The sequence below is a fragment of the Elgaria multicarinata genome, chromosome 9 (genome assembly GCF_023053635.1).
Source record: "Elgaria multicarinata webbii isolate HBS135686 ecotype San Diego chromosome 9, rElgMul1.1.pri, whole genome shotgun sequence".
NCBI lineage: Eukaryota > Metazoa > Chordata > Lepidosauria > Squamata > Anguidae > Elgaria > Elgaria multicarinata.
In genome coordinates this window covers 18801083-18871800 of record NC_086179.1, presented here as the reverse complement: position 1 = coordinate 18871800, position 70718 = coordinate 18801083, and the positions used below count along the sequence as shown (strand labels likewise).

Sequence of the window (70718 nt, the reverse complement as noted above, 5' to 3'; positions counted from 1 at the left end):
TGGTTCCTGATTTAGAAGTGTCTTTCCAAGCTGATGCATGGGGACACTGTGTGTACAAACGTAATTTGGGGCATCTGCCCACAAGGGAACATACAGAACAGCCTCCTGGTGCTCTGGACATATGATCTGGGATGTTACAAATGCTATTTTAGGGGTGTGCCACTCCTGAAATTTCAGGTCTTTATTTGTATTTTGTTTCCAGTGTGAGGCGGGGGCAACTCCTTAGGGATGCCTTGGCAGAAAAGGACTTTTGGACAGGGCACCAGCATTATCAGAGCTCATTGAGCAGCTAGACTTAACCCAGTGCCCTGGACGCTAACTCCCATAATCCCCAGCAGCATGGAGGGCACCAAATTGGGGAAGGCTGCGATTATGAGACGTCGAGATAAAAGAATCCTCTGGAGGCGTGGACATATAATTTCAGGAGACCAAAGCTATTTTGGCTGGTCCACATCTCAGGCTGTATCTTTGAATCACATAAAGGACTGGGAACTAACTTCAGCGCCGTTCAGTATGCGGACACAAATCCTGCTACTGCAACATAAATTCTACACCCCGCGCTTCTTCCTGTTCACGTTGCTCCCCATGACTGGCTGCTTTCTGGTTGTTGTAGTCCGGACATCCTCAGTCAGCCTTTGCCAGTGACTTCTCTTCGATCTGGCATTCAAAACTACAGTTCCCAAAATGCTTTGTTGTAGAGAGCATATGCGCATGCGAGGGAAGCAAGGAAGACGTTTCTTCTGCTGCTGGCCGGGTAGTCTAAATTGGGGGTTTATCGCGACGTTGATGCTGTAAACTGTACAGGGAGATGGTCTTCGACGTTCTAGAAAGGAAGCTGCTTCTGCATTGTGCTATAGGATATAGGGCCCCATATGCTGCAAACACCTCCCCACCGCTAGCTATTCTTGGTGGAAAGACTGCAGTTCTCCAGCTTGACATAATTGCTTAGGTCTTTCTTCCTGGATACTGAAGGATGGTGCAAACCAAGAAAACGTTTTGACTTCCATGCTAGGTTTTTTCCTCCCTTCCCTCTTCCTTTCTTGCTGGTGCCTGCTTGCAAAGCTGCAAGGGCCTGCCTCTGAAGGAATAGGGAAGGGATGAGTAGGTGAGCAAGAGCAAACAGACCCAATGCCCAAGCTGGTGAGTATAACTGTTGCGTACTGACTCTGCAATTGGGCAAGGGACTGGATCGTTCACGGGCCTGTCGCATAGCTGAGTCGGAGTGTTTTAATTCTGGGATTGCCACTTAGCGATGATGAGGAAGGATTGGTCTATGGCGTTCGCTGGAGCCGGCGGGGCAGGGAGCCTTCTACGAAGCAGTGAGCCTGGGTCTCTGTCTCCGACGGCATCCCAAGCGGCTTCTTTACTGGAGGAAGCGGCTGATCTACTAGTGATGCACAGGGACTTTGCTGCTGCCTTGGACAGGTGTGAGAAGGGCTGTGAGAGCCTCGTGGGAGACCCTGAGACTGAAGACTCCAACTGGTATGTGCTGAATTTAACTGGGAAGGAGGAAGGATGAGAACTGGGAACAGCCTGTATTGTTGTTTTTCCTTTAAAGCCAGGTTGGTAAACCTGTAGTTATCATAGAATCATAGAATAGCAGAGTTGGAAGGGGCCTACAAGGCCATCCAGTCCAACCCCCAGCTCAATGCAGGAATCCACCCTAAAGCATCCCTGACAGATGCAGTTCTCCAGATATGTTGGGTTACAACTCTCTTCAGCTCTGAACATTGGCCCATCAGCTGGGGCTGATGGGAACTGGAGTCACGACAACTGCAAGGCCATTCTGGTACTTGCTGGCATAAGCGGCAGAAGAGGGAGGGCTGAAGCCTGTGTCTCAGAGACAAGGCAATAAGAAAATCCCTGCTGGATCTGACCAAGGGTCCATCTAGTCCAGAACTTTGTTCACACAGTGGCCAACCAGCTGCTCATGGGAAACCCAAAAGTAGGACATGAGAACAACAGCACCCTCCCAACCCTAGGATATATTTGTACTGCAAATAGTAACCATTTTTAATTGTCCTGGCTTTTAATTCTCTCTCGCACACACACATTCTCTCTCTCTCTCTCTCTCTCTCTCTCTCTCTCACACACACACACACACACACACACACACTGCTTTCACATATAATGCTAACCCATGTTTTATGTTAACCATGGTTTGTTGCTTTAGCCGTAAATCGTCTTGCAGACGAGAAAACAAAGTGCAAATTGTTTCCCTAATTCGGGTTTGTTTCTCTCCTGCTCATTTTGCCAGATTTCAGAATGGTTTTGTTTTCAGGCTGCTCTTGCTGGGCACCTCTGTTTCAGGGCAGATAGCAGCACCAGCTAGTCAGGGATAAGCCACAGTTCTGAGTTGAGATATCACAAGAAATAATAGTTTAAACAAGACAGACTTTCTAAACCAGCAACAGACTATGGTTTCTACGTTTTTATTTATACTTGGTTTTCAGGGATCAGTTGAGATACAACGACAAGCTAGATCACAACCAACCACTCCATGGCTTAGCATTATATATGAACTAGGCTTAATACATGCCAAGCTCTGAATTTCAGGGCCCTTGCAGTACTGAAATAAAACTTTATATCAGCAGGTCTGTGAGCTGTAAACAGAAAATATCAATTTAGCGTGTAGTTGTGGGGTAGAGGGTGGAGTTCTTCATGATTGGGATATTGCTTGCAGGAGTGTGGTTCCTCACACGGCTCTTGTCTTTTGTGTCTCTTTGCTCAACCAGCTCTGAAGAACTGAAGTGCTCCTTGTGCATTGTGGGTATCCAGGCCCTGGCAGAGATGAATAGATGGAGAGAAGTTCTCCCTTGGATCCTTCAATACTACCATGATCCTGAATGCTGGCCTCCCAAAATTCTGGAGCTGTGGTGGGTTCCCCTCTTATCTCTGTGCTTAGTAAAACTGTTTCTAGTTTGTAGAACTCCAGCCTGCAGATGGGGCTGTGGTGCACATGACTGACTGAATTCTATACGAAAAAATGCCCTCCACATAGAAAGCTAGATATCAGGGAGAATGGTTATACCTTAGCCTTCTGCTGGATTCTAGTTCTCTATGTGCAGGGATTTGTGTTCTGGATGGAAATGTATTCAGTCATATGATTACACCCTCTCCATTACCATTTGCAGTCTGAAGTGGTGCAATCCAGCATCAGTTTACTACTTCAGTGTAAATTAGATCTGTGTCTTACAGAGGAATGTTGCTTAAATAATGGGTGAGTTGAATTTAGTCTTGCATGGTCTATTGGACATATTTTAAATGGAAAGTTGAGGTAAAAAGTAATAACAGAATATTATTTACTAGAATCCCCATGGTCCACCAAAGTGTATTAAATTTCTAAAGCTATAGTGCATATTTGAGATCACTTAACAGTTGAGACACAACTATTATTTCTTTGATTTATATCTCACCTTTCCACCAAAAAATAGCATTCAAGGCATCTAACCATAATAAGACCAAAATTAAAACAAAAACTTAATTGAAACAATATAAAAAGTAATCATAAACCCTTCTGTAGCAGACCAGCTAAATTTGTATAAAGTGACCCTGCATTTGCACTCTTGCTTAAGAACATTATCATCATCAATAATGATGATGATAATGATGGTGATAATAGCAGCTACATTTGTATCCCATCTTTCCTCCAAGAAGCTGAAGGTAATATATAGTTCTCCACCCTCACACCCCTTTTATTCTCACATCTCTGAGGTAGTTTAGGGTGGGAGTAGTCATGTTCGGATGACACTTTAGGTAATGGAGGGGGGAATAGGAAACTCACAGTACGTTATGCTGCCGGTACTCCCCAGATGACATGTTGTCCCACCCCCTGTTGAGCAGCTGAAACTCCTGTCGTCCTTCCGGCCGGCCATTGCTCCGCCCTCCCTTCTCCCAGGGCTATCCCATCAGCCATTACAAGTCCTGCCAGCTGTAGAGGAGCGGCTGGGACACTTTTGGCTGCTCCTGCCAGAGGACTCTATGGCTTCTGAAATAGCGCACTCAACACATAAAATTAAACAACGGATCCTGCCACACGACACAACAAGCAACGGGTCTCCAGATGAACAACACAGCGGCCTGTTGTTTTTCTCCATTGCTTAATTCGAGAAAATAGTGCACCGTCAGTTGTCCGCTTCCCACCAGACGACGTGATAAGCAACGCAATGGATGATTGACTAATTAATCAACTGTTGCTTAGCTTATTGTCTGAACCCAGCCAGTGAGTGATTAGGCCAAGGTCACACAGTGAATTTCATGGTGCCTTGCTGATTTGGTTTTTCTACCAAGTCTAGCATTCTTTGCAAGAATTCCAGCAACTAGCTGGTGTTAGATAGTTCTCCAAAACTGATTAGTGCATCATGGTCTGCCTTTTACATGTTCCTGGCTTAAATCACCTAGCTATATGTCTGTTACTTTTCAGGTGTGTAGTAGGAAACACAGGAAGCTGCCTTACACCAGGCCAGCCTGTTTGTCCATCTAAACCCGTATTGTTTGCTTTGACGGATTGAGTAGAATAGGAAGCCCTCTGCAATTAGTCCATTCAGACCTCTGGCAAAAGCAACCTGTCCCTACCCCAGCAACCTGCTGAGGATGGAAGAGGGAGGGAGGGAGGGAGGGAGGGGTGCGGGCCACAGAGAACAGAGGGATGGCTCCACCCATGTTTGACTCTGGCCCTACCCAACACCAGGATGTGGCCTCCAACAAGGAAATGTGGCCCTCAACAGTGGAAAGTTTCCCCTCTCCAGCACTTAAGTTATACTGGCACTCTCTATGTCAAGTGCTTTGAGAATTTATTTATTTATTTATTTATTACATTTTTATACCGCCCAATAGCCGAAGCTCTCTGGGCGGTTCACAAAATGCATAGGAAATGTACTATGTCAATACAAACGTGTTCTTATGCAATAGTATTACAGTGTGGTTATTGTTGTTGTTGCGTTCCCCCTTAGTATCCTCTTGCATAGCAGAGTGGAAGAGCCTCACGTGATGCTAGAAGTTGGCGGTGACTGGTTACGTTCCCCAGCTAATTGGCACATGGCTAGTTATGGCCTGTTGGTCCAGCTTCATCTGTTCCATGTGCTGTTGCCGCTCGGGCACTTTGCAGAGGCCGAGGAGCTGCTCCGAGGCTGCAAAGCACTGAGCAAGGAGCAGCAGCTGGAGGCGCACGAGAGCATTAGAGAGAAGAAGCATCAGTGGTTGCAACAGGAAGAGGAGTGCCCAATACTCGAGGAACAGCCAGAGATGGTGTGGAAACAGCGACTGGGTAGGCTTTGTTTTGGGCCATCTTGCAGCTGAACCTATGGATGTCTGAGCATACCTATTCTTCAATGAAGCCTTTTGCGCACGTGCCTGTGTTGTAGAGTAGCTCCCATTTTTCTCCCTCTCTCATAATACTAGAACCCAAAGAGGTCATCCCATGAAGCTGACTGGTGGGAGATTCAGGACAGATAAAAGGAAGGACTTCTTCACACAGCACATAGTCAAACAATGGAATTTGCTACCACAAGACGTGATGGCCACCAGTTTGCATGCCTTTAAAAGGGGGTTAGACAAATTCCTGGAGGAGAAGATTATCAATGGCTACCAGTCCTGATGGCTCTATGCTACCATTAATATCAGAGGCAGTAAGCCTGCCTACACCAGTTTCTGGGGAACAAGGATAGGAGGGTGCTTTTGCACTCATGTCCTGCTTGTGGGTTTCCCACGGGCAGCTGCTTGACCACTGTGTGAACAGAATGCTGGACTAGATAGACCCTTGGTCTGATCCAGCAGGGCTCTTTTTATGTTCTCTGGGCAGCTTCTATTAGAGTCTGGCTGGTTTGCTCTGCTAGTCTTGATTTCTTGGCTGCCCCTGACCCATTATGAAAGGTTGTGCACACAGGCTGAAATTTCAGTTGGTGCAGTTGAACTTGATGAGGTTATCAAAAGGTCCAATCAGAAAGTATGATTGAGAGAGGCAAGCCACCTCCCACAGGCTCTTCTATGCCTTTGTATCACGCAAATTGGCTCTTGGTTTGCAAGCACGAAAAATTGGTTGGCTGGAGAGGTCACCGTATCAGTTTGTTGTAATAATGCAACAAAGGCTGCTGATGCACTTTAGACATTGCACAAATGTATGGTGGTATCAGCTTTTGTGGCTTAGAGCGATTTTTGTTAGATGTGTGATAAAGGTTTTGTGAACCTAAAGTCATGTCCGTAACAAGTCAGCTTTATGTTGCAAAGTCTATCACTTGGATTATCCACAAGAAATTAGTGAGGCTGTGCAGTCCTTCTATGACAACCTCTTTGGGCCTGTTCAGATGACACACTAAGCCATGGTTAGCCTGCTAACCCTTTTGCAGCAAATGGTTAGTGAGCGTGTTTAAACCATGGTTATGTAACCACCATGGTTAGGGATGGTTCACACGACATGCTAAACTATAGTGTTTTGCTTAAAATACTTAACCACCATGGCTTAGCGTGCCATCTGAACAAGGTCACTGTCTGGAAGCCCTCTAAGAAAAAAGTGATAATTCCACAGATCCTGTCAGGAAAGAACTTTAAAAGCCACCTTTGAGAGAAAGATCTCTTTTGAATGATAATCGCCTCTCTGCTTTCCCTGGTGCAACTTTGCTCTCTTGTACAGCAGGTTCGGTGTCCCAAAAGGTGTTGACGATATTGGCACAGCTGGGCAGAGTGCTGGGATCCTTAGCAGGCCAGTTTTGCTCCATCTCCTACAAAAAGTCACTCTTGGCTGCTTTCATGTTGTGTGTCATTGTAGTGCGACTTGACCCAGGTGAGAGAGACAGAGGCACTCATATATTACTGCCTATAACTTCTGACTTATAGAGTACTAGAAATTAGGGACTTGGAAGGTGGGATGTGGTAACTTGAAAGGGGGACGTCTTAAGTGTTTCGCCGAGATATGGATTTCTGGAATGACTTGTAGAGCCCTGTCCAGACTGCTGGTGGTAAGGCTTTGAGTATCTGAGGCAGGACGGCAGAAGGGCCCCTACTGTTAGGGCCGGCCTTATCGTTAGACAAAGTGAGGCAGTTGCCTTTGGTGACAAATGCTGGGAGGCAGCAGCAAAGTGTTAGAGGAGAGAATTGTGTGCTGTGTGGGTTTCTCTACACCCCCTAAGCTAGTCTGCTGCCTTCAGGAGAATGCTGTCCCATAATTTGTTTTTAACTGTATATATTTATTGTTTTATCTGTATGCCGCTCTGAGATCTTAATGATATAGGGCGGGATCTAAATGTTTTAAATAAATAATAAATAAATAAATAAATAAATTTAGTGTTGAAGAAAGATGTTCAGTGTTGAAGAAAGGCTTTTCTACATGGAATGGCAGGGTGTGCCATTTTGTTCTTCGGCTCAGGCAGCAAAATGGCTTGGGCCAGCCCTGCCTACTGAAACTGAGGTCTTTCCATTTGCATCTAGGTTGATCCATACCTGGTTGTGTATCACTCCCTTACAGCAATATAGCAATTGGGATGTTCTTATCTATCCCAATGACTCCCTGCCACCATTCTCTTGGCTTGCTGAGACAACCAGCCCCCTGGCGCGCGCACACAAAATATCTACAGCTCACCCCTGAGCCAGATTGTCCCCTAAAATGTCTCAAAATGTGAACCATGGTACATAATCACCAGGATCATACGTGGAGTGCTTGCTGGATTGTACCACTTCAAACTGCAGGTGGGGATGGAGGCATGTTGAAATGTCATCCCATTTTATTCAATTAAATCAAGACTTCTCCAACCTGGTGCCCTCCAGATTTGTTGGATTACAACTCCCAGCCAGACTTGCCACACTGGCTGGGGATTATGGGAATTGTAGTCCAGCACAAATGGAAGCCCCCAGGTTGGGGAAAGTTTGATTAAACCCCATGCTTCAAAACCAGCTTCAAGCTTTCCAAACAGCAACAAAACCCATCAAATTCATTTGGTACAATGCAATACAGTCCATGACGCATAGAAAACCTTGCACACATGACTTGTTAGTTTATTCACATGGTGATTTTGTTTCTATGTCTTTTATTCGAATATGTGATGCCCTTCCTGGAATGATAGGGTCTGGTGCCACACATGATTCTGCTGAACATGTCATCTAGGGCTTTGAGGATGTTCTTCATTTGTTTTTTATTAGAAAATGTCCCAGCAATTCTTTACTTATCATTAGGGCCTAGATATTTCCCTATTGCTTTAAGTTTACCTGCCTGAACAGATCCACCTCGGTTGCTAGGTGAAGCTCCGGAATGTTTGCTTCAATGACAACCAAAAGAAAAGATTAGAGCATTCAAGAGGAACTTGACAATCCCAACCAAGTAGCTGTAAATAGGCCAAGTAGGTTAATGAATCTGGAAGAGTGGTGGTGCCGGTATCAATGGTAAGCATGGTTGGGTACTTGTCAAGGGCCCACGCCCCAGCAGTGGCCCACTGACAAGAGTCCCCTGGAGTTGCTCCTCCTCTTCCCCATTGCAATCTGCTTGTTCATCTGCCTCTTGCTCTGGCCCAGACAATAAAGGTGGTGTGAAGGAGGAGGAGATGCCATTGCCAACTCGCTCCCTGGCTCTCTGCCTGCCAAGCAAGTAAGTGGTGAGAAAGTGATGAGAAAGAGGATGAAGAGCAATAGCAGCTGGTGACAATGGCGGTGAGAACGTGGACTCATTGAGGAAGAGGTGCCACTGAGGTTGTCTTCCTCAAGTGCCCTCAAAAACTTGGAACTGACACTGGTGTTAGAAATGCCTTTTCGTATTGTGAAGGCAACCCAGCTGTGTCAGAGGTTTATTTTAGCAATGTCAGAACTTGGGGAGGATTTGTTTGTACTCGGAGGAGGAACATTTGACCAGTTTCATGAGTAACATCTGGTTTTGTGCTTGGTGTAGATAAAAAAATGAAATTAATCTTCTTCCATTTCTCTTTCCCAGCATCTCCCACATCCCTGCCCTTCCTGTACAGGCTACTCCAGCTTTTCCATCAAGCCCGATTGGCTATATTTCCTTCACACTCCAGGCCTCCAATTCAAGACTAGGTCTCTTTACTTTAGGATGACAGTATGATGCTCATTGGTGAACTTATTGAAAAGCCACCAAATGCTCACAAGCCAACCAAGGTGACCTTTCAGCTGTGGAGTTGGAGGACACAGCACTGCAAGAAGTTCTTTAAGGACTTTGGATATAGTCTGATAATTAATGCAACTGAAAAACCCCCATCAATGCGGATTTGTTTTCTCCTGTGTCCTTTGAGGAGTCAATATGGCATCACTTTCCTCCTGTGGGAATCAGCATGTGAAGCTGCGCTCCTAAAAATGCTTTTACTTGAATGGTGGCGCTTAGTTCCAAGTAAATGTTGGATTCGGAGGACTTCCTCTTTTGAGTCATTTTAATTTTGATGCAGCCCAGTCTCCCGAAAGAGACTGACATGGAGTGACTGTTGCCAACTCTATGGCCTCTCCCGATGTACAGATTCACTAGACAGTTTGGGTCGAGATTCCTTCCTTATTAGTAATCATGAGTGCTTTTGCTCGTGGGGACAGAACCAGTGCTTTGGGGTGTGTGTGTGTGAAAAGAACAGATCTTGGGGGCAGAATGCTTTTCTCTTTTGTTTTGGAAATGGAGCTGTCCCTATGCAGCAAGTGAAGCATAGGACTATTCACCATCCTTTCAGGTCTGCTGCCTTTAGAGTTGCTATCTTCCCTCCACCTGTCAGAGCTCCTGTGCCCGTAACATCTCTGTGCAGCGAGCAAACACTTCCAACAGCCAAACCATTCCCCAGCGTGGAGATGGAGTAATGGGTAAAGCCTTAGGACTGCTTTTTGCACACAGTGGTGGAAGGCACAGGATTTGTGCTGGGTAGGAAAATGAATAGCAACTAAGCCACCTTAAGAACGTGCAGACCTTTATCTGAAGAAGTGTTGCAATAATGCTATCAGCATGTTTGCTGGGTTTGTTGTTTTGTTTTTTAAAAAATGGCTTGGCAATATGGGAGGAGCTTACAAAAATTGTTATTTTTTTTAGACAGATATTTTAAAGCAATTGTCACTTGCCCCTGTTCAATGTATATTTAAGATAAAAGTTTCAAAAGTGAAGTCGAGTAACTTATATATCAAGTAAAATCCGTCTGTCATCCTTGCCAAGGAGGAGACAACAGAACAGTAGCAGAGTAGCTTTGAGGCATGGCTTCTGCTATGTCCTGCCCATACTGGTGGGATTACTACGGGAGTTCCACAATTGATAGAAAGCAGAAATTGTGTGGCTCCATAGTCCAAAACACCTGATCACTAGAAAAGCTTGATCACTAGGTATTTTTATAACTCTGAATTTTTAGAGTTGCTGCTAAAGGCTGATTGCTATGTGTGCATTTTAATTCTGTAGGCCTGATTTACACACACATTCTGTTCCCTTATTAATTCATTTGCTTTTTGTGAACCGCCCAGAGAGCTCCGGCTATTGGGCGGTATAGAAATGTAATAAATAAATAAATCCCAAGGCAGCTAAAAGTCACAAATCCAAAACATAATATCACACTAACAGAGGAAATATAAAGAAATAGAGAGCAGAGCAAAACAAGCAAACCCTACAACACCTAATAAAATAATAATAATAACAATAATAACAATAACAACAATAATAATTTCTTACCCGCCTCTCCATTTGGATTGAGGCAGGGATCAACAATAAATATAAATTACATAAAACTGAATAAAAAACATAGTATACATTGTTAAAATAGCCTAAAAACATCTTAAAATTCCACTGGATAGGCCTGCCGGAATAGATCAGTCTTTATAGCTTTCTTAAATGCTAAAAGACTGTTAAGCTGATGAGTCTCCTCCGGCAGGCCATTCCACAGTCTGGGAGCAGCAGAAGAGAAGGTCCTCTGGGTAATACTTGTCAGCCTAATTTTGGCAGACTGAAGTAGATTCTTCCCAGAGGACCTGTTTGTGCGGGGCGGATTGTATGAGGGAAGGCTATCCCGCAGGTAGGCTGAACCCAAACCATGAAGAGCTTTAATGGTAATAACAAACACTTTATACTTCGCCCGGAAACTAATTGGCAGCCAGTGAAGAGATTTTAAAACTGGTGTAATGTGGTCCCCACTAGGTGTACCGGTGACCAACATAATTTGCAATAGCAGAAAACAAAGTGCACCAAAACCCTGCCAGAAAATAAAGGTCTTAACAGAACAACAAAAAGCCAACAAAGAGGGGAGCAATTGGGAATCCCAAGGTGGAGAGTTCCACGGTCTGGGCACTGCAAACCAGAAGACCCTGTGCCATATTCCAGGTACCCAGACTTCTTGCTGGTTACAGGGCATGGAGCAAGGCCTCGGATGAAGAAATCAGTAGGTGGGCAAAGCTCAGGCAGAAAGCTCAACTGTTTAGCATTATAGTTAATAACCAGCCCTCTGAATTGAGCCTGGAAAAAGTGTGGTAGACAGTGCAGATTGAACAAAACTAGAATTATATGCTTCGAAAAGCAAGTCCTAGACAATAGTTTCATAGAGATGTTAAATAACATAGGAGACAAGTTGGAACCCTGTGTGATCCATAAGCCATTGGCCAAGGAACCAAACAGTAGGCCCCAAGCCACCTGGAATCTGCAAGCAAGGTAAGAATGGCACCACTGCAAAAAGGTCTCTCTCAGCCCCTTCCCAGAAGGACACAATGGTTGATGGTATTGAAACCCACTACAAGATCCAGCAGAACCAACAGGGCTTCAGGTCCCCCTGTCCAGCTCCCAATACAGGCCATCTGTTATGGCGACCAAGGCTGTGTCAGCCCCAAAACGGGGCCTAAAGCCAGACTGGAAAGGATCAAGATGATCAGTTCCCTCCAAGAAAGTCTGGAGTTGGGCCACCACCATCCACTTGAGCATCTTGCCCAACAAAATTATAAATCTGAAACCAGGTGGTAATTGTCTAGGATGGTGGCATGCAACTAGGGCTCCTTTAATGATTGTAACTACTGCTTTCAATGCAGATACTTCACACTCTTGTACAACCTTCACCACCCGACTGGCCAGCCCCTGGCTGGCTGGCTTAAGCAGTCAGGAAGAGCAAGGGTCAAAAGGGCAGGTGATTGGCATCAAAGCCTCTTGTTCATATTCTCTGGCTGAATAAGCTGAAACCTATCCATTGAAAAAGGATAAGTTGGAACCAAGTGCATATCCGTAGCGCCTTTTCCCTGGAGACAAAGCCTGAGTGGGTGCTAGTGACCTTGTCAGGTGCCTAAGTGCTTTCCAAACTGGTCACGGTGGGCTTCCCCTCCTTGGAACTGCTCTGTGACTGTTGACATGATGGTCGCGGAGACGTATGACTGCACCACTGGTATTGCAGAGCAGGATGTAAAATTGGTTCTAGATTTCAATTTGGCTGGAATTGTCAAAGTATTTCTCCCACTGATGCACACTCACTGTCTACCCATCCATTCCATAGCCCCCAGCTCTGCAGAAAAGCAAAATGCATGGGCTCTAGCAAGTCAGAGAGGGCATTTAGGAGTGGTCATGTCACCCATCAAGGCCATTTCCCCATTCCAGAGGTCATCCAGGGCTTTAACAGATAGAATAGCATGAATCTTTTCTCTCTTTTGCTTCTGTTATTGGAGTAGATTGCACAGCCAGATATAGGTCACTGGGTAGACAATATGGTAGAGTTCTGGGACGTATCTGGTTGTGCAGAAGTATAATATCCAGTCCCTAATAGATCCAAGAAAATCAAATGGACAAGTGTTGGCATGGTTTCCACCAGGCTGCAGGTGGGCATTCTTCCCAGTGTCAGGATGGCTGGTGTGGGGGCAGCCTCCTTGTACATAGAAAACCAACACAAGAAACATTCAGCCCAGCTTTCCTATCATGTAATTTGTTGTGTGCAAGGAAGACACCACCACCACCTGGGGGAAAACATTGGAAAATGCAACTCCCACCCGTGTCTTGAAGTGGTAGAGTCCAGGAAAAGGTTTACCACTCAAGAATAGATAGGGCCAAGAGGGAGAAGATTCCATCCTGTACACCTGGATCCTGCTGAGCCCACCTGCTGAGTGTTCAGTGATGTAAAGGGACAAGAGGAGGGGAGGGGAGGGGAGGTTACCAGGGGTGATTATGACCACCTTCCCCTGCACTGTGATGCTCAAGGGCACTCCCTAGGCATGGCATGCATGACTTGGGCTACTTAGAAGCAAGACAGCACTGAGAACATCAACATCTACAGCTGCTGTGGCAAATCAGGAAGAGGAGTGAACACCACTAGCGGCACCATGGTAAGGAGGGAAGGGGAGGTTCTCTCCTACAAGGAAGAAGCCCAGGTTCCAGGGCAGCTGAGTCACAGAAAGAAGATTTCATTTGCTACCAGTTCGGCTGTGGGCCTAGGCCAGCTTTCCCCAACCTGGTACCCTCCAGATGTTTTGGACTATATCCCCATCAGCCCCAGCCAGTATAGGCAAGGGTCATGAATCCTGGGACTTGTAGTCCAAAACATCTGGAGGGCACAAGGTTGGGGAAAGATGAGATCCTTGAGGGTTAAGGCAATTTGAGGGTCTAGAATGGATGGAGGATAGATAGAATGTGGAGGTGTAGAACAAGGCAGAATGCTGCAGCTGCCAGATGTTTGAAGAGTGGTATGAGGAACTGTGAAATAGGACCAATTCATAGAAATCTGGCTTTCACTTATAAATAAATTCATAAAGGAACAGTGGACCATAAACCTCAGACAGCTCAAACGTCATTCTGGAAAAGTTTAATGAAATAGGGGAAGACAGAGGCTAATAAGGACTAAACTGGCCACACCGTCTAAAACAAAGACAAATATGGGACCGTAGCTTGAATTTGTTTGCATTGTTGATCATAAAATGTTGGATGTTAATGATATTGTATTATTAATCGTATGTCAATAAAAGCTTTTTTTAAAAGCCAGCGACTACATGACTGGCCAGAGAACAAATGGAATCCAGATATCCTTACATTTAGCCTCAGAAGGCCCTATTCACAAGCCTCCTGGATTGTGGAGCGAGAAACACATGAGAAAAACATGTTGGGGGGGGGGGGGAACTTGGGGTGGGGAAATAAATACACTCCAAGCTTGTATGCCAGAAATGGTATGGGTGGGGTGGGGTGGGGTGGGATAAAGGCATTCCCTGGATGGTGTCATAAGTGAATACAAAACTGCAAAAATATAAACAAGCCACTTTAAGATGCTTGAATTAAAGTTATTTAAATGGAACGAAATCTTATTAATAACTTTGGGAGGGAAGGGAAAAACATAAATGCCCATCGACTTGTTCGTGTGCCAGAAAAATAAATATACACTCATGGCTTGTTGGAGCAAAATGACTGCTGTGACAGAGGGAAGTAGAGAAATTCTGCTGCTCTCTTTCATTGGCCAGTATATGTGTGTGTGAGAGAGGAAGGCAGCTGGACACAGCGTTCAGTAGGCAAAGGAGTTGGGTTCTCATGTTGCTACAATCTTGGCTGGCCCCCAGTCTGCCGTGAGTCAGCTATGTGCATCCAGGCCCATGTGCAGGATTCAGCTTTTGCAGTACAACTGTGAGTGCTTCGGAAAGCAATATCCTGGGTGATGTGGCTAAAGTGGAACCCAGCACATTACAGTGGCTGTGCATAACTGGCTTACCATGCGCAGGCAGGCAACAACGCTGGTTGTTTTGTGTGCGCTATACACCCTTTCAGGGGTTCCTGACAAACTAGTGCCTCTGATTGCTGAGAGATTCAAGTTCCCTTTCATCTCCTAATTCTTGACTTTAAGTTATCTGTAAGTAGAGTTAACAAGGTGCTTCCAGAAGAAGCTTTATGGTCCCATTACTTTCCTTCATTCACAGTTTTTTTGTGGCTCCAGGCAGTGTTGTCGTCATGTCATAACCCTCCCATATTTTCCCACTGCTTCTTCCCTTTTTTTCTTATCACAGATAACCATTAAAATACAAAAGATTGAATAGCTGTACAATGCCTTCTCGTTGGAAACACTAGAAACCTTCTGCTTGGAAGCGCCCTCAGTGTGGTTGCTCAGGGCTGTTCACATAACACGCTAACCCACACTCAGTGGTTGAATGTGGGTGGTTTTGAACCATGAGTTGTTTGCTGAACTGTAGATTAATGTGTTGCCTGAATGCAGCACATTTCCCACAAGGTGGGCTATTTTGTTGTCTGAATGCAGTCAAGGTGGCTTGTTAACCATGCAGTGTGGCTTGTTATGGGCTTGTTATGGGTTTCCCTAGACATCTGATTGGGAGCTGGAATCTGTTGGAAGTGTTAACTGCTGTGAACACCATCTTATGTTCAGCCTGTGCATATATAGCCATTTATTTATTTATAATATTTTTACCCCATTGCTCAGCCAAATAAACCTCCTAGATTGACTCATATAGATAATGTGACCATCTGGAAAGGAGAACAAGGCCCCTGTACCTTTAACAGTTGCATAGAAAAGGGAATTTCAGGAGGTGTAGTTGGTATGCCTCACGTGGCGCAGAGTGGTAAGCAACAGTTACTGCAGCTGAAACTCTCCCCATGGCCTGAGTTCGATCCCAGCGGAAGCTGATTCTCAGGCAGCCAGCTCAGGTCGACTCAGCCTTCCATCCTTCTGAGGTTGGTAAAATGTGAGTACCCAGGAAAGGTAACTGCGACTGGGGAAGGCAATGGCAAACCACCCTGCTACAAAGTCTGCCAAGAAAACATCAACAAAAGCAGGCGTCCCTCTAGGAGTCAGCAATAACTCAAGTGCTTGTACGAGAGGTTCCTTTCCTTTTCCATTGGTATGCATGCAGCACCTGGTGAAATCCCCTCTTTATAAAATGCCTTCTTCACTGACTTATTTTTAAGGAAGCTAAATCCTGCTTAAGCACTGGAGCCCTTGAAACATGTCACTGATCGGAAGTGGGATGCAGAGGCATAGCAAAATATTTAGACGGTGCAGGAATTAATGCAACCGTCCAACAGGCACCAAATAATATGTGTCTTCTGACTTTACCCTACTCTTTGTTCTATAGCGTGAATGCATCGCTATTCACGTTGGCCAGGCTGGAGTTCAGATTGGCAATGCATGCTGGGAACTCTTCTGTCTGGAGCACGGAATCCAGCCAGATGGCACCTTTGTGGAAAATACCAAGGTCTACAACGATAACTCCTTTGCAACCTTCTTCAGAGAGACAGGCACTGGGAAACACGTGCCACGGGCCATCATGGTGGATCTGGAGGAAACTGTAGTTGGTGAGTCAATAGCTAAGGCATGAATACGGAAGAGACATTGCTCTTCTGCACCGTAGCGTTGAGTCTCGGGAATCTACAGATTAGTAACTACATTCCTCTTACTTCTGCTTCCATTACACTTCTTGGTTTCATTCACTAACTGAGGTAAAATGGAGCAACACTGGCAGGGTTTTTTTAAAGCAAATTTTCCACAAATGCCCTGTCAGACACACACACACTGCCCCCACCCAAGCGAAACACATTTCTTTTTCACAACTGGGTTATCACCAACACTAGCAGCACCACTTAAAGACAGTTTGACAGGGCCATACGAATACCCAGGAAGGACGGCAGACCAAGAGAAGTACACCACTAGTTGTCACCTACAGCCCCCAATTGAAACTACTGCAACGATCATCAGTGAACTCCAACCCATCATCAGCACAGACACTTCTCTCACACAAGCCTTGGGAGGCAGACCAGTCCTGGCCTACAGACAACCTCCCAACCTGATGCAGACGCCAACCAGCAATAGTACACAGGACAGAGACTCAGACAGAGGGACCAGACCATGCAATAGACACAAGTGCCAACTCTATCCCCACATCTATTCAGGCAACACTGTCACAGGACCCAACAACATCAGTCACACCATCAAGGGCTCTTTCACCTGCATCCTTATATAATTTGTGTTATATGCCATCCCTGACTTTGTCTATTGTTAAGTTCTTAATAAACACATACACATATGTCAAGGTTCCTCCTTTACCTGGACCCCTTGATCTGCTCCTTAAAGATGTTTTGCCTCTTTAAGAGCGCTTCTCATCTGATACCAAGTTTTTACCTTCTCTTAGTAATGTGGGGTTAGGCTTTAGGGGTAGTGTAAATGACACTTCTGAACACCAGGTTTTAACTAGATGAACCTGAACACCAGGTTTTAACTTTAATATTTACTAGATTATATGACATAAGGCAAAGACAGATAAACTTAAGGCATTTACTCAAACAGAGCTGTAAGGCTTTAAAAGGCATAAAAGAAATAAAAATGCAGTTTCTTCTAGCCTAGCTACTCTTTCACCTGTAGGCTTTGGCCTAGAGTCCCTTTCAGCCTTCTCCTGGCTGTTGTTCTTCAGAGGCTCTCTCTGCAGCTCTCTCTCTAGGGGGGATCTACACTACTGCTTTTAAAGCACTTTAAAGTGCTTTGAAAATGTTTTGAAACCTGTATATGCAGTGTGTCCTGGGCCCCAACAGTTGTCAAAACTGTTATAAAGTGCTTTAAAGCAGTAGTGTAGATCCCCCCTAGTTCTTCCTCTCTCTCCTGTACCGTTAACTCCACCCCTTTTTATATCCTCCCCCAGAACTGAAACCAAACAATCAGGTAACCTAAAACTGGGGAAATGAAACTTAACTCCTTTAGGGGGGAAATGAAACTCAGGAGTGCCCCCTCCCATCAGGAGATTTTTGGGCCTTCCGGCTTAAACCAAACCCAAGCCTGTGTAGGCCTCAAACCTTCACAACATAACACGTGTCTTATTTCTTTCACCACTTTTTCAGCTGCACATTATCAGATTTCCAACTGCAGATTTTTTCCCAACTGCACATTTCGTGTCCAACTGCACACTAAAACAAAAAAAAAAACAAAACAAAACAAAAAACAAAAAAAAAACCCAAAAACCTGGACACTGCCATGCCAATAACATTGATTTATCGTTCATTTCCAGGCCTCATTCAAGGTGCTACTTTTCTCCTTTAAAGCACTGTATGGTTTAAGGCCTAGACACAGAATACTGTACTTCTACTGGTCCATTCACTCAGATCATCTGAAGGTGCCCTTGTTAGTGTCCTGCTACCACCAGAGGTTGTGATCTATGGCCATGCTTTCTCTCTAGCTCTTTCTCCCTTGAGGTGGGTGGCTTTCGCTGGTAGCAGCCCAGGTATGGGATGCACCTCCCAGAGAGGTCTGCCAGGTGCTTATATTGTCATCTTTTTGGTTCCAGGTGAAGGTTTTTAAGTCCTTCTGTTAAAAAACAAACAAATAAAACATGTTAGAATGTTTTATATGCTTTCATTGCTGTTGTCTTTTGCCATTTCATTCCATGGCTGTTTTACTTAATTGCTGTACATTTTAGATACATCTTATTAGTATAGTAATATACTTTCTGATGTTAACCTGTTTTGTGAACTGCCCAGAGAGCTACAGTTATCGGGCAGTATAGGAATATAGTTAGTTAATAAGTAAATACATAAAAAGACAGAGAGGGGAAACAGAAGGGTGTTGTTATATGCCCAGTGGAGGGGCGCGGAGGAGAGAAGCTAAGGCAAGATTCTTTTATTGTAAATAAATAAATAAAAAAACCTGAAAACCTTTCAATAAAGCATAGATTCCAAATTGTTGCATGGCCTATGCATTAGGAGAACTTTGATTTTCAAAGTGGGAAGTGGTGCTTCCTGTAGAAACAAGGATCACAGGGAAGGGGTGGGTTCCTCACTGACCAGTTTCAGTGTGTGCCTTGACTGGCCAGAAAACATGGTAGGCTTGCGACCTTTTTCTTTTTCATGTCAGGACCGTTGGCAGTTAGTAGATGAACAGGTAATGTTTTTCCTGGTGCTTGGGCTGCGCTGTGGCTCAATGGCAGGGCACATGCTTTGCATACACAAGGTCCCAGGTTCAATCACTGGCCTGGTGAGCTTCTGCCAGTCAGTGTTGACAGTACTGGGGTAGATAGATCAAGGGTCTGTCTGACTCAGTATAAGGCAGCTTCCTATGTTCCTATGGCTAAGCAAGCAACATTTGCTGAATGGCTGCCTCTTGTGCAGTTGTGGTGGTGGTGGTGGGGAATGGTGGCATACCTACCTAGAACAGGGGGGTGTCTACACATGGGGAAAGCCCCGCAGTTGCTCTGAAACTACTCCCCGTCGGCTAGATGACGCAGGCGCAGGTTCCCAGCCACCGCAGGGCTTCCCTGTGCTGCTGCATTTTTAAAAAATTAGGGATTTACCCCGACTTTTTCAAAGGGAGCAATGTCAACATGGTGCTTGCACTGTGTAATGTTGCTCCGTAGCCAATCCGGGGCCAACCCAGGGGCAGAGCCTGGGGGAAGGTGACCAGAGATTGGTCGCCTTCCACCAGGAAGAGGGCGGGGGCAGCTCCAGGATCTGGATGGCGGCCCAGAAACTCACGCTCCATCTTCTGGTGTCGAGATTACCTGATGCCAAGAGAGGGGAAGTGTGGAGTTGAGACGAGAGGTGGCACCAACCTGGTGCCGTGAAGACAACCCCCAGGATGCCTGACCTTTGGACATGATGACTGAGGCTAATGGGAACTGTACTCAGAAGCATCTGGATAGTGCAAGTTTGCAGTCCAAGACATCTGGAGGGTACCAGGTTGGGGGACCCCAGTCCATTTAATGAAAATGTATCCTCCAACCCCTCTCATGATGGGACATGAATTGAGGACCCCACACCAGCCTCCTTTACAGCATGCCAGATGGTGAGTAGAGTAATATGGACCTTTGGATTACATGGAGGAATGACAATCTAAAATAGAAAAGGTGCACACATTTAAAAGAAAAACGTAATAGTTGTTATGATGTGAGATCACATGGGGAAACCTTTGTGAAGGGTTATCTGGTTTTACTACCCTAAAAGGAAAAACGGCAGGAGCTCTAAATTGCCTTCATTAATTTGTTTAATCACAAAGTTTAGATAAGAATTTTGCCTGCACCTTCACTTGTAAGAAAACCAAAGTTGTTATCAAATGGTACGAGGAATTGAGCTATCAAACATTTCTAAAGTTACATCTCTCTATGGTTTTATATGTAATGCCATAGTGCAAGGGTGGGCAGACTACAGGTGTGTAGGATCTACTTTGTTTGTTCACTAAATCCCCCAATAAGAGCCTGGTGGTGTAAAACAGTGACTTGGGCAGGCAGATATGTGCTAAGAATGAACAAACAGGATGCCTTTGAGCACATGCTCAGCCCAGTAATTTGTGATCAGTACCAGAACCAAGCTCACAAATCCTTTCACACAAAAATCCACTCCTGGTTTTCTCCCACACATTCCTTTTCAGCAATCAAATTTAATTAGTGCATGGAACCTTTTAATTGTGGCTATTGTTATGGACACCTGGGAGTAAAACAAAACAAAACAAAACAAAAAAGTTGTGATCGAGAGCAAATTGTCCAGAGATCTGCCAGTAGATCCAGATCTACATTCTTCCACCCTTGCTCTAAAACACAAAACCACTCTTTTAAACATCAAATAAAGATGGCACCAGAGGGCATCACTTTTCTTTGGAGCAAGACAGCCTTTTTTTTTTTAATAATAAAAAAATCTTAAGAAGAAATAAAATAAAAACCAGGCGGGACTGAACAGGGAACTTAGTGGGTGCCATGGTCTCCACGTTGGAGACATAAGAACATAAGAAGAGCCCTGCTGGATCAGACCAAGGGTCCATCTAGTCTAGCACTCTGTTCACATGGTAGCCAACCAGCTGCCCACAGGAAAACCACAAGCGGACATGAGTGCAACAGCTCCCTCCTGCCTATGTTCCCCAGCAACTGTTGTGCATAGGCCTACTGCCTCTGATAGTGGAGATAGCATACAGCCATCAGGACTAGTAGCCATTGATTGTCTTCTCCAGGAATTTCTCTCATCCCCTTTTGCAGCCCTCCAAATTGGTGCCCATCGTTATGTGTTGTGGTAGTGAATTTCATAATTTAACCTGCGCTGTATGAAGAATTTATAGTTAGTCTTCAGCTTCAAAACCCTTACCAATCTACTTCAAATCACCCAGAGATCTACCAGTAAATTCTGATCTACCATCTGCCAACTAGGTTCAAATACTCCTTTGGCTCCTAGACCATGGTTTGCTAACTAGACTGGCTCCCTGAAGCTGGCCACCCATACATTCAGGTTTAACCCTTTTTGTAGTTCTCCAGACCTTACTTTTCTTTTAATTTTTTACAGATGAAGTGCGGTCTGGCACATACCGCCAGCTTTTCCATCCAGAACAGTTAATCACTGGCAAGGAAGATGCAGCTAATAACTACGCCCGTGGTCACTACACCACTGGGAAAGACATGATTGAGATTGTATTGGATCGCATTCGGAAACTGGTATGGGTCAATTAATGGGGGGAAATCACATGTTTCGGGTGGGAAAACACAGCATCTGTGCCATAGGCAAATGCAGTGGTCAGAGTTTCCTGTTTTGCTCACATTGGGACAAGTGGCAGAGGATATAATTCATCTTTTCCCAGCTTGCTGCTCTTCAGATGTTTTGGGCTTCAACTCTCATCAGCCTCAGCCAGTGCACCTTGGATTCCTCACTGCCCAACTGACATTGGAGCCACCAGCCTCCACTGGTGTAGCCAATGGTCAGGGATTATGGGAGTGGTAGTACAAAACATCTGGCGGACACTAGGTTGAGGAAGGCTGAAATATGTCACTTTGTTTGGGGGAGCTAGGTTGAAATCCCTTGAACTTCATGTGATATTAAATACATTTATTTATTTATTGATTGATTGATTGATTGATTGATTGATTGATTGATTGCATTTTTATACTGCCCAATAGCCGAAGCTCCCTGGGCTTTGGTTCACAACACTTGAACAAAAGTGTGAATAGCTGCTGCTGGGCCCTTCGATCCGGATTGGGGCCAGGGCATGTCGGGAGAATGCCTTTCCTCCCATTCTGAAGTCCTAGCAACCCTACCCCCTCCAAAGCTGCTATTACCTTGGAAGCATATCTGGGAACATCTCTTCAAGGGGTTATTAGCAGCTTTAGGGTGGGGGCAGGATTTGGGGCAGGATATTAAAACAGCCAGCAGGTGTGCATCCTGTCTCTTCCACCCCACACTGGTTTTAAGGCGGGGCGTTGATCGTTTTTGCACAGTCCTACCCCGTGCAAATCCTGAATTCTCATTTGAAGGGAAGTGTAGCTCAGTGGGAAGGTGTACCAAATGTCAAGTTTGCCGCCACTAGTTTGATGGGCCGGAAATTAGGTAAGACATGGTTCTCAAAACGACATTGGCAAATGTATGGGGAAAAAGAAAGGAAACATTTTTTTCTAAAGTGTCTGTTCCTGAATTCCAATCGCTCTGGGTCTCTTGAAACAGGCCGAAGTAACACTTTGTACTGAACTCTACCATTTGAGAGTGCAGGTTGGGAATCTTATGTTTGAAGGTTCCCCCATGTATACACGTACACACATTACTTGCACGTGGAAAGCAAGCATCTAAGTTACGGTTCTCTGTTTAGGCTGACACCTGTGCAGGGCTACAAGGATTCCTGATTTTCCACAGCTTTGGTGGAGGCACCGGCTCTGGCTTCACCTCCTTACTGATGGAACGCCTGTCCGTGGACTATGGAAAGAAGTCCAAACTGGAGTTTGCCATCTATCCAGCCCCCCAGGTGTCTACGGCAGTGGTGGAGCCCTACAACTCTATCCTGACCACTCACACCACCTTGGAGCATTCTGACTGCGCCTTCATGGTGGACAACGAGGCCATCTATGACATCTGCCGGCGGAACTTGGACATCGAGCGTCCCACCTACACCAACCTGAACCGCCTCATCAGCCAGATTGTCTCTTCCATCACCGCTTCCCTGCGCTTTGATGGTGCCCTCAACATGGACCTGACCGAATTCCAGACCAACCTGGTGCCCTACCCTCGCATCCACTTCCCCCTGGTGACCTACGCACCCATCATCTCCTCCGAGAGGGCCTACCATGAGCAGCTCTCCGTGGCCGAGATCACCAGCTCCTGCTTTGAGCCCAACAACCAGATGGTGAAATGTGACCCCCACCATGGCAAGTACATGGCCTGCTGCATGCTATACCGTGGAGATGTGGTGCCCAAAGACGTCAATGTAGCGATCGCTGCCATCAAGACCAAGAGAGCAATCCAGTTTGTGGACTGGTGTCCAACAGGCTTCAAGGTGAGGAAGGATAACAAAAATATGTTCTTGTGTCTTAAAGGGACATTGCCATGAAGGCATAGTCCCAGTGTAATAAGAGTTTAAGCAGGGGTACGGAACCAGACGTTTGGCCTGCCAGATGTTGTTGAACCACAACTCCCAGAATCCTGCACCATTTGCCATATTAGCTAGGGTTTTTGGGAGTTGAAATCTGGTGGGCAAAGATTCCTCACTCGTGGTTTAAATAATCCTTATTTATTCAATGTTGCTATGCATGCATGTGTGCATGCTGCAGTCTACAGTTAGAAGCTAATCCAGGTGTAGCTCAACACATTTTGAAGGCAGTAAAGTAATATACATGACCATCTAAAGAGCATACTCTTGTAAAACCATTATGTCCAGAGTGTAAAATTACCCAACAGCAACTAGTGAGTCAATCCTTTACAGTGGAGGTGGGGAACTTTGGCTGGTATGCCAACTACACCCGTCCCTGGATAGGGAGAGCCTACCCACAGTCATCCATGCACTGGTGACCTCATGATTAGACTACTGCAATGCACTCTATATGGAGCTATCCATGTGTGTGGTTCAGAAGCTGCAGCTAGTGCAGAACCGAGCCGCTTGGGTGCTCATGGAGACACCTAGCTATGCTCACATAAAACCTGTTAAAAGAACTGCCCTGGCTGCCTGTTAGCTACCGAGCCACGTACAAGGTAATATTATTATCCTATAAAGCCCTAAACAACTTGGGACCAGGATACCTAGCAGACTGCCTTCCCTGATATACACCCAGATGACATTTATTATCTTTAGAGGAGCTCTTGCTGGTCATTCTGAAACGAACGGAATGTCGCCATGAAGAACCATGACGGCGGGGCCTTCTCTGAAGTAGCACCCACCCCCTGGAGAACCCTCCTTTGTGCGGTTCAGGAGGTGGAAAATGTAACATCCTTTAAACACCTCCCGAAAACATACCTTTTCACACAGGCTTTCCCTGTAACTTTTTTTGGTTTTATATGCTATATTAGCTTTCAAAGCGTTATATTATGTTCTGACTTGCTGAATTTTAGGGTTTTAATTGTGAACTTCTGAGAGAGCCTCAGGTATTGCACAGTATAAAAAGAAAAAAAATTCCAGCCTGAGGGCCACATTGGCTTTGGCCAAGCATGTCAGGCACTATGTGTCAGCAGTGGGTGGCACTGAGTGGAGGCTTGTGGCTCCAGTGTGACTGGGGTGGTGAATCCGCTCCAGGTTTCAGTCAGAACTCTAAAGGAGCTATCCAAGGTGCTGAACCAATTTTGGGGGGTGGGGGTGGAACCTTGGATAGCCCTTTTAGAATTCTGACTGGTTCTGACTGAAACTCAAAGTGGATTCACTGCCCCACTGCTGTTGGAGCCCAGAGACCACTCATGGGACCCAACAGCAAAGGCAAAAGGTTCACTGCTCAATTTATGGTAGTCGCGGGGGTTTCTGTGGAGGCCTCACAGGCCAAATCCTGTTTGCATGCTGGGGCTTCCTCACGTCTGCTTTACAGGTTAGACATACATTTCCAACTTGCTTCATTCTTTAAAATAAATAAATAAAATGTTATAATGTTTATTGCCCCTTCCATGGGTCTGTTTTAAAAAAACCCACCTGGCAACAGTTGTTTTCCTTCAGCTTCAGGTAAGGTGGTCATGTGCTGCTATTGGCTGAATTCTTTTCTTTTTTGGCATGCACCTCTGTGGGCTAAGAAATCCCAGGTGGCTTTTTAGCCCAGGCTGGAAGAATCTTGCATTAGCCCAGCATGGGCTGAACAGTCTGAAAAACTCAGAGCTACTATGGGCTAAAATAGTCACAATTGCCAGCCCCATGCCCTATTCCCGAAAGGCCCAAAGCCACATCATAATTATTTCTTCTTAGCAATATTTATATTCATATCGGAAGAAGGGTCATACCTTCAGTTTCCCCCACCAACAGGCCTTGAGGCTGTTTTTGGCTTCCCCACAAGGCTGTAGTGAGAAGTGAAGAGAAAGCAGAACTGTTGTGGCTTCCCCTTACAATGGTAGAATGCCTTAAGCCTCCTCTTCTGCCTTTGCACTGTCATCTGCTCCAAGCTTAATAGCTGATTTAATGACCCGCTATGGTGCAGGCGCAAAAGCCTCAAAACTGTTGGTGCAGAATGCCACAGCCAGGTTGGTAACAGCAGTGGCATATTGCCAGCATGTGTTGAGGGAATTCTATTGCCTGCCTATATGCTACCAGGCCAAGTTGAAGTTGAAGTTTAGGCCAAGTTTAGATACTCTTTTACAAAGCCCTAAAGAATTCAGGAGCAGAATACTTAAGGGATTGCCTGTTCCACTACCAACTTGTTCAGTTGCTGCACTCATCAGAGATACCCTCCTAGAGGTGCCCAGATTTTGGACGGTTAGGAATAAGCCCTTTCATATCATAGCACCCACTCTCTGGAACTCCCTACCACTACAGATTAGACAGCCACCAACCCATCTAGGTTTTCAGAGTCTCCTAAAAACGTACTTTTCCCCATAAGCATTCCCAGGAAGGTAATCTTGCCATTCAATATACACTAATAATATATAGTATTTAATTATGACATTCTGTATTTTTGTACATTGTTTAGAAATTTATTTTAATATAAACAATTCATAAATTCCATTAAGTAAATGACAGATAAAATTAAAAGGCCTCAAGGAACCCTTGCACACAGGGGTGGGAACACAGTGTCAAGTCTTGAGCCCTCCTGGCCTGTTGATCTGCATGTAAAAAGCTTTATTATGATCATCAATCAGTCTAACAGTGATTCAGGTTACAGACCTGGTCATCTTGTGGCAACTTAATGCTAAGTTGCCTTATTGAGCTGGCACAACACTGAATAGCTTACCTAAAGAACCCTTTGAGAGAAAGTTGTTGCAAATCTGGAACTAGTCATAGAATCATAGTTGGAAGGGGCCTAAAATAGGGTGACCATATTTGGGAAACCAAAAAAGAGGACACCTAGTGTGTGTGTGGGGAAGCAGCTTTCTGAGTCCTGCAGAAAGTACGTTATTCCCCCGCCACCTTAAAGAACCCGATTGGAGTGGAGGAGGGGAAAGGATTTCATTCTGCACCACCACCATCCACTCCAATTGGGGCCTTTTCTATAATGTCCACGAATGACCCACTTTCCCCTTTAAGACCTCAATTGGAGCTCAGGGTGGGGGAATGATGTGCCTCAAGAAAGCATGTCATTCCCTCCTGCCATGCTAATTGCAGCCTTAAAGAAGAAGTTGTGTCATTCCAGGACATTATTGAAAATTATAGAAAATCCCCCCTGACACCATGGAAAGAACAAAAACCAGGCCAAATCCGGGGAAATCCTGTCTGTTGGTCACCCTACCTAAAAGGCCATCGAATCCGACCCCCTGCTCAATGCAGCACAGAATCTGAAAGGCTTTTTCAGTCCCCCCTATCTTTCAGGGAGGGTCTTCCTCCAGAGACTTTCTGTAATGGGCCAACCTTGTAGAACTCCTTACTTCCCTACACTGCTCCTCCCTCTTGACCCGACATCTGATCCTTGTGTCTGTGACTCTCCCCTCCCCTCGATAAATTGCTGTGTCCCCACAGAGGGAGAGATTATGGTTGGGCTTTGATCCAACTCTCTGTACCTGGGAAGATTCTTCCCTGTCTCTCTCTCCTTGAGGCTCGGGCTCCTGCCCAAACCCTTCTCACTGTTTTTCATCTGACTCTGAATCTTCTCCCAAGGCCTCTACAGAGTCCTGGGCCCAATCTGACACAATGGTAGACACATGTATACAGAGGGTCCCGGGTTCAATCAACGAGTTTACTTACCAAATACAGGGGCTGATACTACATATCTCTCTTGCCTTCTGTTTCTTTTCTTTTTAATTTTTTTATTGTGTATAAGACATTTCCCAAGTACATCAATCCCTCCTTCCCAATCCCCAAAACTATATTTGATATAATCCCCAAGTAATTATATCAAATACAGTCACACACATACATTTATAATACAATTACCCGTATTTCTTCGATTGTAAGACGCCATCGATTGTAAGACGCACACTAATTTCAGTACCACCAACAGAAAAAAACAAACCCTAAGACACACCCGCGATTCTAAGACGCACACCATTTTTAGAGATGTTTATATGGGGAAAAAAGTGTGTCTTAGAATAGAAGAAATAGGGTAAAATTAGAGAGAGAGAGAGAGAGAGAGAGAGAGAGAGAGAGAGAGAGCGTTAATTGTTGTTAGTTGATCCTTTTCTGTATCAAATTAGAATCTACCATGCCAGAAAAGCAGATGCTTAATTGGAGGTCCATCTTCAATATTCAGTTCTAAAAAAACAAAGTCCTGAGTCCAAACCTTTCCTGAGTGACTTAGTTGATTACTCCCTAACAGAGTGGTATAGTGGAACTAAGGCTCACAGGGTGGAAGCCCTGGGATTTTTTGGCTAGTAGGAACAATGATATAATCTGCCAGTGCTTCATAGTAGATGGGGTGGGAGGGATTTATACTATTCTCTGTTGCAATGCAGTGTTTTGAGATGGCCTGTTCTTTAATGGGCAATAAAGATGCATGCGCTTTAGAAAAGGCCTGCTCATAGTGGAGGTAGGATTGCACCCTTAGTTAGGGTGACCGTATGAAAAGGAGTACAGGGCTCCTGTAGGAAAGGGAATTTCAGCAGGTGTCATTTGTATGCATGCAGCACCTGGTGAAATTCCCTCTTCATCACAACAGTTAAAGCTGCAGGAGCCGTGCCCTTTTTTGTATCTGGTCACTCTAGTATAGCTCTAGTATAGCTGAGTGGCCAGATCCAAAGGAGGGCAGGGCTCCTGCAGCTTTAACCATTGTGATGAAAAGGGAATTTCACCGGGTGCTGCATGCATACAAATTACACCTGCTGAAATCCCCTTTCCTATACAACAGTTAAAGATACAGGAGCCCAGTTCTCCTTTCCATATGGTCACCCTACCCTTAGTCTTTTTCTGTCTCTAAAGGTCAATTTTCACCTGGTGGTACTATTTTGTTGTTGTTTGCTTTTCTTTTCCTTCTAATCCAACTAGGTTGGCATCAATTACCAGCCCCCTACTGTAACCCCTGGAGGAGACCTGGCCCAGGTTCAGCGTGCCGTGTGCATGCTTAGCAATACCACTGCCATTGCTGACGCCTGGGCAAGACTAAACCACAAGTTCGACCTGATGTTTGCCAAGAGAGCCTTTGTGCATTGGTACGTCGGCGAAGGGATGGAAGAAGGGGAATTCGTAGAAGCTCGAGAGGACCTGTCTGCGCTGGAGAAGGACTACGAGGAAGTGGCAACTGACTCTTGCGAGTCGTTACTTGATAGCGAGGAAATTTAAGAGCTTGCTCCTCTCTGTGCACCACATTGTCGTCTGTCTTTCTTTCCTTGCATTTGTAAACTTTTCAGACAAGTCCACATTATGTGGGAAGCCAGTGTCAGGATTCAAGCGTGGGTCTGCAGGGCTTCAGCTGATGGGTCATCAACCTACTCTAGCCAAAAGAGAGAACTTTAGGGAGAGCCAGCCAAGAGGGTCTCCTTGCACCAATAGGTCAGATGATCTTCAGTGACTCCTATAAAAGCTTCCAGGTCAGGCTTGTTCGTTGGTTTGAATAACCAGGAGACCTGATCTTGTTGGATTCAAACCACTTTCATGTCACCCTACTCTGTTCTCAACTGCAGAGGAACTGGGCCTTACAACCAGGCAAAAATACAATCCACCAGGGAATTCTCCAGTACACAATTTAAATTAATGGGATCCATTCAGGAGCAGGGTAAATACAAATACAGTGATGATACAGATACAGTGATAAGGGACCGTCCGCAGGTGATGGGAGGCATGTATATTTCGAGAGCTGATGTTTCTGCCGCAAAGTTATCCCCCACTCCAACCAATATAGTTCTCACTTCGGAGCTTTGTGAAGCTGGGTGCTACACAGGTGCGCTACCAAGAGGGGTACAGATCTATTTCATCCCAAGGGGGGATTCAATTTTGGAAAACCCCTTAGGAACATTGCAGTTGTGGGCAGGGCTGAAAGCAAATGGGAGGTAGGACCAAAGGAAAAAGGGGTGTGGTAAAAATACCAGCATATTATAGCTGTAATCCCTTAATTAGATTCTCTAAAGAAGTGATTTATTGCATCCTCGTGATTGGCCACTCATGGAAGTTTGTGAGTCCATTACAAAACATCATCAATGTCCACGGTGTCTCCCACACTATTCCCTGGTAATCTCGCTTTTAAAAGATAGAGGATAATGTAGCATTTAATTTATCGCTGGGATATTGCAGGATCTCCTCACTGTGTAAAGTCAGCATTGCGCTGTAATTCCGCCACTAGATGGTGCTGTCTCATTAAACACAATGGAGCCTTTCCAAGAAGGGACAGGGATAACCTAGCTTCAGTTGTCCATGTTCTGGTAACCTCCAAATTAGATTACTGCAATGCCCTCTACATGGGGCAGCCTTTGAAGACGGTTCAGAAGCTGCAGCTTGTGCAAAATGCAACAGCCAGCTACCTGTACACTGAGCTCAACATTTAAGGTCCTCCAAGTGCCTACTCAGAGGATGGCAACAGAGCTCAGAGGATGGCAACAGGGGAGAGGGCCTTTTCAGTAGTGGCCCCCCAATTATGGAATGATCTCCCCAATGAGGCTCGCCTGGCGCCAACATTGTTATCTTTTCGGTGCCAGGTCAAGACTTTTCTCCCAGCTATTTAACAGCATTTAACAACATATGCTGAGTTTATTTGTTGTTAATGGACCCCAGAACGGTTTGTTTTTAAATGGATACTGTTGTTTTTATGCTTTTGATGGTTTTAAATTTTGTATACTTTTCAATGTTCGCTGTTTTTAACTTTTGTAAACCGCCCGGAGAGCTTCGTCTATGGAGCGGTATATAAATGTAATAAATAAATAAATAAACTTTTCAATTCAAAATCATGCGGTCACATCTAAAGGAGTATGTCATGAATGTTCTATAGCCTTTCAGGCTGCTTGTGATTCCTGGTCTGAAAAAGTCCTATGGGGGAATAATTTTATTATGTCTTTCCCTGAGCTTTAATTGAAGTGTGGGAAGCCAAGGAGGCTGCAAGCTGCCACAGAGCTGATTGTACAATGAAAGACAGGATATAATCCTTGGCCACCTCCTAAGTAACGTAAACACAAGGACCTTGAACCCAGCCAAAGGGAATTTCTCTGAAATTTCTTCTTTGAATTTCTTTTTAAAAACAATTCCTTTTATATCAAATTCAATGACAATCATCAAAAAAATATTGGGAAATTTTTCGGCACAACACTAATGGAAAGGTGGTGGAGGACAAAAGCCCTGGTAAGGCTGTGGGAATTTTCCTATGTGTAGAGTAACTCACTGTCAGTAACTAAGCCTTAGGGGAGGCATTTCAACCTTTTAGAATGGGGAAAAACCCTATGTAAGACAGGCTATCACCAAATGATTGGTGGTTGGAAGAAAATATGTGGGGAACCACAGAAGGCCAGATTGAGACACAGCTGGGTTGGATTTGGTCCCAAGGCCTGAGGTTCAACAACCTTGGCCTAGGGGCTAGAGCCTTCACTGTGAAATATGGCCCATGTACTTAGGCATCTATGTGCATAAGCTTGCTCGTGTTCAGTCTACTTGATACCCCATGCACATGCACCCTAGTTCATATTGCAGACTATGTGCTGCTGGGTGGGCTGGGTTCAAGGACACATGTCAACCTGCTGCTCATACACCTTTTACCTGATGGTTTGTGATAGCATGGAGAAAATAGCTGGATCTGCACCGTAAACTGCTGCACAGGAATGGCTTGCTGAATGGACCAGCCTTTGTGTGGCAGCATTGTTAGTAGTCACTGTATCTGCCACAAACAGCCACCAAATGGCCAGGGAATGTTCTATATGTGACCGCCAGCAGCAAGAGGGTCAAGAAAAGTGATGGAAGAGGAAAGAACCAGAGCAATCACATATACACGTAAGGGAAGGTGAAATAGTCCAAATCACACATAACATACAACCTTCCCAGGTAGCAAGTGTTAACGTTCTCCTTTATTTGAATGAATGAAACGGAAGGCCGATTCTTCCTAGTTTTATCATTAAATACCACGGAGCCCATTTCAATTCACCTAACGCAGGCAGGTTTGATTTCCACAAATCTGAAATAATCAAATAAGATAAAAACTTATCTAAAACGTGAACTGTTTCAACTTACTGATGAAACTGGAACCCAAAAGTTTAACCAAAACACTTCAGCATTTCAGGCTCTGCTCTCTCCAGCATGTCATTGGGAAAAACTGGGCTGATGGGATGAAGGGACAGGGACTCCTTGGTGACAGCACCACAGACTGCGCAGTGGAGGAATTCTCTCTCCAGTGAGGTCTGCCAAGCTCCTCCTCCTCTCTCTTTCTAGGTGGGGGCTCAAAACCTTTATTCCATCAGGCTTTCTTGATTGATTTCTACTATATTTATGCTGCCTCCTTCAGTCTGTAATGATCTGCATTAGTTTTATTTTATTAACTTTTAATCTGTGTTTGATCTTTCTTACACTTCCCCTCCCCCTTGTAATCTGCTGTGGGGAAATGTATTGTTAAAAACAGGGAATAAATAAATGAGAACGTTGGCATATTTCGTGCTCATCTTTGTTTGGGCAATTCCACCTATTCGTCAACACGTCTCCGTCGCTCCCTCTCCACACACGTACACACACTAGGATGACCATATGAAAGGAGGACAGGGCTCCTGTCTCTTTAACAGTTGTATTGAAAAGGGAATTTCAGCAGGTGTCATTTGTATATATGGAGAACCTGGTGAAATTTCCTCTTCATCACAACAGTTAAAGCTACAGGTACCCTGCCTTCTTTTAAATCTGGTCACTCTAGTGTAGCTCCTGCAGCTTTAACTGTTGTAATGAAGAGGGAATTTCACCAGGTGCTGCATGCCTACAAATGACACCTGCTGAAATTCCCTTTTCTATGCAACTGTTAAAGATACAGGAGCCCTGTCCTCCTTTTCATATGGTCACCCTAGCGATGCACACAGATCGGAAGAGCATGGCATTTGGACTAGATTTGGGTTTCATGTAAAAAGGGATGAACTTGATAGCAGATGTGACAATGCTTGTAAGAGGCTGATGATGTAACTGGGCCAGGGTGTGTGTGGGGTGGGTGGGAATTGTGACCTCTTTCCTCCTCTGCTCTATGACACTGAAGGGCAGGAGCAGGTGTTGGATGCTTGCTCCCAACTGTCCTCCCACATTACAGCTCAAAGTGATACGGCGGCAGGAGGAGCAGAGAGAGAGAACAGAAACGAAGCTTTTCTAACTGCTGCTCACCAAGACGGGAAGCGCAAATCAGTCAGAACATTATGGTAAGAAGGACAGAGATTGAGGGGAAATCATTGCGCCTCTCTGCCATTTCCTCTGTTTATGCAGTCATGCTTGTCAAGTGGCAAATTAGGGTTTATTTTAGACCGGACAGGTTCTTTGATGACCTTCAGCTAGATTTTATTTTAGGAGGAGGGCTTTCTCTGCTGTGGCACCCCGGCTGTGGAACGAGCGCCCCAGAGAGGTTCGCTTGGCGCCTACAATGTTTTCCTTTTGTCGCCAGCTGAAGACCTTTTGATTTTCTCAGTATTTTAACACCTAATTTAACTTAAATTTAAACTCTGCTGTTTTAATCTCATATTTTAACCTACATCAATTTTTGCTGTGTGGTTTTATCCTGGTCGTGCTTTTTATTTTGTATTTTGTATTTGTGTTTTTAAATTGTTGGTTGTTTTATTATGCTCTTCATGGTTTTAATTTTTGTGAACCGCCCAGAGAGCTTCAGCTATTGGGCGGTATAGAAATTAAATAAATAAATAAATAGACCTACGGCAAACCGGCTGAAGTAGCTACAGCCCCGTGCAAAATGATGTGGCAGTGAGCCACAGTGAAGTCCAAAGGCCTTATTTCCGAATAAACATTTATATTCCATTCTTGTACTGCCCAATAGCCGAAGCTCTCCGGGCGATTCACAAAAATGAAAACCGCAAAATACAGCATAAAATACAATATAAATTGGCTTAAAATTGCAGTAAAGAAGTGGAACCGGAGTAAAACCTGGTAGCAGTGCAAAGATTGAATTTCTGAGTAAAGAAATAAGGTTTTCACTGAGAGTAGATATGTTTCCCCCTGATGAAGTGATGATATATACTGTATGCTTTTATCTTTACGCCACCCTGAGATCTTATTGATATAGGGCGGGATATAAATGTTTTAAATAAATAAATAAAACATATTTCTATAGAGGCATTTAAGAGGCAGCTGGACAAGCATCTGTCAGGGATGCTTTAGGGTGGATTCCTGCATTGAGCAGGGGGTTGGACTCGATGGTCTTGTAGGCCCCTTCCAACTCTGCTATTCTATGATTCTATGATTCTATATCTCGACAAGATATTTATATACTAAAGTTTATAAAACTTTGTCACTCCTTCGGGGGGATCATTTTAACAATAAATCAAGTATTTGATGATATCCCCATTTTACTGATGGGGCTGAGAGTGACTTACTGGTTCACAGACAAGGGGTCTGGTAGAATTTTAGGCATGGACTTCCGGGTCAAAGTTCAGATCTTAGCTATTGAACTATGCTGTGAAGCTTCACCCCATTCCTTTGGCAGAGCCAGAGTTTGAACTAGGGCGTTTCTATGCTATACTTTTAAACCAGTTTCACACCAATGTAGCAGGCATGGCTTGCAACTGAGGAACCTAAGTTAGGACAAGTGAAGGGGCAAATGATCTCAGGCAAAGGATTAGAATCCTTGAGTCTCTTAGAATTCCACCCACCCACGGGTTCCTTGGGAGAAGCCACAATAAGTAAACTGGTTTCAAACCAGTTTAAATTTGTAGCTTAGAAGAGCCCTTAATGACCTGGTGAACATTGCCCCCAAAGCAGGACTATGAAAAACAACTACAGCTTAGTAGTAGAGCATGTTGTTATTCCAAAACGCCCATGTTCAATCCTAGGCATCTCCAAGGAGAGTAGGGGAAGACTCCTGTTTGAAACTCTGGAGACTTGCCGTTGTTTTGTGATTGTAGACAATACCAAGCTAGATGGACTAATGGTATGAGGGGGTCTTTACATTAGGGGGAAATCACATTGTTTACCCGGGGCATTTGTGCTTCCTGCTTTTGGGCACGATTGTTATGGACTGTATTACACGGATGGAGGGGGACGACCACATGGTTTGAATTGAATACTTCCCCTCTGTTCACTTCAGTTGAGAAAGTGCCATCTAGTCGCAGAAGATCCCACTTGTTTTAGGATGTTAACATTTTAAAAGTGGTTCTTTTCATGGTGGAATTTGCAACGGTTGCTGTGGGAAACATCCTGGTCAATCACAACATCATATACGGTAATCAACCCACAGACTTCTGTGAGTGGCCAGTCACGAGCATGCTATAAATCACTCAGTTAGAGAAGTCCTATCAGGCTATGCACTGGCAACACCATAGAAAGCTTAAGGATGAATTTACCCGACAGTATCCTCCTCTATGTTGTGAAATGTTCTAGCCACAGCTAATGGTGTAGTAGAATCAGAGCTCGTTGGGATGCAGTGCCAGCACTTTTTTTTACTTGTGGGGACGCTGATGTCATCTTCTGCCACCATCTCCTTCAGAATTCCTTGTTCCCTCCTGTGTTTAACTGCAATCCTCACAGCAGCTTGGATAGAAATGGATTTTCCCAGCAAAAATATATTGCTCGCTGTTGCCATGCAAAATATTTTGCTGTGTCTTGGCCCTGAGTGGAAAATTAAGACACATTACCTTTATGAAAGACCTGCTCCTAGAGGAGATGAAAATGGGTGGAATGGGTTTGTTAATATGCATTTTTTATTGCCTTGGGTGGGTGGGGGGCATGGCCATAAGGAAAGTTATTATGAATGGCTGCACTTCAAAATTTACCACAACACCACCAGCACAGCCAATAATCATATGCACCCCATTTTTTATGGGTTTCAAACCAGAGAAGCCTTTGGCAGCCACGTTTGCTTGTCTAAACCAACCTGGAGAAAGGAAACTGCTTACTTGTTTTTAAAACAATTCACTCAGGATGGTTAAGGCCAAAGGGCACTTGGCTGTGTCCAGGACATCCCCACTGGTTCTGGCCTCTGACCTGGAAGCAGAAGCCTCCTTAACTCCCTGTGGGCAGCCTGTTAGCCAGCATTTGGAAACCATTGCTTTCGTTATTAATACAAAGAGCTGTGTTGAGTCCTTTACAAGCAATGCATTTCTCCATTCATCACAGGCCTACAGGAGTTTGAAAGGTATTTACTCATCCATTTATGACATCAGATACCTGCTGGCCAGTAGCTTCTGTCATAACCCTTTGACTTCACTAAAAGGTTGCCTGGGAAAGAGGTGGATCTGGAGACTTATGCATGCTATTTAGGGTGGGTAGAGGGATATTATCCCTCCCTATTATCAAGAACTTAGGGCATCTTCCTCCAACCTTGGAGTGCTGATGCACTCATGTCTTGCTTGTGGGTTTCCCATGGGCAGCTGGTTGGCCATTGTGTGAATAGAAAGCTGGACTAGATGGACCCTTGGTCTGATCCAGCAGGGCTTTTCTTATGCCCTTAACTTCCATTACACCAACCAGAACAGCTGTGCTGATTGGGGATTGGGGAAATTGTAGTCCAACACAACTGGAGGGTGCCAGGCTGGGGAAGACTACCTCATGGGATGATTCTGTAAGAGCATTGCCCCCTATTTTTGGTCAGCTCATTGATCCTGCACACTGGCACTGCAAGCTTATACATGTATGCTCAGAAGTAAGTCCCACTGCAGCCGGAGTTAGTATTGTTATGATAATTAAAGAGGTACATCTGCTACTAGATATACCAAAAGCTCAAAACCCTTTTCAAAAAGAGTTGTATGTGACTGAACACTGACAACATTGCTATAATTATGTGGAAAGGTAACTTGGTTTTTATAGTACACTACTATTGCAGTATGACCTCAACTATATGGAAGAGTGGGACCAGGGCCAGACCTAGACAAGACAGTCCCCAGGCCATTCTTTGGCACCCACTCCTTGCATTTGGACAACTTTTGAGTATCTAATTTTAAAAATTGTATTTTTATTCCTCTGCACAACTTTCATGCATGATTTATCCTTGTCATATAAAGGATATGTGTATGCATGGATCTGATCATTCATGTACTCATATGCACATCATTTGTTGAATGGGCCCTGATGTGCTCCGTTTTCTCACAAATAAAAATCAAATGTTAATGTAACACAGGTCAGTGTTGCCAACTTTACAAATGAACTGTGGGGTTTCCCCCCCAGCTGTTAAGTGGCTTGCTGGGTAGACAGTCCAGTTGTCCTAAATCCCTGAGCCACCTGCCCCTAAATACAACACTGAGTAACAACCTGCCCCTAAATACAACACTTGCTAAGAACTTTGTTCCTGGAGTATTTGTGATATATAGCAAATTTTCAAGTCATTGTGATTTAGTGGATAGAGGATTATCTTTAGCTGAGGGACACCCAGACTTCTTAAGTTACACTCAGTGGAGAAATACCATCTAGCTGTATCAAGTCCCAGTCCGAAATAAAAATAAACCCACTTGGCACATGGTCTTCTTTTACAATCCATATGGTGCTCAATACAGCACCTGTACACAGTTCTGCACATGGATGCATCTATTTGTTTGCTGATTTTGTAAATGTTGTCATTATTGCCATCTTGAGTATTGCATTCGCATCTATCTGTTTTGTGAGCTGGCTATCCCCCAGTTCCATACCACCCAGCATTTGTCAGATGAGAATAGATACAGCTTTTGTTTCGTAATTGTGTTACCGAAATAATAGGTTGTCATAGTGCAGATTTAGATATAAAAATATGCCAGTTTGTGATAGGTCATAGAGATGATGATAATGGTGATGATAGGGACCTGCAACAAAATATTGCAGCACGGAGTGTTGCTGCTCAGAACTCCAGCCATATTCTTCTATTTCTCCTCTCTGCCCTGGCTTTCTGTTTTTTCCACCCAGCCTCCAAAACAGAAGACACCTTCAAATAGAGGACTGTCCTCTGGAAAGAAGGACACTTGGACCCTCTCCTCTCCTCCCTGCAGACTGTGATCCCTTTGAAAGTGGGGATTGTGCCAGTGACAGATAATGTGATTATGGTTTTCAGGTGGAGCAGGACAGGCCTCAGCAAGGAGAAGTTGTGCCCCTCTCAGCCCACCCCACCCTCAACAGCTCTTTTTTAGGCTGGAAGGATCTACAAGGGAAGGAAGGCACATGGGGATGACTCTCCCCACTCACTTTCTTTCCCTTTTATGGCAGTGGCAGGAGGTGACTTAGGCACCAGTGCAGGCCACGTATAAGACCTGTGAGGACTGCACGCAACCCATCAGCTGCTCATATGTGCCTTAGAATACGCCCCAGAATCCTTTGCAACAAAAACAGAAGTCCCACAGCAGACAAGAATAAACAGTTCCCTGAAAGGAGGAAGTTCTGTGCCTTCTCCTTTTCGGAACGTGGCACAGAAAGATAGCATCCAAAACGCTATTTCAGATATCTCAGTAGTGATACTCAAAACAACATTGTTGCCCGGGAAGAATGGGCCGGGGGAACGGATGGACATAATATGTGTTCTAGTTTTTCTGATCTTGTCCCTGTTCTTCCTCCGTAGCGTGAGTGCATCTCTGTTCATGTTGGACAAGCTGGAGTTCAGATTGGCAATGCATGCTGGGAGCTTTTTTGCCTAGAACACGGCATCCAGCCAGATGGTACTTTCCAGAATCATCCCAACAAGTTTCACGATGATGACTCCTTTACCACGTTCTTCAGCGAAACACGCACAGGAAAGCATGTGCCACGGGCTGTTATGGTGGACCTAGAACCCACTGTAGTAGGTCAGTGGAATAATTGGCAATGGCAAATGCAAAGCAGGCTGTTTAATGCACATCAGTGCTAGGTACTGAAGCAGCAGTGGAGGCTGGTGGCTCTGGTGTCAGTGGGGCGGATGCAATGCACCTTGGAAAGCTCCTACCAAGCCTGTTCAGACAACATGCTAAGGCTATGACATGGTTAGGCTGCTAATATTTTGCAGCAAATCATGAGTGATCATGTGTAAACCATGGTTATGAAGCCCCCATGGTTAGGAGTGGTTCACACAACACGCTAAGCCATAATGTTAGCTCAAAAAGCTTAACCACTATGGCTTAACGTGCCATCTGAATAGGGCCTTAGATTTCTGACTGAAAGCTGGAGCAGAGTTACTGCCCCACTGACATCAAAGACACCAGCCTCCGCTGCAAAGCAGAGGGCCCAGATGCAAAACCAGGCAGGACTCCTGTTAGTTTTAAGAATTGCACAGAAGAAGGAATCCTGGTTGCCAGTGCAGATTGCCACACAAGGTGAAAAACACTGCATCTGGTGTAGAATGTCTTTCAGGCTGTGGGCCAAATTCCATTCTGGAGAAGCTGAGGGCTGGGGCGGGCAGCATCTCCGTGATGATTGGAGCAGAAAGCAAAAGGGTCCAGGACCAAGAATAATGGAAGCAGGACCAAAAATACCAGCATATTTTATCTTGCAGTCCTTACTGCCAAAAGTTAAGCTGCCAGAGAGGCATTTCAACCTTTTAGAATGGTGGTGGTGGTGAACTGCACAAAAGCTGGGGAAAGACTATCTGGAGAAACCCAGATTGGGACTCCAGGAGGGCTAAAACTTGTTTCTGAGCCTGAAGTTCTGCACATCTGTTCTATGTGATCCCTGTTGGGCCAGATCATACATGATGGAGCCACTCCAAATGGGGTTTTTCTAAAGCTATGAACTGAGGCACTGTGGCACTGCACCACATACATGTGCACGGAATATCCTGCCAGGAAGGAGTAGCAACTAGTACAGAGCTTCTTTGGGCCTAACAGGGGCTCTTTAGGACTGTGCCAACCACACAAATCCTCCTATTCCCTGACCTGCAGTTTAGACAAGCAGGGATCTATTGGCACAGTTCCTGTTCAGCATGATAGAATCCCAGCACTGCTGAGACGCTCTGTCTGGAATCCTCCAAAGTGGGGGTAAAGCCAGAATAAATCCACACATAAGGCAAGAACAGAAAAAAAAGGTCTTCGATTGAGCATATCCATAGCCAACTTTTTATCAAGGTATATATTTACATGTCTTAACAGATGAAGTGCGGGCTGGGACATACCGCCAGCTTTTCCACCCAGAACAGCTGATTGCGGGCAAGGAAGATGCAGCTAATAACTACGCCCGTGGACACTACACCATTGGCAAGGAGAGCATTGACATGGTACTGGATCGTATTCGCAAGTTGGTAAGTACATGTGTGCCAAGTTAAAAGCGACGCCGTTCGGGTTAGAAAGAGGCAGAAATCTGGAGCGTTTGAAATTCTTGTTCTATACTCATCTGTTAGTTCTGTAGCGGACAGGGCTACGATAGTTAATTGTTTAGGACCCAGTAATGTTCAAATGTGCTACTTTGTGGAAACTTTTCCCACACACTCTTGTTTGCTAAGCCGCCTCTGCATTCCTGCAGAAGAATGCATTGTACTGCAGAGAATTCTGGGGACACTCATCTTCCACACAAAGGCACTGAGTAAGTAAAAACAATGAGCAGTCTTCATCACCTTTTATATACCTCTGAAAAATGCCCGTTTTGGTGATTGGAGGGATCTGTGAATTGAGGTGAAAGTGTTCACAGAGCTTCCTCTTTCACAGGCACCCTTTTGTGAGGAGGGTAATACATTGCCCTTTATCTAAATGGGCTTTTCCCTCATTTCGAACTGACTTTGTGATATTGTTACAAAGCCGCATGTGATTAGCTGTATAGGATATTGTGATACCATCATGCTGGCTACGTGATTAGCTGGGTCAGATGATGGAAGAGGAGGAAAGGAAAAGTTTAAAGGAAAATATAGCACTTAGCAACAGCTGGGTATGGCTGCAAACGATATCAGAAAAGCATAAACACATTATAACTGGCAACCTGCATTGATTGAGAATGTACCCTTCAGGGAACGATTGGTAGCGGTGAGCAAGTTGCCTTCCAGAAAAAAATGACCAAGAGAAATCCCTGAAAGCTTCTGAGGAACCCTCAAATTTCCTTGTTTAAAAATCACTGATTTAGACTATTCAGGCACCAAAAATGTAAAGTCAAGGAGAAATATTCCATCAAGTCAAGCCTCATTTATATTTGAAGCTCTGGACTCTTGAAGGGAAATGTACAAATATGTTCTGGATAAACTTTGATCAGGAAAACCCTCTTGAGATGAGGCGCATAAATCTTTCAACTCAAATCTGCTCTGGGATTCAGTCAGAACTCTAAAGTGACCCTGCTTTGAATTTGCTCTGGGTTTCTGGGTGAATCTGCTCTGAGTTTCAGTCAGAACTCTAAAGGTGCACTTTGGATAGCTCCTTTAGAGTTCTGATTGAAACCCAGGGAGGATTCACCACCCAACTCACATTGGAGCCACCAGCCTCCACTACTTAGGGCAGTTCCACACTGAACATTTTGAAACGGGTTTAATTGTGGCTTCCTTCCAAAAATCTCAGAAATGTCAGAGCTGGTCTACACTAGTCTTCCCCAACCTGGTGCCCTCCAGATGTGTTGTTCTGCAACATCTGTCATTCCCAGCCAGCATAGCCAGTTGCAGTTCAGCACATCTGGAGGGCACTGGGTTGGGGAAGGCTGTTCTACCCAAACAACAGATCATAAGGGAAAATGTTGTGGACTGAAAAACTTCAGGATACAGATAGGAGGTCACCATCTGAATCGTCCTTCATGGAAAAACAAATCTCTACCCCACCCTTCCCCAACCTAGTGACTTCTAGATGTTTTGGACTTCAACTCCTACCAGCCCCAGCTAGTATGGCCAATGTTCAGGAATGCTGGGATTTGTAGTCTAAAACATCTGAAAGACACCAAGTTGGGGAAGGGTGGTCTCCAAACAAACTTAGCATGTCAGAGGGAAAACTAGGATGGGATCTTTCCCTCTGAGAATTCGTATTTTATGTGCAGGAACTATTTACTTTAATACGGGGAAGCATTCTCCACCTTGGAAGTTCTACATTGAAGGACAGTTTTACCATGTGATCTGACACTTGTGTAGATCAGTTGTTTTTTACAGGTCTATTGCTTCTCACAGGCTTGAAGTTCCCAGGGGTCTTGATCCTAGCCATGACACTTAAGCACAGAAACTGGTTTTGTGTAAATGATATTTGGGTACAGCAGACATCACCCAAGTGGGGTCAAACCAGTTGGGGTGGGTATGTGACAGACCACCTCTAATTAGAGTTCTCTTTTCAGACTGATTCCTGCTCTGGGCTACAAGGATTCCTGATTTTCCACAGCTTTGGTGGAGGCACCGGCTCTGGCTTCACCTCCTTACTGATGGAACGCCTGTCCGTGGACTATGGAAAGAAGTCCAAACTGGAGTTTGCCATCTATCCAGCCCCCCAGGTGTCCACGGCAGTGGTGGAGCCCTACAACTCTATCCTGACCACTCACACCACCTTGGAGCATTCTGACTGCGCCTTCATGGTGGACAACGAGGCCATCTATGACATCTGCCGGCGGAACTTGGACATCGAGCGTCCCACCTACACCAACCTGAACCGCCTCATCAGCCAGATCGTCTCTTCCATCACTGCTTCCCTGCGTTTCGACGGTGCCCTCAACGTGGACCTGACTGAATTCCAGACCAACCTGGTGCCCTACCCACGCATCCACTTCCCCCTGGTGACCTACGCACCCATCATCTCCTCCGAGAGGGCCTACCACGAGCAGCTCTCCGTGGCCGAGATCACCAGCTCCTGCTTTGAGCCCAACAACCAGATGGTGAAATGTGACCCCCGCCATGGCAAGTACATGGCCTGCTGCATGCTATACCGTGGAGATGTGGTGCCCAAAGATGTCAACGTAGCGATTGCCGCCATCAAGACTAAGAGAACAATCCAGTTTGTGGATTGGTGTCCAACAGGATTCAAGGTGAGGGAGGGACAAGTGTTTGGGCTCTCTTTTATACTACTGCACCCTTAAAATGCCCAATTCCAGAAAAGCTTTTGGAGACTGAAGTACCTTTTATGGCCACCACTTTTTTTGTGAGTGGACCCAATGTAGGTGTAGGCTGTATTTGAATGATGCAATCCAGCAGGGTGCTGCTTCTGTTGGAAAGACCTGCATGATAAGTCCTGTTCACGTAACTATCTCATATTCTCTCTCTCTCTCTCTCTCTCTCTCTCTCTCTCTCTCTCTCTCACACACACACACACACACAAGCACACACACGGGAAGTCAAAGACATCCTCAGCTAATTCAGATGAAATCGGATTTCTACGAATCTGAGTCATGTGGATTCTGCAGACTTGCGGATTCATCTAATTGTTACTTTCTGGAAGAGTATGCAAATTTAGTTGTAGAAAATAAGAACAATGAAAAAAGACCAATTGAACATCCACAATCCCCCTCCCCATAGGCTAAAGTATGAAAATGTACCTTTGCGTGGGATTTGTGCATGGTGGGTGGGATTTGCACAGTTTGGAAATGTGTATTTGTGCCAGTGTGCACTTTCCAATGCCATTGCAGGAAATTAAGGAAAAACCAATTCCATCCATGAGCAAGCTGAGGAAATGAAAGATGCTTGACAATCTGTGAAACACAGAATGGGTTTAGGAAAATCACGCATACACACGTCACAACCCCAGCTCAACAGTTTCCAAGAGTTTCTTTTCCCAGCATCAGGAAGAAGACAAGAAACCAGTTCTAATAGTTTTAAAGTTAATGGGCATTAATTGCCCATTCACCATCAAGCCACCCCAAAATATTTTGCATTACAAGAGTGATAGGAAAGGAAAGGAACCTCTCGTGCAAGCACTGAATCATTACTGACTCTTGGAGGGATGCCAGCTTTCGCTGACATTTTCTTGGCAGGCCTTATAGTGGGGTGGTTTGCCGTTGCCTTCCCCGGCCGTGATTACCTTTCCCCCAGCTAGCTGGGTACTCATTTTACCGGCCTCGGGAGGATGGAAGGCTGAGTCGACCTGAGCCGGCTGCCTGAATCCAGCTTCTGCTGGGATCGAACTCAGGCCATTTCTCTGCATGTACTTTTGTATACATAAAGTATGCTGAAACCATCCCCAGAGATTTACAGTGTTTTGGGGGTATCTTTCAATGGAATCAGCTGTTGGTCCCCCCCCCCTTCCTGCTCCTAATTGCTCATTATTGTTAAATTGCCTTTTCTCTCTTCTTCCTCGCTGGTTCCAGGTTGGCATCAATTACCAGCCTCCCACCATAGTGCCTGGGGGAGACCTTGCTCAAGTGCAGCGTGCCGTGTGCATGCTCAGCAACACCACCGCCATCGCCGAAGCCTGGGCAAGGCTGGACCACAAGTTTGACCTGATGTACGCCAAGCGAGCTTTTGTGCACTGGTACGTTGGTGAAGGCATGGAGGAAGGAGAGTTTTCAGAGGCCCGGGAAGATTTAGCTGCTCTGGAGAAAGACTACGAGGAGGTCGGAACGGACTCCTTTGAAGAAGGAAATGATTGCGAAGAATTTTAAAAAAAATGCAGGTTGCCCCAGACTGTGCCTGAAGACCTCTTGGCAGCTCTTCTTTGCATCAAGGGATGAAGTTCACCAAACCCTTTGCTGTGCAGCTTCTGTTCATTTCACAAGCGCATGGAAGAGGAACAAACAGGAGATGCACAGCAGAAATGTCTGGTGGATTCACCCCATGGTCACTCCTGCAGCAATATGTAAAAAAAAAATAGACCATCAACCTGAGAAGCAATTGCCAGTGACTTCCTTATTTTCGCCCCATATTACAAGAAAATTCATCCTGCCGCTTCCCTACACAGACATTAGGGCCAGTATGTTCTAAAGCAGGTGTGGGTAGAAGGCAGATTGAAGTCTACCAGCAGATCTCTGGATGATTTTTAAGAGATCAGCAAGGATTTTCGACTCCCAATTTTTAAACAATAGCAACAACAAAATTACCCACCCCCAAATCATTCTAATGAAATGAAGAAAGCCTAGAATAGGGGTGGAGCGGGGTGTGACAATGCATGTGGCCACTGCTGCCCCCGAAATCAAGGAGGGGGGGAAGCAAACAAGCTAATTTTGACCCTTTTGGTGTTCTGCAGTGCAACAGATGCCATTTTTAAAAATAAATAATAAAAATAAATTTTCCCACGGCTTGCAGAGTGCGGCCCATGGGAGTGAAAATGGCCCTAGGAGGAGTGGGTTTTTGTTGAGAACGACTGTGAGCTCCATTCAGTTCTAGTACTCCAAACAAAGTTTGGGGCTCATAATCTATTCATTCTGAATCTATTTCTTTTGCAACTGGCTCTGCTTGGTGGATCTTGGGCGTTCTAGTGAAAAAACAAAACAGATGATGTCTGCCCCCCCACCGCCCCCTTTCTAAGAGCATGAGTGACCCAGGAAACAGGGATTGCAATATTCCTGGAGCCGGAAAAAGTGCAGAAAAGGGCAACTAAAATTATAAAGGGACTGGAGCATCTCCCTTTAGAGGGAAAGTTACAACATCTGGGATTGTTTAGCTTGGAACAAAGGAGGCAAAACGGAGACATGGTAGAGGTGTACAAAATTATGCATGGTGTGGAGGATGTGGATAGGAGACATTTTTCTCCGTCTTCCATAATACTAGAACCTGAGGTCATCACGTGAAGTTGATTGGTGGGAGATCCAGAACAAATAAAAGGAAGTACTTTTTCCCATAGCGCATAGTTAAAACTATGGAATCCAATACTGTAAGATGTCGTCATGGCCACCAATTTGGATAGCTTTAACAGTGGGTTGGATAAATTCCTGGAGGACAGGGCTATATTCCTGATGGCTATGTCCAACCTCCAGTATCAGAAGCAGTAAGCCTATATACACTAGGTGCTGGGGAACATGGGCAGGAGGGTGCTGTTGCACCATGTTCTGCTTGTGGTTCCCTGGTTGACAGCTGGTTGGCCACTGTGTGAACAGAGAGCTGGACTAGATGGACCCTTGGTGTGATCAAGCATGGCTCTTCTTACGTTCTTAGGATACGTGCTTATTAGGAACATAGGTCCATCAAACCCAGTATTGCTGACACTGACTGGCCGTGGCTCTTCAGTGGCGCAGGTAGGTTTTTTTCAGCCCTGGAGATGCCAGGAATTGAACCCGGGCCCTTCTGGATGCAAAACGTGTGCTCTACCATGGAGCAACAGCCCTCCCTTGCTATTCTAGATCCGTAGCCAGAAAGTAAGTTGTAAGAGAGCCTAAAGGGTTAGGGAATCATCACAGAAGATAAATACAGGGAGCCTAATGCATCTTGAAATTATGTCAAGGTGTTATTTCATAGCGAGCAATTTAGGTAAAATATTGGCTATTTACTTTGCCCTTTGTATTTCCACAAATGAAAGGGCTAGATGAAAGTTTATTAATAAACTTAATAAACTGCTTTATTAAACTTAATAAACTGCTTTAGAAGCTAATGCGAAACAGGATACCACAGAGTAAATCAATACTCCATACATCAGGCAGAGAAGAGATTTACACCATGTGTGTGGATAAGTAAGTATGTTTTTGTGCACTCTGGCAGCGTTCCTTGGTTCAAGGAAGGGATGTGACTAATGGCCTACAAGCCCCCTCTAACTTTATGATTCTATGAAATGAAACTTATGACAAACTAACTAGCCTAACTGCTAAAAAAAAAAGAGTGGGGAAAATGAGATGCTTTACATAGATTGCTCCTTGGCAATGCAAGCTAGGGTTATCAACTGCGGGGGGGGGGGGGGACGGACACCCAGCCTGTTGCACCTGTGCCTTTAACCATGATTTTGTGATGCTGAAACCAACAGGTGAATTTGTTGGTTTCAGAAGATTTAAAGAAGATCAGCTGACAACTAGTTCCCATCAAGACATATCACCTATTAATTCCCTAACAAAAGATGTGCCTTTAAAGGATTCTTCGTTAGTACTTCTGGCTCTAATAACCTCCTGTTCACAATCCCAATCTCACAACACACATTAAATCAGAAGTACTTGGACTTACTTCCAAGTAAGTGTGCATAGGATTACAGGGAGTGTTGTCATCGTTTTTGTGAGTCCTTGTTCTTGCGGATTTAGCACTTACAAAAACAGCAGATATATAAATGGTTGAATGGAGGTTTGTGTGGGGTTAAATCATGCTTATACATGAACTAACCCCATCTAGAGTGGCTGGACTTGGCTCGGTTACCTATGTTCTAGTCACCTCCAAACTAGACTACTGCAATGCACTTTACATGGGGCTGCCTTTGAAGGTGGTCTGCAGCTGATGCAATGCCTAGATGCTAGTGGAGGGCAGATAATCTTAACATATAACACCAATTTTGCATTAGTACATTTCCCAACTCATTTCAAACTGCTGGTCTAACCCTTTAAAGCCCTTAAGAGTTTGGAACTGGGTTATCTGAAGGACCACTTTCATCCATACACCAAGATTTACTTCTTGGGTCCTTCTCCTGTGTCCACTGTGAAGGCTGGTTAGATTAGTCATGGTGTGCACAAGGGGCAGGGCCTTTCTGTTGGTGGCTCCTCAATTTTGGAAATTCCAACTGAATTATGCCTCACCCCTTCAGTATAGGCATTTAGGCAGGCCTGGAAGACTTTCCCCTTCTGCCTTTAACTAGGTTCCTTAATAGCTTATCTTCATAGCAGCTATCTGCCATTAATTGTACACCTATCTGCTGTCGTGTATTATAACTTATTTCTTCTTGTATAGCTCCTTCCTTTGTATGTAGCTTTGTGAGGGATATGCCCTGAAAGAAATAAACCCTCACTGAATTCAATGGAGCGTCTGAGTAGATATGTACAGGACGACACTGTTATTGTGGCAAACTGTTATTGTGGCAAAGTTGTTTGTGAACTAGAGCAGGGGCATGCAACTTGTGGCCTTCCAGATGTTTTGGCCTAAAAGTCCTAACAGCCCTAGCCAGCACAGTCAATGGTGAGAGTTGATGGGAGTTGTAGGCCAAAACATCTGGAAGAAAAAAATCGGCGAGATAGAAGGCATGAATTACATCAAAAGAGAGAGAGAGAGAGAGAGGATATTTTCAAGGGCCTGAGCATACTTTAATAAATGAAACATATTTTGTGAAAGACATTTTCTTTCTCAGGAGTCACTCATCTTTCTCCACGTATATTTGGAAATACCTTACTGAGATTTTATTCTCTCTTGTTTTTGAGCAAACATCTGGAGGGCCACAAGTTGCCCATTCCTGGGCTACAGCCTACTTCATCAGAAATTCTTAGTATGAGCCTCACTTGACGGATGTATACATACATACACACATGGATATATAGAGAAAAAATGGAAGACAGTGAGGCAAAAAAGCCATGAATTGCACGAGGCTGTGACCTTTCTATGCAACTTTTTGAGCTTAACCTCATTTAAACCAGCTGCAGAAATCCACAGTAGCACAGATGAACTCAAGGAAACAAAACTCGATTCTGTTTGCAACTGAATCCCAAGCATAGTTATGGTAACTATGTCCTAATGTTATCTGACACTGATCCGGGATAAAGATAAAGGTTTGCTCTCTGCCCCCTAATCTACTGGCCTCCAATTGTTGGGGCCTTGATGACCTACCACTGGGCTATGACAGCCTTCTTCCCCATGGAGATCACACTCTCTGTTTCCTCATTTAAGTTTCATTTCTCCGCTGCTACTTGTCAGGAAAGCATTGGAAATGCAAAGTTAAACAAAAGCCATGTTACGGGAAGTGACATCTACAACTGACCACAATAGTGCATCCTCTGCTATACAAAAGTCTTGGCAAATATAAAATATTTATATTTTATTATATAAACATAATAAAAATCACCTTCCCACAAATGCAATTTAGGAAAATAGGGTGGTGTGTGTGTGTGTGTGACCTAGATTCTGAAAATAGTATTGAAGAACCATTCCCTCCCTCCACCCAAACAAAGGTGCAAAGGTGTTGTTCTAACCTCTGATGAGTGCATGGAAATCTGGGAGAATGATGGGAATTGTAGTCTACCATTGAAAGTCACAGGTTTCCCACCTCTGGCACTTGGGCAGCTCTGAAGTTTTGTTTCTAATTTTTCTTTTCTCCCCCTGTGACATTTTGTATTTCCCCGCATCCTCATACAGCTTTGAAGAAACTTTTGCTATGCAACAGAGGGGCCACAACTACTGAGGGTGGTAGCATGTTTTACATGTCACCTTCTCATCCTTCCCCTCAACGTTGCTTTTGTTTAACTTTGCATCTCCAGTGCTTTCCTGACCACCACTGCAGCAGCAAAAGCAAAGAAATGAAACTTAAAATAAGCGAATGGAGGGTGTGATCACAACCACTCAATAGTAGGTCATCAAGGCCCTAACATTTGGAGGCCAGTGGATTAGGGGGCAGACAGCAAACCTTTATCTTTATCTTGGCTTAGTGTCAGATAACAAAATGCCATGATAGAATTGGTTTCCATACTGTGCTTGGGATTCCTCTGCAAAAAATCCTACACGTACTCAGTAGATTCTGAGAAATTATGGGCTGATCTCAAGGAAACAGAATTCCCCTCTGAAAATGTATGTGCTGATCTTAGGGTGACCATATGAAAAGGAGGACAGGGCTCCTGTATCTACCCACTATACCACACTGGGTGATGGTTTAAATGTACAACTTATTTGCAATTCTATGCATTACACCATGTATTTTTAAGAGACTGTTCTCTCCCAGCAATGTCAGCTTTTGCCATTTTCCTCTGAATCCTTAGGCAATATCCTTACAGCCCCGACTCTTGACATTAGGTGAGCATTTACAAAGGGTGACCATATGAAAAGGAGGACAGGGCTCCTGTATCTTTAACAGTTGCATAGAAAAGGGAATTTCAGCAGGTGTCATTTGTATATATGGAGAACCTGGTGAAATTTCCTCTTCATCACAACAGTTAAAGCTGCAGGTGCCCTGCCCTCTTTAAAATCTGGTCACTCTAGTATAGCTCCTGCACCTTAACTGGTGTGATGAAGAGGGAATTTCACCAGGTTCTCCATATATACAAATGACACCTGTTGAAATTCCCTTTTCTATGCAACTGTTAAAGATACAGGAGCCCTGTCCTCCTTTTCATATGGTCACCCTGTCTTAAGTACAAAACGATCTGTTTGGAAGGAAATCCCAATTATTTCCAGATAAGTACGTATAGGATCATAATCTCTTTCCCACAAAGGTCACACTTTCCCACAAAGCATGGAATAGGAGCAAGAATTCACAATCTCAGTTGCCAATTGATCAGAAAGGTCTGGACTCCCCTGCTGCTGTGCCTTTAACAATAATAGCAATAATGGCAATTTGATCTGCAAGTAAAGCTTTTCACGACATGAAGACAAACATTTTTACTTGCTAAATGTCTGCAGATCAAACATATTAACAACATAGAGCACAGGCTGGTAAAAAAAGAAGAAGTTGGCAACCCTATTCAAGAGCATTAGGCTTGGAACCGCAATATCCTATACATTGATTGGGATTGGTGTTAGACTGATTTGGAGTACAGAAAAAGTTTCACCTTTATTTTGTATTATTTATATGACATGATCAATGGATGTTCTGCTTCTCATACAACTTTCACAGGAAGGTTGCAGCTCTAGCCAGAAAGAATCATGACAGCAAAAATGATGAAAAAAGGGAACTCTGTATATCCTCAGAAGCTCATTTCCTTTTCAAGACAGCCTATATGGGGCAGGGGCAGGTGAAAATCCTAATATCAACTAGGCACAGTGGCAGCACAATCCTAAACATGTTTATTCAGAATTAAGTCTCTCTGACTTCAGTGAGTCTTATTCCCTTATAAGTGCGGTTGGGATAACAGCTTCAGGCTAGTGATGGGCAAAAGGTAGATCTGGATTTAGTGGTAGTTCACTGGATGATTTGCAATCCATCAGCAAGGGTTTCTGACTCCCCGCCCCTTTTCTTTTTTAAAAAGGCAATAAATAAAAAAAGCCCCACCCCTACTGTGATCTTGTAATAACTAAACTGCAGATTTGTACCTTGCATAGGGGAGTGATACGGGGACTCCGCATAGGGTCCATGAGGTGCAACAGGTAAGTTCGCTCCATTCCCTGAGTTACCATTTGCCTCTGGCTCCATCTGCTAGATCTCAAGGTTTGTAGTACAAAATCAAAGGAGATCCAGGACAAATAAAAGGAAGGACTTCTTCACACAGCGCATAGTTAAATTATGGAACTCACTACCACAAGATGTAGGGATGGCCCCCAATTTGGATTGCTTTAAAAGGGGGCTGGATGAATTCCTGGAGGAAGAGAAGGCTGTTAATGGCTACTAGCCCTCATGTTTGTGTGCTAACCCCAGTATTCGAGGCAGTCGGCCTGTGTGCACCAGTTGCTGGGGAACATGGGTGGGAGGGTGCTGTTGCACCATGTCCTGCCTTGTTGGTCCCTGGCCGATGGCTGGTTGGCCACTGTGTGAACAGAGTGCTGGACAAGATGGACCCTTGGTCTGATCCAGCAGGGCTCTTCTTTTGTTCTTCTTACGTTCTTATCTCACAAGACTGCAACACAAGGCATCCCGAGAAGTGGGGTGGTGGGGTGGGAAACCCTACAGCATAATCGGAGAATAAAATCCGACTTACCTATGAGTAAATGCACATCGGATTGGGCTCGAACTAAGCCGCATCCATGCAACACGTGTGCGTCTTCCACATTATTTTAAAATAACCATTATTATTTTTTCTAAAAAAAAAGGTTATTAAAGTCCTGTCGTCATTAGAAATCAAAGCGGGTCCGTCTCTCCCTTTCTTTCATGGTCGCGTAATCCTACACAAAAATCTGCACCGCCCGCACTGCAGCTGAAGAGGGCATTTAAATCGGAAAAAGCGCCCTCCCAGCCACCCACCTCCAAAGAAATTCGAGGCTCCCTTAATGGAAAAGCAATAAAATAATGGGAGATACGATCACGGATCTCCTGCGTAACGTGTGGATCGGTCCCTTGCCTGCAAGCGTGGAGGAGGGGGAGAAAGAAGAAGCAAAAGCCACAAAGGGATGGGGAGGGGCCGCCTTAGAGCCTGCGGTGCGGCTGTTAAGTTTCACTTTCGGCGGTGGCTGCCTTCAGCAGGGGGAAATCAAAACTCATGTCCGCCGCTGGGCTCCTTCCTCTCGCGCAGCGACGCGTAGCTGTCAGAAGAGGAGATGGCAGCGTTGTGAACGGAGCTTTTCCCACGCTGGTGTAAACCGAAGTGGATCGGGTTGCGGACCGAGCACCGATTTCCTCAGCTCGCAGGTAAGTCCCAATTCCTTTTGGTTCAAACCTTTGCATTTTCTGCTTTTGGTTTTCCTAGGGTGCAATCCTGTGCACGCACCTTTAGACAGGAAACAAGTCCTACAACTCCCAGTTAGGAGTTTATAGGACTCTCCTACCCCGTCTAAACGTGCATAGGATTGCGCTCTTAAGCACGCAGTTCTATGCATGTGGGGGGAATGACCGACAATTCCCAGTATTCTGGCTGATTGGCTAGGGGATGCTAGGAGTTGTGGTACTTTTTTGTCTGTCTGAATATGCATGGGCTGCTGCCCTAAATGGTGGGGATATTTTAAGTCGTGCAGTGCGAATCCGTCGCTCCTTGACTTCAAAAAGAAAACTTTATTTTTTAATTTTTTAAATATATATTTCGTAGAATCCAACGTTAAGGACGCCTGTTCTAGCTGGATTTTTGTGATAAGAAATCCTGGCTGCCGTCCAACAAAATACTTGTGAAACGAAAAGAGAATAGTTCTATGCATGTTTAACAAAATACTTGTGAAACGAAAAGAGAATACGTCTTATGCCTGTTTAACTCAGAAATAAGTACCATGGAGTCCAGCGGGGCTTACTCGCAAGTTACGTGGGAATAGGAGTCCAGACTTAACTGTACAAAATAGGTAAGGGGACGCCTTCCTTTTGCCGCCTTTCCTTTGTGACTCAAAAACTTGCTCCTGTGTGCAAGAATAGGTTGCTCCTATTTAAAGGTCTTCCATTGCCTGGTTCTGTGTCTCTTTTTCCAGCCGATCCACTCAACAAAAAGTACCTAAATTCAGGGTATAATTTATGCAGGCGGCTTGGAGACAAAATCAGGGTGGAGTGGTGTTATGCTAACAATCAAATTAAAATTCACCTGGGTGGCTTATGTTCAATAAAACTAAATTAAATAAAGTAAAATGATTTAAAACCAAGATAACAAACAACAACAAAAGCAGCAGGTAATGCCAACCTAAAAAGCTAGTCCAATAATAATAATAATAATAATACATTTATTTCTTACCTGCCTCTCGGTTTGGATCAACAACGAGAAGTATAAAATACTTAAAACTAAATTAAAAACATAGCATACATCAGTGGTTCCCAAAGTGGGCGGTACTGCCCCCTTGGGAGTGGTGGGATTGCATAGGGGGGCGCTAAGAGGCAAAGGGGCGTCGGGGGGCGCTTGAGGTGGTCTCTTCCGAGAAGCGCCTCTCCAGAAGGTCTTAAAACCCAGGCACATTATTATGGGAGAAGGTAGTTTGGTCCCAAGCCATATAGGGGAAGAATCCACACATGTATTAATACCATTTAAGAAGAGTCCTTTTAACAGTGAATTGAAATTTTTCAAAAGCACCAAAATGCTAATGAAGAGACATACCCTGCTTGGTGTGCCCCGCCATGCTGGCTGCAAAACAGAGGCGTTCGCTCTCTTTTCCCTCCCTCCCACGGCAAGCCATTTCCCATTTTCCCATTTGTCATTCTCAGCTCCTCAGCTCAGCTCCTCCGCCCAGCCACTGCCGCTGCTCAGCCCAGGTGCCCAGACCAGCAAGATCCAGACAAGCACTAAGAATTTACAGAATAGTGAGGTACTCTACCCTAGTTACTAAATGTGATATCTAATATTCTTGCTAAACGACTATCAGACTTTGAAAAGATGATATCACTGGATCAAGTTCATCAATTATGTTTAATTGACTAAACTAAAAAAATGTAATTAGATTTTGAATAAATATTCAGTTAATTGTTACAGTTTTGAAATTTATTTTTATTATCTTCCTTAGTGGGTTGTTGAAAACCGCTATTCTGAATAATGATTTTTATAGTGTAGGGTAGGGGGCACTGGGCATGAGTTTGTGGAACCAAGGGGGCGGTTTTCTGAAAATGTTTGGGAACCACTGGTATACATTATTAAACCACCCTAAAAACTTCCTAAAATTCCACTGGATAGGCCTGCTGGAATAGATCAGTCTTTATGGCTTTCTTAAATGCTAAAAGACTGTTAAGTTGACGAGTCTCCTCCGGCAGGCTATTCCACAGTTTGGGAGCAGCAGAAGAGAAGGTCCTCTGGGTAATTTTGGCAGACCGAAGTAGATTCTTCCCAGAGGACCTGAGTGTTTGGGGCGGATTGTATGGGAGAAGGCGATCCCGCAGGTAACCTGGACCCAAACCATGTAGGGCTTTAAAGGTAATAACAACCAACACTTTATACTTCACCTGGAAACCAAGAAACTTCATTAGGATCTATGCTGATCACCCAAAACGTATTCTGTGTACGCTAGTTCTGTACAATTTTTCTCAAGAGTAAGTCCTGCTGATGTCAGTGGGATGTACAAGTAACTGCATATAGGACTACAGTCACCTCTCTTAGGAGGCTGGGGTGATATTAGGTTGTAAACCTGCACTTGGGAGTAAGCCACATTGAACTCAGTAGGATTTCTGTATGATTACAGGTGGGATTAGCCAACATGATTTTCTCACAAGATGCTAAGAATTGCTTTCATGTTGCATGCCCCCTTGTACATGGTATTAATGTAGGGTAGCACACAGGGGAGAAATTATCACCCTCGTGCAAGCCTGTCATTAACGAGATGTACTGTATAGAAAAGCTGTTTTATGCCTCCTAGGCGAAACTGCCCAAAACAGAAGCAGAAGTGTTAACGCGTACGAGGCGTGTTTTATTTTTTGGGAGTAGAATGGGAATGGGGAGTGGGGCACAATACCCCATCACTGACTAGGATTGGCATTCTAATTAAAATTGGCCACCTCTCACCAGTAGAGGTTGGTGACTCCAACGTCAGTGGGGTAGTGAATCCACTCCAGGTTTCAGTCAAAACTCCAAAGGAGCGATCTGCACCTTGGGTAACTCCTTTGGAGTTCTGACTGAAATCCGGACCGGATTTGTAGCCCACTGACATCGGAGCCACCAGCCTCCACTGGCTGAACTTCTGCAATTGGTCGGACAGTGATGCTGGCAATGCTTGCTGCAGGATCCACTCCTCCCCTGGGTCCTTTATAACCATGCTCCGAGTATTTTCTCTCTCCGGTATCTTCCCTTGTGCAGAAATCTCTGCAACGTAAGGAAAGATACTTGGCCACTCTTTTTCCTGCCAAAGCCAGGCCTGTTTGGCAAGTTTGACCGTTGAAACCAGGGGTGCACAACCTGCCTCTCAAAAGTGCCCTGACCCTCCCACTGTTCTCAATTTCTCCCTGCCCATTTCCTGTCAAATTCTCCCTGCCTGTTAGTGTCCCTCCCACAGTGAACCTCAGACAAATAGCTCTTTCCCTGCTATGGCTAGCAACAAGGGAAGAGCTATCTGCATCAGTATCTCTGGGGTGTGTGTGTGTGTGTGTGTGTGTGTGTGTGTGTGTGTGTGTATATATATATATATATGCATGCACGCACGCACACATGTACATATGTAGGGGTGCCCATATGAAAAGGAGGACAGGGCTTCTGTATCTTTAACAGTGTATTGAAAAGGGAAATTCAGCAGGTGTCATTTGTATGCATGCAGCACCTGGTGAAATTCCCTCTTCATCCCAACAGTTAAAGCTGCAGGAGCCCTGCCCTCTTTTGGATCTGGTGACTCTAGTATAGCTCCTGCAGCTTTAACTGTTGTGATGAAGAGGGAATTTCACCAGGTGCAGCATGCCTACCAATATCACCTGCTGAAATTCCCTTTTCTATGCAACTGTTAAAAATACAGGAACCCTGTCCTCTTTTTCATATGGGCACCCTACACATGTGGCCTTTGGGGCAGGAAAAAAATGTGCACTCCTGATTTAAGCTGTCTTATTGTCCAAACCTGAACATTATAACCACAAAATTACTGACTTGGAAGAGACCTTGACCACTTCCAGCTCAACTCCCGTCTCATTCTAATATATATTTGATGTGCCTTAGGCGATGTGTTAGCAAGGTCATTATTTATTATTTATTTCATTTTAATGCTGCCCAATAGTTGAAACTCTCTGGATGGTTTACAACAATTCATAAAATAATAAAATACAACTAAAAATACAACATATACAAAACTTAAAACAATTTAGACAGCTAAAAACCGTTTCAATAAAATTGTTTAGATTTTATTGAAAAAAATAAAATCTAAACAATCACCTGTTTAGATGATTGGCATAAAGGCCTCATCATGTTTCTCTAAATGCCATTAAATGCCTGTGAGTAGAGGGCAATCTTAACTTGGCAGCAGACTGGCCTGAGTGGGGGAGCCACCACTGAGAAGGCCCTTATGTTTTATGTCTTATGTTCCAATGTGTCCCTTTTTTAGCTAGGGGAGGAACAAAAGGTTGTTGCAGGGGGCTTTTGAAATTAGGCTAAAGGCTGCATGGGATAGATTTCCAAGAAAAATATTTGTTATCCTTCATTTCAGGGGATAGAAAAAGCTAAAATGGCACCAGCGAATGGTTTAGATCAGCCTTCCCCAACCAGATATCCTCCAGATGTCTTGAGCTGGAACACTCATCATCCTGGCTCAACATGATGGGAATTGCAGTCCAACACGTCTGGAGGGCACCAGATTGGGGAAGTCTGCTTTAGATGCTTATCAGCCCATTTTATGCCTATATTGGAACATTATTGTTTGGCAGTAGGGAGGATATTATTATTATTATTATTATTATTATTATTATTAGCTATATCACGTGAAACTTAACTCAATTGACTTTTTTTCCCCTCCCCAAAAACACGAGGTAAAATTACATGCTTTTTTGGGCAGTAAACTAACTGGCTTTGCTGCCCACTTGTCTTACATAGCTCGATTGATGGGTCAGAGTGCTGGACGGCCAAAGAAAAGCAGGATCAAACTGGACGGATATCAGACCATGGCAGCTGAGACAGCTGAGGAAGAAGAGCGCACAGTGGATGCTTCAGAGAAGCGCAACGAGCAGCTGAAAGCAATCTATGGAATGGCAGACTTAAGAAATGGTACCGTATGCCTCATTGTGGTGGTGGTTGTATGTATGCATATACATGGTGCTTTACCAAGAATGAGAGCTCCTTTCTCTGCAGGACTCACAATCTAAAAATAGACAAAAGGGGGAAATGAATGAAGTGCCAGTGGGGAAAAAATGTAATTATTTTAATTACCCATGTGTAGGCAGACTTGTAGTATTGTGCAGTTTGATCCTGTGCCTATTTTCATAGCAGTAATTGGCCCTTCCCTTCCCCCCCCCCCCACCGCCGCAGTGGGGCGGAATCCAAAGTAAGTGTACGCAGGATTGCAATCTCAAATGGATATCTTTCTCCTTGCCTTTTGCTCAAGTGAGTATCTTACTTTCAGGAGCTGTCGGCTTGTATAATATTGGTTTGAGCTGCTGCCTCAACTCCTTGCTTCAGGTTTTCTTCATGAACAGACACTTCACTATGCTACTCCGGAGGTGGGTATTGGCGAGTCCAGTTTCTCACCCTTAATTTGAGGCAGTAAACTAACTTTCCAAGATGAAGCCAGGGACCTGTCTTCACAGCGCCTATGGCAAAAAGGAAGGAAAAAGCAGAGAGAGAAGGAGTAGAGGGGGGAAAGATTGTGCACGTGTGCGCATGTGAGGGAGAGAAGAAAAGAAAAGAAGCCCATAGTTCTAGAAAGAGGAAGAGTCAAAGCTGCTAGAACTGGAGAATTGATTGAGAGAGTGCTGGACCTATGACAATAAGATATTTCTTGGTTAAAATAGGGATACAGTCTAATTAGGTTAGTTGGATGTATTTATCCCTGGTTGTTTCATTACCCTATTGCCCATATGGTGTTTAGTGTGTGTGTGTGTGTGTGTGGGTGTGTGTGGGTGTACATTCAGATTTTAAAACTTTTTCCTATAAACATTTTCCCTCAATAACTTAGATGTTATTTGAAATGTTATGATCTCTTTTCTTTTGGGTCATGCATCAGATGTCTAATAACCAAACCCCACACTCCTAAAGTAGATATCCGAGGCCCAGAGAGTTTTAAGCCTGGTTTGGTAGAGGCAGCCAGAGGGGGAAAAGAAGATTTCCACCTGGTGGCAGCAGAGAAGGCCACAACAAGGGAAGGGAAAAAATTTGGGAGTGCACATTTTGGCTTGCTCTTCCTTCCATTCACAGAACGGCATCTTGCTGTCCTGTGACGTACGCTCATAGTTTACTTTCTTCTTGCAGGATCAAAGTGCCATTTGAAGCGGCGGAGCAGAAAGCGAGCGTCCCTTACCAAATGCTCCTGCTTTTGGAGCAGATGCAACGGGGAAGGCAAAAATCTGTTCACCCCCTAGATCTTGCCACCTGCCTGTCAAAGCACAATGTGAAATGTAAGGAGCACTTGAAAGCTTTTATTTTGGTTGGAAGTTGACATTTGGAGTGAGAGTGTTGTTGATCATCGTTCTCTCCTATGTGGGAAGTGGATCCTCCGTTAAACGGTAGCAAATCACAACAGTCAGGCTGTGTCTATTGGGTGATAAGGCAATGAAGGGATACTGCCCCCCCTCTCTCTGTGTGTGGGTGTGGGTGGGTGTATGTATGTATCCATTCAGATTTTGATCTTGAAGTTGGAGAGAGTGTAGTGGTAGAAGTGGATTGTGAATATCAGAATTTGGGAAACTCACAGAGGAGCCATATAAGTAATCCATTGTGCTAAATTTTGGCTGTAACTTCTCTTTTTCTTGTCTAGTATTTGTTCTGTACGATGCTTCGCAACTCTTCCTAAATCTCTGGAACCTAATTAAGAGTCAAATTAACAATGCAGATCTGGTAAGAATCTTGTGTTAGCTAAGAAAAGTGTGGAATCACTGTGTGGAATACAGGTCCAGTGAATTAATTTTGCACACTTCTGGGGTGGGATGGATGGACATGTGGCCTGCGGACTGCATGCACCCCCCTAACCTTAAATGTGGCTTCAGTGTCCCCCGTCCCCCCCTGGAGCTGCCAGATTTGCAGCTGTGCTGGCAGTGGCAAAACAGTTGGTGGGTTGCCGCCCAAATTCAGTGACAAATGGCTGATTGTCTTGTTGCTGCCACCACTGAAATTCAACAGTGCACACCAGTGGAAGTGCAGCAATTGGGGGGTTCTTGGGGTGGAAGAAATGGGCTCCCAGAACCCCCAAAGTCACCCACCCCCTCACTAATTGTAGCCCACCTTCCAGATTCTCCTTCCAACTCTCTTAAACTAGCAGAAATCCTGCTGCAGGCCTGTATTAGGAGAACTTACAGAGAGCTGTATAAAGCTTGGTAAATAAATTGGTTCAGCTGCCAACACATTTCCAGCATATATAACACTCTGTGGCTCAGTTCAGACAACACATTAGTCAACGCAATCTCTGGGCGGTTCACAAAAATTTAAATCACAAGGCACAGCATAAAATATAAAACATGGAAGCGTAAAACCGCAACATAAATGCACAATATAAAAGTACAACCAGAATAAAACCGAGCAGCAATGCAGAGATTTAAAATGCAAATTTAAAACAGCAGAGTTAAAAGAATAGGATGGTAAAATGCTAAAATACTGGGGGAATAAAAAGGTCTTCACCTGCTTTATTTACAAGAGCGTGAATCAAATGTTTATGAACGGTAGTGAGGTAATTTTAGGCTCTTGTGATGCAGTTTGGTGTTGGTTAGATAGTTATATGTATTACCCATATAATATGGTAAACCAGCTCTGCTGTTCTTGGGTGTGGTCTTTTCATTCTGGGCTCTAGACTGCCTGATGGCTCCACAGTTTATGATCTGGGAATCCAATCCAGGGCACTCATTTCATCTTGGATTGGTAGCAAAGTCATATAATGACTACACCCAATTATTGACATTGCATAGCCGGGTAGTGATAGAGCTCTTATGCTGGCATGTGGCCATTTTAATAAAAAACCGAGCCAGGAGACACCCAACTGCATACACTTAATAACAACAGGTAAACATAAGATGTCTATGTGTGTTCCTACCTATTTAAATCATTACACCAACCAGAGGTTTTTGGACATAAGACAAGATAATTTTTAAGGCAAAATAGCCAGTTATATTGACCATCAAAATTGTATATCATGAAAGTTACAAGACTTAAAATACGTAACAAGAGTTTTTATACAACAAAATTATAAGAAATGAGTTATGTTCTTATAAAAGGAATCCGGTGATTTTAGGCCATTTTAAGCAGGGAAGAAAGTGTAAATAATTCGTCATAGGACATTTAAGCAGCTGGTGGACGAATCGCAAGCCACATGGCTTACTAATAAACTAGCTTTATAGTAGATAGAAATGGTTTACCCTTCCCTGATAAAGTATTATATTCAGTGGAGGTTGGTGGCTCCAGTGTCAGTGGGGTGTTGAATCCGCTCCAGATTTGAGCCAGAACCAGTCAGAACTCTAAAAGAGCTATCCAAGGTGAACTGCACCCTTAATAGCTCTTTTAGAGTTCTGACTGAAACCTGGAGTGGATTTACTGCCCCACTGACATTGGAGCCACCAGCCTCCACTGATTATATGAATATGGTATTCTTTGCACAGGGCAAAGAATACCACAAACCAACAAACAAAAACTGAAATGTCGCATACTATTCTCAGAATAAGTTACTTAATTAGCATAAATTGAAACAGCGTTTTTGCAGAATTCGCAACATCTATGCCAAATTCTGCAAAACGCTGTTTCAGTTATTCTAATTAAGTAAGTTATTCTGCTCCAATTCAAAGTGAATATTACGTTTATAATATACATTAATTGGGTTTGGGTAAATAATTTTAACATGGTCTGTATTATATTTTATTTGCATTTAATTTAATTAAAATACTGATTAATTTCAAGATGGTGACTTAATATAAAAAAATCAAATGGATTCAGCATTTTTTAAAAAACACACACACACAAATGTAATAAAACAACTTTTAAAAGCTAATCTAATTGCAGAACAACACAACAGGAGATTAGATAAAGTAGCAAAGGCACACTCAAGGAAACAAGTCTAGGTTAAACCTGTTGAAGTGGAAATTCTTGTTGTGTGGCAGGGAAAGGGACTTAATGGTTTTCTGTTCTTACTGTGATGGAAATCAGCTTATTAGTGAGCTCAGAGGAAGTATCACACATCTGCTGAAGTTCTTGGACACAATTGAACACATTCATTATTCATTCACTTCTTGGTTCTCCCCCATTCTCTCTCTCTCCACCCCATCCCTTTAAGGTGGAAAGCCTGAATCAACTGTACAGCATCCAGCTGCAGGAGTACATAGTGTGTCAAAAATGCTCGCTCGAAATGAAGAAGGACAGCCACATGCCAATACTGCCCCTTCCAATGTTCGATTTTGACTCTTGCCTGATCAAGACATTGGTAGGGTTATAGCGTTTGTAGCTCTGTGATTTGTGATATATAAGCAAAGGTCATGACTTGTGTCAGGGTTCCTTCTATGACTTAGAGGCTGCCTTCATTTTGCTTGCCGCTAAATCCCGCAGTTTCGCTGCTGCGGGGTGGCGGTGGGTCATCCCAATTGCAGACGGCAGCGCAAGCTTTCCGGAAGTCATTTGGGTCGCCGGACCTGCCCTCTGCTCGGCTTCTGGCGACCAATCAGCAGTCACCATCTGCCCCGGAACACCCCTGGCTCAACACCGGAGCGAGGTCACGTGGCGGAAGGGCTGTGGTGACTTTGCTTGGAAAGAAAAAGTGGGGTTAAGCCCCTGACTTCTTTAATGTGCAGCTTTGGAAAAAAAGCCCCGTGGTGATTGCGAGTCGGCGGCTGCATTGTATAATTGACTCAACACCACTGCGCAGTTGCTGCAGGGGCAAAGAAGACATATAGACAGTGCCCTAGACCCTCTGAGCAACTCCTTAAGAGTCCCACCTTCTTTCTTTTTATCTTCCCAGTAGGGTTTAGGCTGTAGATGTGGGTTGATGTGACACTCCAGACTCTTTAGGTGTAACGCAACAGTTTGCTAATAAATTACAAATTACCAATATAGGTATTTAGTCAATAAAGCTGAGTGATACAAAAGGCATTCAAAGGAAATAAAAATTGCAAACACACAAGAAGTCCAACCTTGAAAAATAAGCCTCTGGTTCAACTAACATTTCTGAAGACAATTGGACCCCTTGTGTTTTATTTTTTTAAAAACCCACAACGTGATTGGTTATTGTATTATGAATGTATTGTCCTGAGCTTACTTCTCTGAGGCTTAAAAACTATGGGCAGATCTGTTCACTTCTCAGTGACTGCCTGGGGGAGCAGGAGTGAGAAATATGGTGGAGATGTGGACCCAGAGAATGGTGTGAAGGTGCCCATCTCTGATGTTCATCATGTCTAAGCCTTGCTAGTACCAAAATGGAAGGGCCAGGCGGAAAAACCATGGATGCTGCTCTCAAACTCCTTTGAGAAAGGGAGGGACAAGATGTGCAACCAATTAACAATGACTTGTGCTTACCACTGGAGTGGAAAGTAAGCCTATCAGGGATCATGTACAATAATGACTGAAGAGGGGAATTTTCTACAGATGCTTCATGATCTCATGAAGGCAGTCAAAGCATGCAATTAAAGCCAGTATACTCTATGGTGACCTCCTCCAATCTGGCATCCCCCAGGGGTGTGGGACTTCAACTTCCAACATCCCCAGCTGGCCAGCCATTGGCAGAAAGGCAGGATATAAGTGTTTAAAAAAACACACCCAACAACTAATACCAACTTGTTTGGAGGACTGCTCTGTTGAGTTTAGATTAAAGTGAAGGAAGGGGAAAAAAGAGACTGTGGCCCTGTTCAGAAGACACCTTAAACCACGGCTTTAACTACGGTGAATAAGGCTTTTTGCCTTAGTCGCTGTGGTTTAAGGTGTCTTCTGAACAGGGCCTGTGTTAGAAGAGACTAATCTGTGCTCTTTGCCTTATACAATCCTTCTCTGTCTTTCTAGGAAGATTCTTTGCGTTGTTTCTTTGCACCGGAACAGCTGACCGGAGAAAATACCTGCCGCTGTGACCAGTGTGACAAGAAAACCCCATGTCTGCTGGTAATGCTGCCTTTTCTGGGAGCAGTTGAAGTATCCTCCCAGAAATTCCTTTCTTGAAACTTCTTGCTGTTTCCATCTTAGGATGGGGCTTCTTTGTTTATTTAAGATATTTATATCCTGCCTCCTTATGCCTGAAAAATTTGCAAGGCAGCTCTGTGGCTGTTGCCAAATAGACACCCCCTGGAGGAAACCACAATACTTGCTTGCTGAATGCAGGAACCAAAAGTTCTGGAGGGAATGGCACACTGGTTATCTACTTAGTTCTCTTGTCTCTTCTTATTTTGCAATTCATGCATACCAGCCTCTGCATTCCAGTCTTCTTTTAATATTGGTATGTGTGTGTGTGTTGATTTTTGCAGGGCACGAAAGTAATATCTTTGCCCCAGACACTGACTTTGCACTTGAAGCGCTTCTACTCCAAGGAAGGCAGCAGAACGCGGAAGATTAGCCATTACTTAGCCTTCCCGCAGAGCCTAGATTTCAGCCAGATCCTGAAACCAGAACAGCATCACCTGGATGCCTGGGAGAAGGTGGGAGTCTTACTTGCATCCTCATTCAGTCTGGCCTTAGGAGACATCAAGAAATGGATTCAGGGTTAGCAAAGGAGTCCCTAACCTGGACTGACTTTTCAGCTGGCCTAGGACTGTACTGATGTCTACCCTGATCAACCCAGTGCCTTTTTTGCACCGTGAGATGGTTTACTCAAAGCAATGCAGAGAAATGTTAGTCCTAAGTTTGTATTTGCCCCCTCCTTGTTTTTTGGGACTTTGTCAAGATGCCCTTCAAATAATATGGCAGGTTCAGTGCCCAGGCAAGGAGGCCATTTGGGCTTCAAGGTGCTCACACATTTGCTCCATGATCTGTGTCAGAGGAAGATATCTTTGTCTCTCCTCCCCGTATATACCTTCTCTCCTTGGCCCCCATGCTTCTGAAATTCTCCTCTCCAGAGCTGTATCCCAGGAAGACATATGGATGAAATGCTTTGGCCAAAGGGACATTCCCAGAGGTACAATGTTCCTATTCCAGATGTAGGCAGCCTGGTACCCTCTTGATGAGTTGGACTACAACTCCCATAAGTCCCAACCAACATGATGAATGATTGGAAATAATGGGGGGGGGGGTTGTCGTCCAAAACACCAAGTTGCATATCTTTGATGCATTCTATAGCAGTGCTATATTAAAAGGGCCTAAATTGGAAAATAATATTGAAAAGTGATGAACTTTATCTTGTGAATGCCATTTCCTTAAGAGGCCATGTCAATTTGTGAGAGTACTGCAGTGCTTCGTGCTGATACATCTCAATCTGCATCCCGTCTCCTGTTAGTAGCCAGTAAATGTTTGTATGTATTCAGTGGAAGCTGGTGGCTCCAATGTCAGTGGGGTAGTGAATCCACTCTGAATTTCAGTCAGAACTCTAAAGGAGCTATCTGACTGGTTCTGACTGAAACCTGGAGCGGATTTACCACCCCACTGACATCAGAGCCACCAGCCTCCACTTCAAGTTGGCCCGATAGTTATAGGAACATTGGAAGCTGCATTATACTGAGTCAGGCCACTGATGCATTTAGAACAGCATTATGGGCACCAACTTGGTGCCCTGTAAATGTTTTGGACTTCAGCCCCTATCAGCCCATCCAGCAACGGCCAATGAACAGGAATTATGGGAGCTGTAATCCAAAACAAGAAGGCAGGCTTTCAAAGAGAAAAGAGATGAAAAGTGTGAGTAGTTATTCCTTGTTGGCACTTAGAAGACAGAAAGAAGAGTGTTTTTTTTCCCCATCTGGTTTGTCCTTCCATTGAAAATGCCTCTCTGTGGCTCTTCCCAGGATGATGGGTTGTACAATCTCTTTGCCGTTGTTGCTCACTCGGGATCAGCTAACTTTGGTCATTACTGCGCATACGTTTGGAGCCTCACAGAACGCAAGTGGTACTGCTTCAACGACTCCAGCGTCTGCCAGGTGAGGCAAGCAGTCCTACCCGTAGTTTTGTTCTCTGCCAGCAGTGAAGATTTCTCTGCATCCCGCTCTTCCTCTGAATTAGGAGGGGGAACAGTGCGCAGGGCAATCCCTGAGGCTATCTCCAGTCGCTGGTTGGAAATGACAGCGGGGATTCCTCTCACTGCTAACACCCCCTCCCATTTCCTCTGTGCATGGAGAGGCAAGGAGCAGTGGTTCTCCTCCTGTATCTGAAAGCTTCATCCCACATACCTCTTTCCCTCAAATTATCCCCTACAGCGCAAAGTTGTCGTTGTTGTTGTTGCTAGCTAAATCACATCCCGGGTGGCAGCGCTCGTAAGAGCCGTTGCATACCAGGAAAGGGTTTAAGGGAGGAAATGTAAAAAAATCATTAAAAAATCAATAGATGGCCCAATCCGATTCAAATTTGGTATGCTTAAAGCTCTCCTTAATATCTATTACTGTGCCAATTTTGATGTCTTTATCTTTAAAACTTACGCAGATGTAAGCATTTGTTTAATTTGAAGCTTAAAAGTATCAAATCCTGCTCCTGCACCCCCAGTGGCTGCTCGGAAAACAACAGATGATTCGCTCCAAAAGTAGTAGCAAAATAGGTCGGGTCTTTTGGCTTTATAGCATAATTAAAGCAGGATGCATGGGAGTACTTCACAGTCAAAGCAGATTATAAACTGGAAAACTTCAGAGTCCTTTGCACGCAATTCGCAGTGATTGCACAGTATAACGCTGGTGTGATAAAGCTCTGAATGTATGCAGATTCCATTGCTGTGACTTGTCTGGGAGATTTGAAAATATGAAAAGCGCAATCTTGCAGAAGTTTATCATGTCATGTATTTTATACATAAAGCTTGTTATTTTAAGAACATGTTTTCATAATTTTAATTGCTAATTTTAAATAGTGCTTGTTGCATTTTATGCATGTTTTTGCAAGTTTGTTACCTGGTTTTGTGTTGCTGTGGCCTGAGGACTAATGCAATAGACCAGCCTTTCTCAACCTGGGGCGCTCCAGATGTGTTGGACTGCATCTCCCAGAATGCCCCAGCCAGCAGAGCTGGCTGGGGCATTCTGGGAGTTGTAGTCCAACACATCTGGAGCGCCCCAGGTTGAGAAAGGCTGCAATAGACGTTATTCATTCATTCTGCCTGCCTGTGCACAGACAGGCAAGGATCATTTCCTCTTTCTCTCTGCACTTCAGCTCCCATAAACCCCAGCCATCATGGCCAATAGTCTGGGATTATGGGCCTTTTAGTCCCAAACATCTGGAGGACACTAGACTTGCCTACCTCTGGCGTAGACCAGCCTTCCTCAACTCTGCATGGAGGGAAAAGCTTTTCTTTCTGTGGATCACAGCCTGTCTCTGCACAGAGAAAAAGGGTGTTTTGACTGTGCACAGAGAGGCAAATCCATGGCTTCCTCTGCACGGAGAAACTGTGGCATGAGATCAGGGAGCGGGGCTTCAGGAGAAGGGGCCACCCCAATATTTCTTTTGCCGTGGGGTGAGCCACAGAGCAAACCAGCCCCTGGGGGCTAAGCAGTTTCCCATCCTTGGCTTACTCTAAAAGCTCCATCCAACGAGCATTTTATTGCACGCTTGTTACTGGGCACTCATGGAATTTGCTCAGGTCCCTCATATGTCATCGCCTGCCTCCGTCCCTTCTGGCCTTCCTTGCGTGACAACCCCCCCTTTAAGTCCGATGTTTTTTTAAACACTGAATTGCTGCTCTCTCCTGCTGTGTGCAGGAAAAGCAGCGCCATTAGAACAGTGGACTCAATGGGCCTCGTGCTCGTTGGGTACTTCCTCTTCTTGAAAGAGTAAGTAACTTGAGGAACGAAAACACGAGCGGAGAAGCGAGGTAGGAAGCATGTTAACCCCCGGTGTGATGGAGCTTTAAGCATGACTAAATCTGGATCCAGCATTATAAGAAAAAGGTTTAATGTCAGTTCTGTGTATTGTCATGTTTTCACAGTGGGCACAATTGGGGGCTTTGAATAGCTACGCTTGTCGCTAGGAAATCCACTTCTTCTTTGGCTCGATGGAGTTCCATGGTGTGTCAAATTTGCTTTGTGTCTGCGAGCTGAACTATGAGCTGTTCCTTGAACTCCAGGAACACTTTTGCACATTTTTGAGGGTGGGAGGAAGATTTTGCAATTTGCACAAATTACTGTCGTGCAATTTGCTCAGAAATTTGCGCAAATTGTAGAATCCGGGGGGCCCTCCCCAAATACGCAAAATTCCCAGAACATCTGCACACTGGTTCAAATTGCTGCAGATTGTGTTGGGTGCTGCAGCAGAAACCAAAACAAAGCCCGGGGGTGGCAAATACCCCTCGAACTCCATCCCCCAAATGGATTTCTCTAACATCCCTAGTTTTTGCCCATTTTCCTGAGCGTGCTGCTTTTGTTCTACATTCTGCAGGTGTCCTGGGATGATGTCAAATGTACCTACGGAAAAGCGTCTCTCCGTTGGTAAGAAAGAACACTGCCTTTTTCTTCTAAACTACTGGAAGGACAAGGATGGTGGTGGTTGAAGAGGAGGGGTTAGTAGGAGGGTGTTGCAGACATTCAAATCAGGCTGTTCCAAGTACTGAGCTGTCTTAGAACTGGAACACCAGTCCAAGGGTTACAGGGAAGAAGAAACAAAGAAACAGTGGTAGATCCTCCATTTCTGAAATGATAAACTCCGTTTAGCTTGGAGAAAAGGAGGCTAAGGGGAGACATGATAGAGGTGTTCAAAATTATGCATGGTATGGAGAATGTGGATAGGGAGACATTTTTCTCCCCCTCTCAAAATACTAGAACTTGGGTTATCCCATGAAACTGATTGGTGGGAGATCCAGGACAAATAAAAGGAAGTACTTCTGCACACAGCGCATAGTTAAGTTATGGAACTCACTACCACAGGATGTGGTGATGGCCAGCAATCTGGATGGCTTTAAAAGGGGATTGGATAAGTTCCTGGAGGCAAAGGCTATCAATGGCTACTAGCCCTGATGGTTGTGTGCTATCTCCAGTATTCGAGGCAATGAGCCTGTGTGCACCAGTTGCTGGGGAGCATGGGTGGGAGGGTGCTGTTGCACCATGTCCTGCTTGTTCATCCCTGGCCGATGGTTGGTTGGCCACTGTGTGAACAGAGTGCTGGACTAGATGGACCCTTGGTCTGATCCAGCATCAGGGCACTTCTTACGTTCTTACTTAAGATCACACCATCCTTAGGTGAAATACACAGATTTCATTGGTATGTGGAAACATATGTAGTATACAGTTTTCATATTGACAAACTGGAGATAATTTCACATGGTACACCAGGTAAAAAGTAAGTCAATGGAAGCTGGATTGGGTAGTTTTTTACCTAGATACCCTCCTTTTACATGGGTGTCTTCAAGGCATAGGATTGCAGCCATATTGTCCTATTGTGAGGACAATGGAAAAGAAGCCCACGATGTCCTAAGAGACTAAGAAGAGCCAGCTTGGAGAAATCCGAAGTCCTGTCTAGTCCAGGGTTCTGTTTCCCACAGTGGCTTCTTAGAACTTGAGTGTAATAGCACCCCCTCCCCCCTGCTGATGTTCTCCAGTGACTGGTTTTGAGAACACTTGTAACACAAAAGAAGGTTAAATGCTGTGAAGGAGAGAAGCATCGAGCCTTAAGGTGCGTTGCAATGCCTTTCGCAACAGCATTGAGCCTTGAGGTGCGTTGCAAAGCTTTTTGCAACAGCATCAGGAAGCCAGGGGAGCTAAACGAATTGGTTTGACTCAATATTATGGCAGTTCCCTATGTTCTTAGGAACTTTTGGTACTGATATTATTATCATAATTATAATGATTAAAGATTTATATATCACATAGCCTTTTTGTCTTTTCTTTTTTCCAAAATGAGGATTTTCTCCTCTCACCCTGGCTTTCTTACCTGTAGGGGTGAAACAGCCTATCTCCTGATTTACATGAAAAAGAATTGCATGCAATTCTGAGACTTCGGGGAACGAGAGAGAAGCTCCATTGATACGCCCAGAGCTGTCACAGGCGCTAGCGAGATCTTTGAATATCCATCCATATCCATCCTGTGCAGGAGGATGCGAGCGACACAGTGAACCAAAGGCAGCAAGAAGAGAGACCTTTCGAAAAGGAGTATCAGGAATAAATATGTATCAAAGTTGCGCTCTGGAAGATGAAATGAAGAGCAAGGGAGCCTGTTACTTTGCAAGTGGTTCTGGAAAGTTGTATAATCCAACTTCCAGGAGGGCCTCTTGCCTATTTCTGCATACAGAGAAATATGTAGTAGTGTGCATCTGTGGGAGGTGGAATCATATACCTCAAATCCAATGACCTTCTTGCATTCTCTTTAAGGTATATGATTTTAGAGTGTTTTAAGTATAATTCCCCCCCTCACTTTCCCAAGTGGTAAGGGAACTGCAAGCTTTTCTACATGAGGCATTTATTGTGCACTGGCCATTCCTTAGTGACAGTAGTTTACAGGTTCTTTAGACAACATTGTGATCCTCCAGCTTTCCTTCTGTTTTTTAAGAGCACTTTCCTGAGGGGGGGGGGTTTAGAGTGGGGAAAACGGGGTATTATTACTGATGGTGAAAGAAAATTATCTACTTGTGTGCATTTGTGCTATTCCACTATAGCACAGCACCACCTAGAGGCTATGCAGTGAAAAAGCAGGAATCCAAAAGCTCTTTATGTGGAGCTCAGATTGCAAGTGTGGCATAGTGGCAAAAGTGTTGGACTGGGAGTTGGGAGATCCAGGTTCTAGTCCCCAGTCGGTCATGGAAACCCACTGGGTGACTTTAGGCCAGTCACAGGCTCTCAGCCCAACCTACCTCACAGGGTTGCTGTTATGAGGATAAAATGGAGATGATGATGATGAGGATTATGTATGCCACCCTGGGTTCCTTGCAGGAAAAAAGGCGGGATATAAATGCAATAAATAAATAAAAATTCTCCCATGAACATAAAAGCATTTGCAGTGATTAGCCTCATGTAGAAAAGCTCTGTTGCTTGTTGAGGATGCTAAGAATCATTGTAAGAGTTCCCTACTCTATCCATTCCCGCTTTCATGAAATTAGTTCCCAGGATTTCCTGGACAGAGGCACTGGCAGTTTAAACCACCTTGTCTGTAGCATAGAATTGCCCTTACTCTCACCATTCCTGCAAACGGTTCCACCTGAGCAGTGACTCTTGGTTGTCCAGTGGAAAGCACAGCCTGCTCATCAAAAGATGGAGAGGAAAACAAAGCAGATACCCACATACCACCAGCATATCACTGGATGGACCCCAGAAATGCAGAGCCTCCCATCTGCCAATGCACATGAAAACCAGCTGCTTTATTAGGGCTGCTCAGCACATGTAATGACTTGAAGCCCTTACTCATGGCTAGTGCAATGTTATTAGAGCCACCTGTAAGTTGTTAGATGTCCGCTGGTGTGGACAAATCTGTGAATTTGGAAGTGGCTTACTCTTTTAAAAATGACTTGACAGCCTGCTCCTACACAGTGTTAGGCACTAATTCAACATAAAATGCTATAGCCTATTCTATCTTGCACTGAAGTATCTGATTGGATAATTAGCCAATACTTATCGTAACAGTATAGATAGGAGTGGCATAGGATTTCTATTAGCATCATATTTATTTACTTCCCTTTTATTTCAAAATGAATGTGTAAATCTGATCATGGGGACCTATGCTTTTTGTAAACTAACTGACATGGTTAATTTTTATATAAGTTTTTGCCTTAAAATAAAACCAATTTAAGTTATTGTGAAGGAGATATACTGTTGTCAAATTACCTTACTTCCAGCGTAATCTACATTGTCATCTTAGGAACATGGCAAAAACTGAACTGCTTGTTTTCCCTCCTAAACCTTCTCCTCACCTCTCATTCTCTCTTACTGTCAACGATGTCACGCTTACTCCGGTCAAGGAAACTCGTAGCCTTGGCTTTATATTTGATTCCTCGCTCTCCTTTATTCCTCATATCGAGGCAGTAGCTAAATCTTGTCGTTTCTTCCTGTATAATATTGCCAGGATTCGACCATTTTTGTCTGTCTCTTCTGCCAAGACTCTCGTTCACGCACTGGTTATCTCTCGGTTGGACTACTGCAACCTCCTCCTCTCTGGCCTCCCCTCGTCTCACATCAGTCCGCTGGTCTCTGTCCACCACTCTGCCGCTAAGATCATCTTCCTGGCCCGCCGCTCTGACCATGTCACTCCGCTTCTGAAATCTCTTCATTGGCTCCCAATTCATTCCAGAATCCAATATAAACTTCTCCTGTTGACCTTCAAAGCTCTTCACGGTCTAGCTCCTGCCTATCTCTCCTCTCTCATCTCACACTATTGCCCCGCTCGTGCTCTTCGCTCCTCTGATGCCATGCTTCTTGCCTGCCCAAGGGT

General features: G+C 44.5%; 3 protein-coding genes and 1 pseudogene across 6 annotated transcripts; all 4 read left to right on the top strand.

Annotated features, from left to right (window-relative positions):
• Positions 1-734: 734 nt before the first annotated feature.
• On the top strand, positions 735-10071 carry PEX26 (peroxisomal biogenesis factor 26). 2 transcript variants are annotated; one of them, XM_063134831.1, is made up of 5 exons: positions 735-1482; positions 2736-2876; positions 4953-5266; positions 6632-6778; positions 8912-10071. In XM_063134831.1, exons 1-5 carry the CDS (start codon positions 1253-1255, stop codon positions 9013-9015), a joined length of 936 nt encoding a protein of 311 aa, XP_062990901.1. In that variant the 5' UTR covers positions 735-1252; the 3' UTR covers positions 9016-10071. The 2 variants fall into 2 exon arrangements, with proteins under 2 accessions (XP_062990901.1, XP_062990900.1); XM_063134830.1 differs by having other exon boundaries at positions 736-1482; positions 6629-6778.
• Positions 10072-15966: 5895 nt separating this feature from the next.
• On the top strand, positions 15967-28457 carry LOC134403978 (tubulin alpha-4 chain-like; annotated as a pseudogene).
• A 3830-nt stretch (positions 28458-32287) lies between these two features.
• On the top strand, positions 32288-44188 carry LOC134404191 (tubulin alpha-8 chain). The gene is made up of 5 exons (XM_063134856.1): positions 32288-32476; positions 37798-38020; positions 39296-39444; positions 41436-42116; positions 43392-44188. Exons 1-5 carry the CDS (start codon positions 32474-32476, stop codon positions 43683-43685), a joined length of 1350 nt encoding a protein of 449 aa, XP_062990926.1. The 5' UTR covers positions 32288-32473; the 3' UTR covers positions 43686-44188.
• Positions 44189-51317: 7129 nt separating this feature from the next.
• USP18 (ubiquitin specific peptidase 18) lies at positions 51318-70090 on the top strand. Of its 3 annotated transcripts, none has more exons than XM_063134858.1 (11): positions 51318-51406; positions 56175-56345; positions 56701-56797; positions 57546-57691; positions 58051-58130; positions 60547-60693; positions 62259-62354; positions 62714-62884; positions 64181-64312; positions 66744-66793; positions 68238-70090. In XM_063134858.1, the coding sequence occupies exons 2-11, from the start codon at positions 56183-56185 to the stop codon at positions 68290-68292; spliced, it is 1137 nt and encodes a 378-aa protein (XP_062990928.1). In that variant the 5' UTR covers positions 51318-51406; positions 56175-56182; the 3' UTR covers positions 68293-70090. The 3 variants fall into 3 exon arrangements, with proteins under 3 accessions (XP_062990928.1, XP_062990927.1, XP_062990929.1); XM_063134857.1 differs by having other exon boundaries at positions 68202-70090; XM_063134859.1 differs by lacking the exons at positions 64181-64312; positions 66744-66793; positions 68238-70090 and adding an exon at positions 63974-64055.
• The last annotated feature ends 628 nt before the right edge of the window (positions 70091-70718 follow it).

What these genes read in the sequence shown, in the direction of transcription:
- PEX26 (XM_063134830.1), top strand. Translation starts at nt 1,253, where the DNA reads ATGATGAGGAAGGATTGGTCTATGGCGTTCGCTGGAGCCGGCGGGGCA. An exon ending in GAGACTGAAGACTCCAACTG is followed by an intron (nt 1,483 to 2,735) that starts GTATGTGCTGAA and finishes TTGCTCAACCAG; the next exon opens with CTCTGAAGAACTGAAGTGCT. An exon ending in TGTAGTGCGACTTGACCCAG is followed by an intron (nt 6,779 to 8,911) that starts GTGAGAGAGACA and finishes TCTCTTTCCCAG; the next exon opens with CATCTCCCACATCCCTGCCC.
- LOC134404191 (XM_063134856.1), top strand. An exon ending in TGGATCGTATTCGCAAGTTG is followed by an intron (nt 39,445 to 41,435) that starts GTAAGTACATGT and finishes TTCTCTTTTCAG; the next exon opens with ACTGATTCCTGCTCTGGGCT. An exon ending in GGTGTCCAACAGGATTCAAG is followed by an intron (nt 42,117 to 43,391) that starts GTGAGGGAGGGA and finishes CGCTGGTTCCAG; the next exon opens with GTTGGCATCAATTACCAGCC.
- USP18 (XM_063134857.1), top strand. Translation starts at nt 56,183, where the DNA reads ATGGGTCAGAGTGCTGGACGGCCAAAGAAAAGCAGGATCAAACTGGAC. An exon ending in GTCAAAGCACAATGTGAAAT is followed by an intron (nt 57,692 to 58,050) that starts GTAAGGAGCACT and finishes TTTCTTGTCTAG; the next exon opens with TATTTGTTCTGTACGATGCT. An exon ending in ACCTGGATGCCTGGGAGAAG is followed by an intron (nt 62,885 to 64,180) that starts GTGGGAGTCTTA and finishes GGCTCTTCCCAG; the next exon opens with GATGATGGGTTGTACAATCT.